The following is a 64,553-nucleotide window of genomic DNA, read 5'->3' on the forward strand; positions in this document are numbered from 1 at the left end:
CACACACACACACGAACACACACACACACGAACACACACACACACGAACACACACACACACGAACACACACACACACGAACACACACACACACGAACACACACACACACGAACACACACACACACGAACACACACACACACGAACACACACACACACGAACACACACACACACGAACACACACACACACACGAACACACACACACACACACACACACACACACACACACACACGAACACACACACACACGAACACACACACACACGAACACACACACACACACACACACACACACACACACACACACACACACACACACACACACACACACACACACACACACACACACACACACACACACACACACACACACACACATATAATTCTGGGGAGGTATTCTAAATCAAAATTCCCTTAGAAGTTTGCTGTATGTGGACATTCCTCACGCCAAGGTCATCCACGGAAGTACCAGTGGGGTGTCCGAGTTGTCGAATACAATGATCCTAAATCATTCTTACAACCACTAAAACTCACGTTATACCTAGTGGTTATTATCTATTGTCTTTTGAGCACCTTATGTGTGCAGTCATCTATCAGATTTATTGTTCCTGTATTTACACACAAAATTTACAGGAGTTCACACCCCTAGACATCGCCATTCCAGTTAAACTCTGACCGAACAACCCACATGGACATTAAACACTTGACCCTGCCAGGTTGAAAGTACGCCGTTCAGTTTATTGAATAATGTACTGCACTGTCCTTGTTGTCATAGCAATGAAGGGCAACTGTCCCTGACATTTGACAGGTGTGGTTCAAATAAAGGTGGATATGTTTTAGAAGAAGAAGAATATTATTTTCTTTTTGTGTCAAACACTGTAAAACAATGACAATAAAGATAATGGTCGACAGAGGTCATCTGTAGGAAGTTCGGAGATGATTGGTGAGTTAGGTTCAAGAAATCATAGCTTAAATATGTACAGAGAGAACAGTCAGCAAAAGGGTGTGTTTCATCCTAACAAAAGCATTTATCAATGTACCAATTCGTTCAATAAAACTCTCTAGCTCTATTTTTAATGACACTGTGCCGCAGAAACTGACTAAATATCCTTACTTCTACTAATCACTCTTACTAAATTCCCTTCAAAGGCACTAACCTCTGTTTGTCAATAAAGTGACATGTTGTTCGACTAATTAAGAATCTTCAAACAGACTGTATTACGTACCTTATTACCATTTACCTGTCCTGTAGCGTTCCAGAGCCATGTAACCAGTCAGAGTGGTCTAAGGATATGGTGCATCAGCCTGCATTGTAAGTAAGGCAGATCACGTGAATGTCGGTGAAATGAGTGAGTTGGGTAGCACAGCTCCAATGTTTAGGTTGTATCACACCGTATCGGCTTGATGAGGGAATATTTCAGTTATGTTTCAGGTCGAATCGGTTTGATGAGGGAATATGTATCATATTATGTTAGTGTTTCACATTACATCAGAATATGTTAGTGTATCAGATTATGTTAGTGTATCAGATTATGTTAGTGTATCACATTACATCAGAATATGTTAGTGTATCATATTGTGTTAGTGTATCACATTACATCAGATTATGTTAGTGTATCAGATTATGTTAGTGTATCGGATTATGTTATGTTCTAATTCTCTTCGATCAAACGAACATAAAATATTTATTTATGTACAACAAAATACTTCGCATGGGTAATGCCTACCGCAGCTCACAGGCGAGCAGGTTTATTAACACAGAGTATACAAAGAGCCGGCAGAATATTAAAATACCATCTCGTCTGCACCTTCAACCTGTACCTGAAAAACAAGCAAATTCAAAACCAGAAAAAACTGCTTACACATATATGAAGTATACAACAGACGTTCCTGCAATACTAACTTCATTTTATTAATATTATTAATATATTATTATCATTACTGTTATTATTCATTTGTTTGTGTTTAAATGCAAGACAAAACTAAAATACATATCTCCAATTCCTTACATCCTCAATTTTGGGTCAGGTCCCATCTCCAGGCCGCTCCATGTCATATAAAATCACATCAGGTCAGCCCTCTCCTCCTTACATCCGAACCTCAGTACCTCACTGCTAATACAGATCGCAATACTGCGTAGATGAACCATCCGGCTTGTAATCCAGAATTATCCATACGGATTGAAGGTTCAATACTGAAACCTTCATAACTTCAACAAGTTCCAATACACTCGATTTAAGAAAGCTGCTCGCCGTGTTGTGCGAAGACCTCGAATGACTCAACTCATGCTCAATCTCACCAAGTCACCTTCGTCACGTGGCTTCAGCACAAATCTCACGTGCAAAACACCTTCGCTGCAGTAGGCAAGCTCTACCGTATTTAACCCAAAATAAATTCATTTATGTTCTAATTCTCTTCGATCAAATGAACATAAAATATTTATTTATGTACAACAAAATACTTCGCATGGGTAATGCCTACCGCAGCTCGAAATTAAAAGACAGGGCAAATAAGTGAGAACTATTTATTACAGATCCAGGAAATTATAAGCCTAACATAGAAGTCACGCTCAGTAACTCTTTTATGTCATCTTTAACATATCCATCTTTTGCCGTGTCGGAAACCCAGCGACCATGTCTCTTAAACATACAATAAATCTACCATCTCTGTACACATCCGTCTTACTCTTTTCTATGAAAATACGAACATATCCTTCATGAAAAGAAATATCAGACCGCCTAATAGAGGAAACTTCAGAAAATCTGAAAAAAACAGCATATGAAAGAATGGACATTGTCAGAAACCTTAAATCTACAAGCGAACAATCCTCTCTGCCAAATCTAACAACTAACTTTTCCAAAATAGCAACATCTATAGGCTCTTTACCTGCTAAAGCAGCCAAACTCCTTGCTGTGAACCTGGGCAAAACAGATGTGAATGCTGAAAAACTAGACACTATATCTTCTGTTTTCTTGACAGGAATAGAAAGAACACTAGAATCTAAATTCCATGTGAATCCAAGCCACTCTAACTCTGTAACAGGATGCCATACTGACTTCTCAATATTAACAACAAAACCTGATTGTTCTAGAGTGTCTCTAACATTGTCCGAATGGCTAGAGCACAAATCCTTGGATCTAGCATAACCAAAGCCATCGTCAAGATACACAACAATATGAATAGATTGCCTTCGCCAATATGTAACTAGTGGACGTGGACGAATACACTTCGTAAAGATGTAAGATGCAGATGTTAACCCAAACGGCAAAACTGTGAAACAATAGTACCTAATAATGCCATTAGCATTCCAAGCAAAACCCAAGTACTGTTGTTGACTAGAGTGTATGTCGATGTGATGATAACCAGATTTTAAATCAAACTTAAACATGAAACCTGTGTCTCCAAGGCTGTTTTGTAGCCCTCAAAAACAATCTTTCTTTTGTAAACAAACTGATTGACAAACCTAAGGTCAAGGATAAGCCTCTTCTTGCCTGAACGCTGTATGGCTACTGAAAGAGGATTAACAACTAAAGGAGGACTATCAAGCTCAACAATACAAGAGTTTCTTAAAAGTTCTTGAATAGCCTGTACAACAAAAGTACCGTTCCACAAAGCGGATTGGTTATTTTTAGAAAAAGATGTAGGAGGACTATCAATGAAAGGAATGACATAACCGTCTGTTATAGTATCGATCACAAACTGAGGAGCTCCAATTTTAACCCAAAAGGAAACATGTTTCCTTAAACTACCTTTCACAACACACAAAGATTCGGATTCAAACTCGTAAGACCTTAGCTGAATAAACCCAGAGGCGAGGTCATTACCTCCTAAGCCTGCAGAACTATCAATGTCACAGACTGGAGAACAAGTGACATCCTTCTGTTGTGTCTTGGTTTTCTTGACTGATGGCGTCTGAACGTCGGAACTGCAACTTTCCACAGCAACTCGTCCTAAAACAAGTTTTTTAAGAATACTCTCAGGAACGATACAAACTATTCATCTGACTAAAGTAGCAACTTCTTTATTAAAGAAACGTGGTTACCTGAAGTGACATCTTTACTTCTTGACAACTGCATCTTGGTTGGACTGGACTGAATCGGAGCAGGCTGACTGGGCTGCACGTAGTGAGGCTGCCGCTGGACAGGCGACCCTCCAGTGGCCGAAACCGCCACAGAAATAACACTGTTGGTTGGGAGCTGGACCTCGTTTGACCATGGAACGAAATGGCTGGCTCTGACCTGTTGTAGTTTCCCTAGAAGTATCAACCATGCTAGCAGAAGACACAGTAGCACTGGGTGCAACATAGTTGGGTCTCCCTCTGGTCCGGAATGAGGACGCACGTCTTTTGCGCAGGGCTTTGTTCTCCGCTTTCTCGAATCTACGTTCTTCCTCGGATCTACGTTCTTCCTCGGATCCAGAGGCAATATCATCTCCCTCTAGTTCAGCCACAACAGCTCAACCAGATGGTGACCTATCCGCTAAACGGATATGCTTATTCCTCCTGGAAATGTCTGAGGAAAGATCTTGGAGAATCCCCACACAATCAGAATACCTACTACACTTAATGTATCTGAAAGCAGTGTCAATCTTGTCCAAACAACCAGCATTAAATTTATACTGAAGTTGGTTGCCTTTAAACCGAAAACTTGGAATTTCTGAATCTCTACGAGCCCTTTTGAACGCTGTGAATGATCTTTCTTCACTCTCTTCAATAATGTCACGTTTAAATGTTTTTAGTTTGCAATCCATGTAATCTTTAAATAATTGAAAAGTTTCATAACCTTCTATGGATTCCTTCTGCTGATTCGTCTTGGATGCATCAGAGTCCTCCGAATGGTGTGAAGGTGAAACCGAACGCTGATTCATAGCAGAGTGTTGATTTAAGAAAGCTGCTCGCCGTGTTGTGCGAAGACCTCGAATGACTCAACTCATGCTCAATCTCACCACGTCACCTTCGTCACGTGGCTTCAGCACAAATCTCACGTGCAAAACACCTTCGCTGCAGTAGGCAAGCTCTACCGTATTTAACCCAAAATAAATTCATTTAGTGCATCAGATTATGTTAGTGTATCAGCTTCATCACGTCACACTGACTTAATGTGGATGTTTTGTCATTGTCATGTATTAACATGTGAAAACGCATTTGTAAGCTCGTCGTTCTGTAAATATCTCAACGTTAAATTGCGTATGAGTAAATAGTATACGTAACAAAAGATATGAGATCGAGCGGCCTTGTTTAATGTTGAAGCTTTTAAAATTTGGGAAACTTTTTGAAGCAACAATAAAATCATGGACTGAAATAAAAACACTCTTTAAAAAAAGGCACAGATGTTTTCAGCAGTTCATTTCGATACATTCTCACAGCAATTGTCATAAAGACAATTCCTATGTTTGAATCCCGATAATCATGTCGTGGTTGTTACGTATTGCGCCCAAATGCACCCCAAAATGTGTTTGTAAACGTTTGTTAAAAATGAAAACGATACACGAAATGCGTTCCACGTGATGTACGTCCAATGTGTCGGCTACATGAGCATAGGCTCAAAGGCCAAACAAAATATCCCCGTTTCTTTACGAAATTTACGACGAAAGCGAAGATACATATATTTGACGTCTGCAATGGGGGAGTTTGCACGTCCACAACAGCGTTATATGTCGAGTATGGCATTGATGTATATACTGACCCAAGATGTCCGAGAAGCTGAAGACCAAGAATGACCCCTTCTTCTCAAGACCGATTCGTCCGTGTGCTCACCCAAGTCACCAGATTGCTACAGCAACGGACACTGCAGGACAAGGGCATACTCTTAAAAGAATTTCCGACAGATCATCAGCAATCGTTTCCGAGAAGCGGAAATTCGAGCATATCGTCCAAAGGTTGGACATGACATTGTCTTGGCACAGCCACAGCGACAACGACCTGCCAAAATGTGCAACAGTGTAACAGGGTACAGGCTTGGAATTTGGATGAGAGACTACGGAATGGGAGACAACGTATCGACGTCGACACGAAGGTTTTGCGCCGAAATGCGCGATACGTTGACAGATTTGTAGAGTGGCGTCATGGTGTGGGAAGCCAAGTCCTACACGTGTAGATCCGAGCTAGCGGTGGTTCAAGTCAACCTTAGAGCGAATCGCTGCATCGAGCCTCACCTCCTCCCTCCGTTAACCTCCAGAGGAAACTGTTTCAAAGCTAGACCACACAGCTCGCGTGCAAATAGGTGCTTACCTTCAGGTAGATGTGGAAAGAGACATCCATATTATATACTGAGTCAAAAAAGAAACCTCACAAAATGTAATTTTTAAAAATTATGATTTCTTTTTCTCTGATGATACATCTATGTACATCAATGGGATCCCTACCTTTCGACTGTAGAAAAAACGGAAACAAAACCCACTCAAACCCATCCATTCGTCGTGCAAATGACGTTAGTGCCAAATCAGGTTTTGTACGTGCAGTCGATCACGTGATCTTCGCATGGAAGTTTTCTTCATTTGCACTGGCGGCCTCAAGAATTTAAAAAAAAACACTTTTAAACCACAGTTCCAATGGTACTTTAAATGCCACGATTGTAAAATGTGCAACGTGAACGTGCCGTTGGCATATTGCAAGCGGGAAGATCAGTTATTGACGTCGCACGAGCAATGGGATGCAGTCGTCGTACTATGTATGACTTGCGAGGTCGTCTTCAACAAATGGCACCACTTCTGATCGTCCAAGGTCGGGTCGTCCACGTGTGACGTCACGAGCAGAAGACCGTCAAATCGTCCTACGTCACCTACGTGACAGATATCTGCTACACAAAACTAGGGCTGAGATGTTTAAAGGTCGATTGTCCTCACAGACCATTCAAAAGCGGTTTGCGGCCTGCCAATCTCCATTCTCGACGTCCATATCGTGGGCCAATATTGACGCCGTTTCATCAACGTCAACGTCAGCTGTGGGCCCAACGTCACCTCCGATGGACCCAGAGAGACTAAAATCGAATCGTCTTTAGTGATGAATCCAGGTTTACTCTCAGATTCGCGGATGGCAGACATAGTGTCTGGAGACGACGTCGTGAACTGTATGGCCAATGTTGTGTACAGGAAGTCGACAGATTCGGGGGCGGAAGTTGCATGGTGTGGGGTGCTTTCTGTGGGAACAACCGTTCCCGACTACTCTGATCATCCGTGGAAACCTCACAGCTGCTGCTTACCGCTACCAGGTTCTCACCCCTGAACTCGTTCCTTAAATAGCGGCTTATGGCCCGGGTCTACAGTTTCAGCATGATAATGCTCGGCCGCATTCCGCAATGTTGACACGAAATTTCCTTCAGAACACTGGAATCAACATCATGGACTGGCCCCGAGGTCCCCTGACCTTAATCCAACAGATGCACTTGGAAGAAGGCATAGTGGTCTTAGCAACCAGACCCGTGAAGGTCCCGGAGTAGAAAAGGGCTTCAGAAACCCATGCTTGCCATAAAAGGCGACTATGCTTGTCGTAAGAGGCGACTAACGGGATCGGGTGGTCAGGCTAGCTGACTTGGTTGACACAAGTCATCGGTTCCCAATTGGGCTGATCGATGCTCATGTTGTTGATCACTGGTCTGTGTTGTCTGGTCCAGACTCGATTATTTACAGACCGCCGCCATATAGCTGGAATATTGCTGAGTAAAACTAAACTCACTCACTCACTTAGCAACCAACCTCAGAATTGGCAAGAGCAATGGTGCAGAACCCCAAGCTACGTGTTCACAAGCATCAGGCAGTCGATGAGGAGACGGTGTTTGGCATTGGTGACACACAATGAACGGCCATACACAATACTGAACTGAGAAATTTCGAATTTTTATCCTTGCTACTTCACATTCTGTATACCCATGTTTTGGAACGGCGGTGCAGCCTAATGGAACTGACTGTGGCACTGTCAGTGTATCGAGTAAATCACACAGGTATCAGCAATGAAATAACAATTTAACCATCTTACCATCTCTTGTTCTTTTATAGTATCCTGAAGAAAGAATGTGAAGTTTCTTTTCTGACTTAGTATATGTCTCTGTCATATACTTTGTATTACTGCTTAGGGTTGTTTATTTAGTTCTGGTTTTCACTACACTGTTTTAGGACTATTGTATTGAGTGTGTCGGACATCGTAACTATCGTATTTCCCTTTTCACTGTTACATCAGATAGACTGTATGAACGCTCACTGGAGTGATTTGTTGAGTTCTGAACAATTGTTTTGTACTTTGGAATATATTGTGATTTATGTAATATGTGTCATGTGTAAGGAATCGTGTGTAAGGAATGTGATACGTATGTACATTGCTAGCTGATTACATTGCTAAAATGTTCTAATAGTTACATATTAACGATACTATTGACTATGAACAATCATTATGTGACTGTTGTATAAAAACCTCCTTGTTTATTTACTCGGGTGATGCGTTGTTTATGTTTGGTATAGTCAAACCTTCTAACCAAGCGAGCTGATTCTTCAACACTCGCGTTTTATATCACAACTCAACGCTGGACAGACACCAACAACATCAAGTATCATACACAGCAAATATCTGGCGCCAAACGAGTGCATCTACTCCATTTGACATTACCTGAACCCTCTTCTGAACGTGTAACACAACATCGTAAAAGGATTTCAGTGTGCACTGGGCAAGTCCCATTAAAGTCTCGTTTTCAGTTGATGTTTTTAACGTCTAATGTCTTTGTGTAACAAAATCGTCTACCACATGTTTCGCTAGCTGCAATCGCTGCGTATTCTCAACACTGGTTGCTACGGAAACGAGGTAATGGATAGTCCTACGTATACATCATTCACGCCTCTCGACAATAACCAGGTTCGATTCTTCACATGATATCAAAGTGTACATCCCATTTTGCAGATGCTTTCTGAATGATCTTGTAAGCAACTATACAGTATGGTAGGCCAGTGGTAACACTGTGGGCTATTCTCGTCGTGACCAAGTTTCGATTCCCACACTTGTTTAAAGTGAAAGCCAAAGTCAGAGATTTCTCATGGTGGAATATAAATTTGCCACCTTAACTAATGACTGATATCTCGAAAATAAGCATTGATCAAGATCACGACCCAAACTCGACGGCGATTTCGTAGAGGGTGCGATATGGACAGTTTTTTTTCAATATTCATGAACCTGAGAGCCAATACGATTTAAACAGGTCACTGTTATACACTGACAGATATGTCATTCAACTTCTGTCGCATTAGACAAGTATTGTTTAATGCCATATGACTTAATTATTGTGTATGTGTTGTGTTATTTATACCACTGACGATTGATATCATGCTGTTAATTTTCATGCTAAACATTTAATTCAATCCAAAACAACATACGTAGTGACGCTTCCATTTAACAGGAATGTCATTCGAATTCCAAAAGGTAGCATCTCGGTGTACATGTGTAACGATATCAGGGCATGGCATGTATATTCAAGATGAGCTTACTTAAATATACAAACACGACATAACAAAAGTAAAACATTTCATACATGATTTCATTTCCTCCACAAGACATCATTTGGCCATAACTTATAATGATCTATCATCAGCGTAGTAGTCCCATCCACCATGAATGGCGCGAAGCCTAAAGATAACAAATAGTCTCTGAGACGCAGTCCATACTGGCCAGTTTTCTGCCACATCCATTCCATCAGAATTCCCCGAACGTCTATCTGCTGGAAGAACTTTACACCTGATGTTATCACCTGGAACTCATGCTCCTCAACGTCCATCTTGATAAAGGCTTTTTTAAATGGTATATGAGGCACTAAGTCATCTAGGCGAACTGTGTCTATGAAGTGAGGGTCGTACACATTGCTTGTGTTCACACTGGAAGGAGCTGTTTTAATCCGTGTACCTCCTATATTTCCTATGTCCCGAACGAAGGACACTTTCTTGTAGCTGTCGGAGATAGCTGTGTAAAATATTGTGATGCTATCTGTGAAGTTATTATCCTGGATAGACTTGCAGAACCTAATGACGTTCGCAACAAGGGGGTCCACGGCAACTACCTTCTTGCCCATGAGAGCCGCAACGATGGAGAAGGTACCGACGTGGGAACCGATATCAATGAAGCCCATTTCAGGGTCACTGCGGAGGTTGTTAATCATGACCTGGACATCTGGTAGATCCCACAGTCCATGTAACTTGAGAGAACCTGAGACCCACTTGTCATCCTTGAGGTCATGGATATAGATGATTGCATTTCCCACCGGGGACTTCAGCATGGTACGTTTGAGGTTCAGACTACCCGCACAGAACTGGTGAAGCTGTGTCCATCCTTTACCGTTCCACCGGAGAATTTTAGCCTCAGGTCCATTCTGAATGGACACTTGTTGACTGACTTGGGGTGATGTGATAAGGGGGATGTCTTGTTCATTACCCATGTCTGGCTGAGGCACGCTTGTCATCTGCACATTCTGTTGACCAGCCATATTTTCAGGATATTGCACTGCTGCCACATGTCCATTTGGTTGATTAGCGACGGGCATGGTTTGTTGACCAGCGGAAGGAATATACTGCCGACCTGCCACATGTATATTTTGTTGACTAGGCAAATGCATATATTGTTGCCCGACCATATGCATATTTTGTGGAGCGGCCACATTGTTCAGAACTTGCATATCAGGTCCATGATTGGGTGGATATCCCGCAGCACCAGGCACACTGTTCTGGAAACCCTGCTGCATGTTTCTAGCCTGAATGAATTGGCTGAGAAAAGACATTCCTTGATCCATGTGAGGAGCCACGGGATATCGCTGGGCGGCTTGCTGTTGGTTCGTATTGCCTCCCTGGGCCTGCATCAGTTTCTGAGCCAGAGATTTGATCGCTTGGACATTTACATTGTTCTTGTTCATACTCACTGGAAGCTGTGGTGATCTGGGCTGATTTGGCACATTTGGTACTGGGCTTAGCTGCTTAGACTGTTGAATAGTATCCCCTGGTAAAGGCACAACGGGAGGGTTGTTTGCTATCACTTCTACTTCGCTGTGTGACTTTTGTTGAGCCGTTTCAGTAACACTGATATCCAGTTTGGGCGAACTGTACAGGATTCGTTGAGCAGCAAGGGTCAACAAGCCCACTATGATGATGAGGTAGATAAGGCGGTATATTCGTTTGGCTGACATAATGGCTGACATCTAGGCGCACAAGGACTGAATCTTGAGACACAATTTTCACATCAGCTAAGACTGAGGCACTTTCAGTCCACATAGGCACCTTATCCTAGGCAGTGTCTATCTCACCATTCTGGCGTGTTGACGTCATACAGTGTTCTGAAACAGAATGAACAGATTTAATACACAGTGTCTTCACAGCGTTGTAGACAAGAGCTTTAGCCACAAGAAAAAATAGAGGGGAATAAAGCAGTGGGGCAGCGGGGCAGTGCGGCTTAAGCCTGCTTACAACAGCATTCTTGTAGTCCAGATAGACTGTGGGGTGTGAGTGTAACGGCTCGGGTGAAACACATCAAGAAACAGTCGGATAGAACCGTGACTCGAAACAACGATCAGAGGTTCCTGGCCAAGGGACATAACCCTGCACAGCATATAGTGGCGCCCTAGATGGCCCACCGACTGAGTGGCAAAAATGTGTGAATTAAATTATAATACTGTTTCGGGTGACGGTTATGGCCAGTCGGCTTCTATAAAAAAAGCATTTTGAGCTGCCCATATCAATGACGAAACATGTACAAACCAACAGAGACTACATTGTGGTACCCGTGTTCCAAACTTTGGATTAAAAACATGGAAATATCAACCTAATGCACACAAACGTCAACCCATATCCTGTTCCAATCCAAGTTAACACAGAGAACGCAAGAAATAAACCTTGCCATCAGCAGCTTTCCAGCTGATGTCAAGAGAGCTCGAGCGTCCACTATTCATTGTTTTCACTAGTCAGTAGCATGTAGTCTGTACCCATTCCCATGATTTGTTAATTAATATCATTCACTTCCAAAAAATATCATAACTTCCTAAAAATCAAAAACATAATGATCATTTGTAATAACGAAATAAGCTTTCTTGGCAGTTCTTGAAAAGCATTTACCAAAACACAATAACGAACAATAATAGCGGCTTCACAAAGCCGTCCTTGAAGTAACTGAACAACTGTGCTTCATGGAGCAGTCTCGTCTTAACAGTACAACATGGGCGGTTTGGTCGCCTCTGCTGTCTGTAGGGACGCTTCATAGCGATTCCGGGTTGGAATCAGAACGGGCCCACCCACCAATATGTGTGTAACAGGAGGAAACTGCGGTGGGTCAGTCCCGGTGACAGGGTTCATTGACCGCCACTGTGTCATCACTCTCTGGTTATTCGGACTTAGGTAACCTTAGTGCAGTGTTAAAGAGTGGGAGTTACGGTTATCCTTAGACTGCTTCGTGACAGGAATCCCTGCATCTCCATAGTAACGATGTCAGAATAATGTTGCATATCATCTCTGTATTTAACAGTTCGCGAAATATTTTATGACAACAAAAACGTTCCAGGGATATTCACTTTGTACAATTTACACTTTTATTATTTTTATTCTTTTTTTTATTATTTATTGTTTTTAGTGGTTTTCAATGACAAACTTTCACCACGTGACTGGTATACAGCATTCAAAGCACTGACACATTTTATAGCTTAACCAGCTGTTAATGTTCCCATGGACAGATATTACATTGTACGACGTAATGCATTATGCTAAAGGTTGTGTAATCTCCATATCACACACATATTGCCTCCTATAAATGTACACGGGCGATCAGTCAATACTGACTAAACATCTTAGAAAACTGTTGAGACAGGTGCACTAGTACTGCTCACAGTACAATTACTTGTACACAACTGCAAGAAAATAAGGTAACAGTAAGTAACATTTTTCATGTTACTGATGGATCAAATTTCCAGATATTTTCCTCGCGTATTATCAGGGAAGGCAAGATATTTTATGGATGAAGTCTTAATTATGTTAGATGTCATCAATAAAGTATCTAATATTGGTTTTGTTATTCATCAGCTTCTAGAATAGCAGTCAAACAGATCACCACCATCACCACGTGAACCAAACGTTTTGAATGTCCTGCTGATGCCTCGAACGTATTTTCAAGGCAGAACCTGTATCCGAGCAATTACATATTTCAACAACAAGACCTTTAGACTCACAGAAAGAAAGAAATATACAAGGAGAGAGTACAGTTGATAACTATATTCCATAATCCTATCATGATGGATATGGCCTAGATATGACACACCTTCGATGAAACAATAACTTAATATTTTTCATAGATAGCCAACATATTCTTAGAACAACTCACGGCTTTGGGAAGGCGACAGGATCGGTCCTATACCTGGATTGTCGCTACTTATATCCACAAGTGTAGACGGTCTGTCAAAACAGTGCAATCCGGCCAATCGCGGCCAGGTCGCTCTGAACTGAGTGGGGACGTGTTAATTGCCGTGGGCCATGCATCCATCAAAAGTGACATCAGTCGAGGTCCTGTCAGTTAAAACAGCGTGGATAGCGTTTTGTTTTTACCTGTATAAAACCAGGTAGACAGTAAACTGAGTCTGAAACTGTGTGATGTTAAACCTGCCTCGGGGCTGGAGTAATTTACATCCAGTGCTCAGGTATTAACTGCTTCGGGGAATTCCCCTAGCCGCAGAACATTACGTAACGCGCGATTCTAATTGTACAGGAGATCACTGTCCTTTAATAAGATCGCAGTGGTTATTTGGTTAACGGCCATTCAAAGATAAGGTCAGGTTAAACAATAACATAAACTGTACTTAATGTCGGCATTAGTGTGATATGAAAGTAATTTGCAGACACGTGATAGTTTCGCTGTTTCAATACGAAGTATCTTTCTTACGGTTTTATTGATAATTAATCGGTGGGTTATATAAATGAAACGAAGCTTATATATCTCAACGTGTCAGTGTTCCTTCTTAATGACACTGATCGGAAGGACGACTGAACATTAATTTACCTTCGTCTATGTCCCGTGTGTAAAATCAGTACAGGTGAGGTACTTGAGAGGGTTTGCTGCCGACTAGTAGGCCACGATGCTGAAATTAAAACAGGTTGCACTGTGCGTATGATATGACATTGTCTCGCGTCTTAGCAGCTGTGTCAATATACATCCTACGAATCAGGTTCTTCTAATGAGGCAAAGCATCACGTGGCTTACAAGACACAACTGTACACGAATATATAGATTTTATTCAATGTATATATTAGCATACACACAAAATGATGGAAGTAACCACTAAATATTAAATCAGAACCATGAATGTACTCTGACGCAGTGGATTAGAATCACTTCTTCGTCCATGCATGATTCAGATTTTTTCTGAGGGATTGTTAAAAACGTCTACGTCACAGTATAACATAGCTATTTAATTAGGTCAAGTAGGTCCCCAGAGGTAGAGACAGGGTTTCGCATTTCGAAATTTCAAAGAAACGGTCGTAAATTCATCTGGCGTAAAACGGAAGAATTGTAGAACGTGATTCTGTGACGGGGAAGAGTATCAAGTTAATGACCAACAACCGTGTTTGCGATATATTGCAGTATTACCAAACGGTTCACGTGTTTATCAGTTTTCACTTTTTTATTCTCATTAGGTTTACCTATATCATTTCGTTAGCAGCGGTTCCATAAACTTGTCACACTGAAGATCCGGGTTCGATTGTCCAAATGAGAACAATGTGTGATGCTCATTTGTCGTATGCCCAGCCGTGATATTGCTGGTGTCCCCCGCCTTGATATTGCTGGAATATTGCTACAAGCAGTGTAAAGATGAACTAACTCACTCACTCACCTAACCTGGAGCGGATGAAACACACTTCTCGTCGTACATTCCGTAATAATGAATTCGTTTTGACGTGTACGTGTAACTGTGTCTCTGTAGGTTTGTACATGTTTGGACATTGATATGGTCAGCTCAAATATCACTATTTCTGTACTTTTACTCAAATTTTGTGAAGTAAAAGATGCTTGTTTTACTTCCACGGATATGATTTAGAAACTAGCTTATGTGGTAACAAGTTTTAAACAAACTTGTTGAAAGGGATATTAAAATCTGTTGAACACTTCATAACTAAAAACCATCGATTTGTAAGTGGCCTGGCAAGTTTCGTGTGACTATGACTGCAAAATATGAAAAGCTAGAGCTCTTGTATGCATGTACGTTCACTTATCATCATATAGCTAATTCCACATGTGCTTCATCTACTTGTGAATACATGCTTTATTTATCTATAAACACATGAGTTGTCAGTTATGAATACATGCTTTATTTATCTATAAACACATGAGTTGTCAGTTATGAATACATGCTTTATTTATCTATAAACACATGAGTTGTCAGTTATGAATACATGCTTTATTTATCTATAAACACATGAGTTGTCAGTTTTGAATACATGCTTTATTTATCTATAAACACATGAGTTGTCAGTTATGAATACATGCTTTATTTATCTATAAACACATGAGTTGTCAGTTATGAATACATGCTTTATTTATCTATAAACACATGAGTTGTCAGTTATGAATACATGCTTTATTTATCTATAAACACATGAGTTGTCAGTTATGAATACATGCTTTATTTATCTATAAACACATGAGTTGTCAGTTATGAATACATGCTTTATTTATCTATAAACACATGAGTTGTCAGTTATGAATACATGCTTTATTTATCTATAAACACATGAGTTGTCAGTTATGTTCCTTTTCTTGAGGGACAACGTTTTTGATAGAAAATGTATAAACCGTATGGTAAGATAAACATTTACTGGTCATGCATTCCCGTCTTTACAAACTGTAACCGTTACGTTATTGGTTTTGATTATCATGTGACTGTTATAACCATGAAATTGAGAGAAACGGGCTCAGAAATTCAATATTCAATAAAGTCACCTACAGTTGACGCATTTAGTAAATAATTTCAAATCTGATCAACAGAAAGAATTCATACTACTACTTTTGTATAAACCAGCCATCAACAACAACAAAACATGCACTTCCTGATGCCGTTGACTGGTATATTTCACAAGCTCCTTCACGTATTGCCCGGTAAATGAAACTTTGATGTAAATAGTATGTGTACTAAATAATAGGGTAAAATAGTATCAAAGTAAACTATATGCTTCAAGGAGAAACGACTCCACGAATATATCATGAGCTTGTGTTTAGATGACTGTCACCTTGTGCCACCACGAGTTCGGGAAAAATACATGCAAGGGCAAGTCAGTCATAAACAAGACAAACACGAGAACACGCGACACAGGTCAACATACAGGGAATGCCACTGGACATCACTTGTCAAGGACGCGTCAAGTTTGGAAATACTCCCTACATATCTAGCACAAAATGCTTTGAAAACTCTAAAAAGTCACAAGCATTAAATGCTGCAAATGACTTTAATATCATATGGTGACAGCTTAACCCAAATCCCACTCATTATCATTATCATCGCACCCTCCCCACTCCACGCAGTGACCAAGGAGGGGGTGGAGGGGTGTACCAACATCATCATACATGTGCTTCATCGCTGCCGACATGTGCCTTATCTTTATTTATGATTTTATCCGTAGGAAAAATTGTGTTGGTGTCTCATAGGTCATATGGTCGGTTGGTATACCTTTTACCTGTTCTGGTGTGTTTCTTTTAAGTAATGTATGTCATGTGACACTTAAATTAAAGATTAATATGTTATCTTATTTAAAATACCGAGCGGGGATTTCTACAGGTCTTATTCGCAACATCAGTAAACACTTTGCAATTATGCCATGGAGACTCAGTCAAGCAAGCAATGGAGACTCAGTCAAGCAAGCAATGGAGGAAGAGCAAGTTGTTTATTGTATTGAGTGCGACGTGTCGGTGTAGGCACTAACGCCGTCATCAAGCAAGTGATAACAGTGTTAGTTAGTATCTACACCAGGATGTCGGATCATTGCAGTAGAGAAGTTGACTGTCCACAGAACATTCTTTCACTTATATTTCTAAAATGCCTCTTAAAGATGGCAAGCCAGCAATTTTCACTGTACTTTACAGTCATAATTACACGAGGTTAATTAAACGTTAACGTTTCCATGGACAACGAGTCACTCTTCGTCCTAAGGTGTTGTTTCCGTACAACAACTCGTTGTATTCAGAACTATCCGAGCAGTGTTTAAACGTGTACATTTCCGGGCCCAGGTCACACATGATTTACATACTTACTTTAATAGTCGAAACTCCAACATCCGTCTTCCTATCTGTCATATAAAGATTTCGCAAAGCACACACTGTGAATAATGTGGTCAAGTTGTGACCCCTAGGTAGACTGTAAGGGTCTTCTCTGGTCACACTTGAACTTTGCTGTACTAAGGTTCTATGGGTGACCAAAGAAAGAAGCCCTGCAGCTGACCTTTGTAGTTTGGGTAACATGATCAATGCGAGTGAGGCTATTGATGCAAGCTGGTTGAACACACAATGGAGGACAGACGCTGTCACGCAAGTGGGACCACATTAGTCGGTCATCAGATGTCCATATTGTAGGATAAAGAAGGGTAATGCAGATGTTTTGGCAAGCTTCTGTTGAATCTGGACGACATATTCTTATTAAAAGAGGAGACGCTCTGCAAGCTCTGTAGAATCGGTTCTGTTGAAAACAAGTGCCACATTTTCCTCGTGTGTATTCTATGCTAAAATCATGTGTCAAAAAGAGTTCCTTCCCAGTCTCTTCATTCCCACATTTGTTAACAGCCTTAACATGTCAGTATCAGACCAAATATCTTTGTTTGCTCTATCATGATGTACAGGAGAGATTTCAACAGAGAGATCTACTCCTCGTCAGGGTGACGTGGGTCTTTGATCGAGAAAAACATAAAGAAAACAAATATTCTCAAATCATCAACAGTTCACAAAATAAACTGTTACAGACTTAGTTTTTATAGAACATTTCAACGGATGGACATGTTGATCGTCCTGATTCCCCGTTATCAAACTGGAGGATAAAAATGGAGTAACAGACTTATCACAAATGTTTATTCAGTACACACAGACTAGCGTTTGTTTAATTCCATGCTGGTGCCTGGGGGCTGAAGCCGAGGTTAATTACGCGTGAAAAAAGCAAGACGATAAATTGTTGTAACTGACTTAACAGCTGCATCTTTTAAGTCCCAGATTAAAACCGTCTTTACTTTATGCGGTTGTTATAATGAACACTCGTGATAATGGCAGTGAGGGGGATCAGGTTGGTGCTGTGCTGGTATTCCATGTATTGTCCCCGTGTTCAGTAAAATCCCCTTAATAAGGGCCATGTGTATGTTTGGAATGTCTGCATACAGGTCACCCCGTATCCTGGATTCACTGCAAGCTATGATAACATCAATGGATTGGCTGTGAGGCTTGGTGATTGATTGTGTCATACTATCGACATAGGTTTTCATGATATCAATGATCATGACCAGATTGTGCTCCCCCGACTCGATATTGTCAGTGTACTCCTAATAGACACTGTAATCAGTAGATTAGTGTTTATGTTGTTGCTGGTATAAAAACAAGGGGCAGATTATAAAACATAAAACGTAACCTGTGTCCAGACATCTCCGCAGTATGAACAACTGTTGTTGAGAACACATGTGTACAACGGATATCACTTCACAAAGTTCCAGTGAGTGAGTTAGCTTATATGCCGCTTTTAGCAATATTCCAGCAATAGCATGACGGGGGACACCAGAAATGGGCTTCACACAATGTAGCCATGTGAGGAATCGAGCCCGAGTTTCCGGCGTCACGAACGAACCTTAGCCATGAGACTTTGCCACTGCCCCATCAGTTCCAGTCTGGTGTCCGCATTTCACAACGTTTCATGTACAATCGAGCCTTCAATAGCCGTTTCAAGGAGCGCCGTGATAAGGCTCTTGATAAAAAATTCTTGTTAATGCGTGTGTACGTCGATGTTCCAGTAGTGTCCGCCGTTCCTCCACCACCCGTCAGTGAGTGAGTGAGTGGGTATAGTTTTACGCCGTTTTCAGCAATATTACAAGAATATTACGGTAGCAGTATAGATAAAGTAGATACCGTAAATGGGTTTCACACACTCTACCTATGTGGAGAATAAACCTAGGGAACCTCGGCTTATTGACCTTTGGGCCACCCCACGGTCCCTTCAGCCGGGAAAACACATACATGTACGGACGGTATATATGTTTGATGTCCAATTTACAGTAGGATGGGTTACAACTTGGCCGTAGACTACATCCACTCACGTGAAGGTGCACAGAACGTCATATTTTGTTCACAGTCTAGTTGCTCATAGCATTTAACTGACCTCGCTGCGAATATACTCGAAGAGATATTGCAAGAACACCAGTCGCACCATCATTATATTATAAAATATTATACCAAACAGGAGGCCAGAGACGTTCTTCAGTGCCGATGCTGCGCTAACGTACTACATACTCTAGACTTGCATGGGCTGGACTCAATCACAGCTTACCTCAGTACCAAAATGGTATCGTGGGTGTGGCTAGAACTGTTCCGTGTGGGAGAAGTACATTTCGAATTGTGTCGTCTATAGAATGGCCGACTAAAATGCCAGCAGGTGTCGCCACGGGATCGGATAGTCAGATTCGCTGACTTGATTGATACATGTCATTCCCAATTGAACAGGTCCAGGTTTACGTTGTTGATCACTGGATTGTCTGGTCCGAACTCGATTATTTACAGACCGCCGCCACAAAGCTGGAATATTGTTGAGTGTGGCGTAAAACTAAACTCACTCACTCGCTCTCCGGGACATTACCAATTTAGCCTCCTTGTTCTCTTGCCCAAGCTACACTTGGTGACAACTGCGTCCACTGATGATGTCCGTGAGTAGTAAACCAACCCCAAACCCGTAACGCTTGAAATAAAAAAATATAAGCTGAATGTGTTCCCATTACAGACAGTACTAAGACAATATTATCAGAGAGAATGGCCTGCAGTAAATCCGACTCCAAGTGAAAGCAAAGTCTGCTGAATGTTTCAGAAAAATATATTAAATAAGACCCCAGTCCATACAATGCAGAACGTGTCAATTTCATGGGTAAATCGAGCCGGTTTTACGTGTAACATGACGACGTGACCACTCAGCCGATTAGGAGGAAACAACAACATCTATCACCATAAGAGTGTAAACAACTTGAGTGTCATTAATCGCGGAGATCACGCTCTGTAGTATGTACGGTAGCCCTGCCCAGGTCACGTGATGTCAAGTGGTCGGAGTGACACGTTCAGAGGTGTTGCGATATCATGTGACAGGTGGAGGGACGCTGAACACCAGCTTCCAAGACTACACCAGAGACAGAACTGTGTTGTTTAATTAACTCTCGTTTCTTGATGTGAAAGTATGATCCCCCCACCTCAACACACACACAAAGAACATATTCCATACTAACGAAAATGAGCGATATTGCATCCTAGAAACGAGACCCGGGTTTTCAGAAATAGAGAACCGGGTTTTCAGAAAAAGAGATCCGGGTTTTCAGTAAGCCATGCTTGTCGTAACATGCGACTGACGGGATCAGGTGGTCAGTCAGATCAGGTGGTCAGTCAGATCAGGTGGTCAGTCAGATTCGCTGATTTGGCTCATACATACCATTGTATCCCAGACGCGTAATCGACGCTCTTGCGGATTATTATCATAGTATTGTATAGTATACAAATGTACAACATTTCATTATAGATTCCATAAGCTGTTACATTAATTGTTTCACACCAGAAGGACTAGTTCCCCCATGAATGTAAGGTGGGATGCACATCTGGTCCAGTCAAATATTGCCACCACATAATACCTGGCTCATGCAGAATATCCTCAAAAATCTGGAGATGTTTTCAAAAATACCTTACCTGTGAGCATCCGGGTTAGAACTGGTCTTCAGTAGTGAGTGAGTGAGTTTAGTTATACTCCGCTTTCAGCAATAATCCAGCAATAATCCAGCAACACCACAGCGTGGGGCACAAGAAATGGGCTTCACACATTGTACTCATGTGGGGAATCGAACGGGCGAACGCCTTAACCACTTGGCTACCCCCACCGCCAGAGATCTTCAGTAACCTTTGCTTGTAAGAGGCGACTAACGGGATAGGGTGGTCCGCTTCGATGACTTGGTTGACACATGTCATCGTATCCCAGTTACGCCGATCGACGTTCACGTTTACTACGTGATTATGGAACGCTGCCACATAACTGGAATATTGCTACCTGTTTTACTCACTCTCTCACTGACTAACTCATAAATACCCTACAGTTTTCACTGCTGTAGCTTCGTTCCGGAAGTGACATTCTCGGTGTCAATATCATCTCGCAGTACGTGTTTTCCAGAGAATAACTGGATTGCCCGATTGTTTCATTCAAATTGTGTAATGTAAATACATCTCTAAACAAAGTAGTGAGTGACTATATGTTTACCTTTACGTGAGTGTACGTACACCAGAAATGGGCTTCACACGGTGCACAAATGTGGACAATGGAAAACGGGTATTCGGCGTGACGGGCAAACGTTTTAACCACAAGGCTACACTTCCGCCCCCAAGTAGAGAATACTACAAGGTATCGAACATAATAGAGTCGTGTGTAGGGTTTCAACAGTATCCCACAAATATCACAGCGGAAACGTCACAAATGGGCTTCATGTATCATACATAGTGAGGAGCCGAGCCCAGTTGTTTCGCGCGACAATGCGTCTACACAGCCTTCAACATAGAATTACTGGCGTGGGGGAATACAGTGGAGTGTAACTTACGATACTTTCACTGACTGTTATCTGGAAGAGAGGCAGAAGCCTGAAATATAGCAGACAGTGAGTTACCGTTCAGAGCAGAATGCAGTCAATAATCCCCAGAAAATCGATGATGACAAATGCATTCGAAGCCGATTATCTACACACAGTCTCACACATGTGTGTATGTCAGAACCATACACATGTCCGCGGTTTCTCAAGGGAGGTAAACATGTGGAACTTGCAGCCCATCGGACTCAACATTAACATTGCGTAATTTAACCTCGATAGTATCAAGCCTATTCAACAATGTTTTGGTCCACAATACATATACTATACAAAAAAGAAACGCATAGACGAGAAGTCTGTTGCGAAAATGCGTATTTTCAAATATGTATAACTTGTCCACAAATAGACTTTAGTGCATGGAAGTTTACACCAGTTTAGAAGAAGGTAATGCCTATATAACCAAGTGGATACTTTCAGATAAAGGGGATGTTGAGCGCGATGGTGACGACGTAGCACGAGCCCGACGTCGGGTTTCATGGACTCTCAGACCAGTCTCTTTCAACCTGTTCCGTACAGTTTGACCACATATCCTCTGAAGTCCAGGCACCCTGGCTACCGTGCTCCCACCCGTGGCAGTACGATCACGTAACTGTAGTACCCGGATGTACCGATTCTGGGCTGCAGTAGTAGCTCGAGGTCTACCTGTATGGGGGCAGTCATTTGTTATACCTGTATGGGGGCGGTCATTTGTTATACCTGTATGGGGGCGGTCATTTGTTATACCTGTATGGGGGCGGTCATTTGTAAGACCTGTTTGTTTGCAACGAGCCATGATCTCCTGCCCAGACTAACATTCAGGCGCCTGGCAACATAAGATTGGTAATCTCCACCATGCATTTTGTCAACGGCGATGTTCCGTGTTGCAGAGTCCAGACGTGACGTAGTGATTTAACTTTGAAACTCCTTCAAAACGAACGCCAATTTCTGAAAGTAATCTGGATTTTTATTGCCAGACATTGAATGCTCTTTGCTGCACAAATTCAACTGGAATGTGATTTCTATTGCGTGGTGGCGATGCCTTTCTAATCCTTGTAAGAAATCTCACCAAAATCATCATGTTCAGGTAAAATCGATATTGTACTTGTGCAATTGTGTAAAATCATGTTAAATCAACACTTTTGTTACATATTTTTTGACTTGAACACAATAGGTAATTCGTAGATTTTTTTAAATTCAAATTGTCTATGCGTTTAACTTGGAGGGGGATAGTATATATTGGGGCGTGTTCACTACTACGTGATAGAGTGCCTTTAATAACGACACTTGACCCAAGTCGCCCACTTCCGACAGCACATACAGCTAAGGCGTCAGCGGTAATCGGGACCACGTCAGTACACAAAACGGAATGTGATTGCTATTCATCCTTTAAACGTTACATTTATACTGAGCATTTTCTGCCATGTGTCACGATAAAACAATAGAGTTTAGCATGTTTTCGCCGCTCACCACATGATTTGTAGATTGAAAAAGGTAGATGTACGAAAGTAAAAAGTGAATATATGGTAAACCACGTGAAAAGTACCGCAAAGAATTTTATGTCTAACCACGGATAAATGTTAATAATATTCTTTATTAAACTGTCAAATCTTACAACAATAACACGATTCAGAATGTTTCTATGTTTATATATCACGCTACGAAAATCAGAAAGAGATAATCACAGAGCATCATAATTGAACTTCATAATTGTATGTAAACGTGTTATCCATATCATGTATAAAACTGTTCAATATTGTATTTCGATATTGTACTATAGGTCATGTGGCCTTTGAGCACTGAATAAACATTGATTGATTGATTGATTGATTGATTGATTGATTGATTGATTGATTGATTGATTGATTGATTGATTGATTGATTGATTGACCCCAAATGCAGACATGCAAGATCGATGATTGGAACATACAGTAAGTTATGTATTCTGACATCCGTGACCCTAGCTGTTCACACAAACACACCGGGCAAACCACCAACATTACTATTCATCAATAACGGAAGACTGAATCTCCAGTGCCTCGTCAAGTCCTCTGTAATAGCATGCACGCTGAATCGCGGTGTTTTAAACACCAATAGTAGCAACACTGTAACACTGTGCGGTATAATCTGGTTGTCTCAAACATAATGGAAGAATTAGACACACAAACAATAAAAACTACTTTGTATCAGTTAATCACTTACCTTGCTGAGAAGACCATCGTGCCCAGTATGAGAGAAAACTGGTCTTACATGAGTGCAGCGCTGGTTGTCAATACGACTTCCCTCTTCAAACGGGAGAGCTATTTACGGGATAGATGCACTTGTCTACTCATGCGCACTAATCAGCTAGTCATTAATTATGTATATCACACAGCACGTGCAAGAAAGGCATTTAGTCGAGTGTCAAAGGTTACGTTAAACGTCTGTGATATTCCCCAGGGAGTTCTGCAAAGGGAGATGTTTCGAGGTGCTCTGATGAGCATCTAAACAGTCGTTGTAGCGGGTTAGCCCGTGGGCGGTTTAAGGCAAGGAATTTGATTAACAGTTAATGGCCTTTTACTTAACATCGAAACGTTTGCTGTGTACAAATTACAATCTGACTAACAGTAAAATTGCCTTGTGTCAAGACGTAATGATATTGTTCACCCACCCACGACAAGATCTGGTTACAAATTACTATCACTGGCGAGAACCTGCCAGTACAATACGTGTTGATATGCATGAAGATTTGACCAGCAGCATTTGAACATTGCACAGTCATACTCAAACAGGCGTTTTACCACAAAGGCCTTATATGATTAAGCGAAGCATTGGAATAACTGGAACCGTTACTGTTACTGAAACCGCCCGGTTAAATTCTTGGTCTGTAGAACACCGTACCAGCTATGGGAAATGTGTTTCATGAAACACATTGCAAGACATATGTGTTCCATACTTAGACTTCACGGTCAAACGCTCGCTATGCCACACTCGATTTTCAAACCACAAACTATCCGGGTTTTCCATGTTATGGTTTCATAATAAATTGTTTCTGTTGGTTCTGAAGCAGAACGAAACAAGCGGTCACCCTAGAATTGAGGATATTCGTGCACCACTACAACCGTTATGGTCAGGTGGTCTAACACTGTGCGACTCACCTTCATAATGGCACCAATGTTAATGGTTGTTAAGGTAGCCTCATTTGGATGGCAGCTTAACGTCTGTTGCTACTGCCACATGTGTTCACAGATCAATGAGTAAATGATAGTAAATTCTAGGCATTTGATCTCCCTTGATTACATTAAAAACATCTCCACACAGAATAATATGCAGGCGGCCTTGTTCACTTCCATAAACAGTAAATGGATACCAAGAATTAATAACACTAATAATACTACTATTTCAAACATACTAATTCAAAGGAAATGTAGTGGTGTTTACTGTGGCGTTCCAGCACTGCCCTCATCGTATTCTCACCTCCACTCTGAAACTGATACCTTTGTGTCCTCTCCTACCTATATCCTGGGGAATGTGGGCCTAGAATTCGTAACTCTCTTAGTGCTAAGATAGTCGTAACTGCCATATAGTAACGTTAGCATACGACTGTCTTAGCCCTAAGAGAGCTTCGAAAATCTAGGTCCAGGGATCCTCCTGGCTACCTAATGGAAATGAATTGGGGACCCGCTGGGAACCTTCCAGGAACTTACCGGGAACCTACTAGCTGTCTATCGGAAACTTACTGCGAACCTACTGGCTACCTACCGGGACCCGCTGGGAACCTTCCGAGAACTTATTTGGAACCTACTACCTACTAGCTGCCTACTAAGACCCACTAGGAACCTACTGGGAACCTACTGGGAACCTACTGGCTACCTGCTGGGATCCGCTGGAAACCTCACAGGAACTTACTTGGAACCTACTAGCTACCTACTACCAAGACCCACTGGGAACCTACCGGAAACTTACTGGGAATCTGACTACTGCCTACCTACCGGAAACCGCTGAGAACCTCCCAGGAGTTTACTGAGAACCTAATGACTATCTACCGGAACGCAATGAGAACCTAATGACTATCTATGATAACGGCAATTTAATAATCGACCGAGTATGGGGTTTTCAGGCTACTGTCCAGTTGCACATTCACTGTTGTGAGCCTGCATTTAATCTTCCTGTAGAGTATTAAACATGTATACATATGTGAATACGTTCTCCTTGTGTTCTCTTTGAGATTCCACATTCTAAGCAAGGTACATTTCATGGTAGGTGAGGCCACTCTGGGATTAAAACCCACATTCTCAGAATATGCACCCAATCGTCAGCACTCAACGTCAGTGATCTAACTCTCTCGCAACGACCTCGGCCTAAACTAAAATGGAAGTGTGACAACTGGTAGTCTTAGTCTTTGTGTAGCCCTCTGATATGTGGGAAATAGCATGGCTCTCACAACCGAATCTATACGCACATAAGGCCATATAGAGATGTAACATGTGGTACATGTGCGTTATTGGAGAATGGTATTGTGGTCAAACATTATGTTATATCAAAAGAAAAGAACTACTTTGACTCTGACCCTCATTAAGGAAATTCATACAACCATTTATCACCCACGCTTCTGCCAGTATCGTCTTCGTCCCCCATTAGATCTCGCATGACAGTCCGAATGGGAGATTCCTCCTAGCAGCCGATACTTACAATCATTTAGAGCGTCGTGTTTCAACAACACACATGATATCAGATCTAACATCAGCATAAAACGATACAAATAGAACATTTTAATGAAATTTGTTTGATGTGTAAACTTATTGCTATGTTGCACGTTTCACGGGGCTATCACATGGCCAATACTGGAACCTCTGTCGGTAATATGAAAAGTGCCGTCATAGAGATTCCGGGTAAGACATGGTTACCAGCAATGTGTGCTTCTGTTTCGAGGCGACTTTATTTGGCCATGTGATCATATCTGATGGTGTGTTCAATGGGTATCATTAAGCGTGACGGTGTGATAATGCTCCTTCTATCAACCATCATGTACATGTATCCAAGCTTTCAATCAGTAAATATATACATGCATGCGTGGAGACGTTAAATGCAAAATATGACATGATATGAATCAAATTCTGGGAAAGATGAACACTTATTAACATAAGAGTTCACTTCCAATTTCATTCCCGTTTCATTGTTGGAACAATGACGGTGATCCAGAAGTTGTAACACAGGGTAAATAATCAAAATGGTATCGTGTGTTAACTGATGTGGAGCCACGGTGATGATCCAGAAGACGCTATTTAGCATAATTAGTCAGTTACATAATGAGAGATGTAACCTCAGCAGGCACGGCGATATAGTGAGTTAAATACAGACCTTAAGAGAATCTGGCGTGACATCCCACAAGCCTTCCTTGCACGTTTGATAGGCGCTATGTACTGCTGTTCTCAATGCCGATGGTGGACATAACCGTTGTTGAGCTTGTGAGGTGGTCGTTTGACCCCTGTCCCGCTTGTGGACTCGTGACGTCATTGGGATTGACTTTTCAGCTGAAATTCTCCCGACTTGTTATGGTCTCATGATCCCTCCATTAAAGTTTACCTTTGACATTGTTATCGTACTTATCAACTGGGATAACATTTTGACAACGCACAGTTTCTTTACGTGGCTAGTATAGAACGAGGAGATGTTTAAACGTTAAAGTTGTTTGTTTTCACCTAAACCAACTGCCTGTTTCCCAATGCAGCAGTAGGTTCCAGTGGTATAAATAAAATTAGTTATATTCAGTCACGTGAAGAGTTCCCACAGGGAAACCACGTTGCTTTCGACCAGTCAAAGGGGTGGGGGGAGATAATGATGTACCCCTCGGACAATGAGCTGTTTAATGCGCTCTCCCTACAGTCCATAAATACAGCCATGTTTATACAGTATATCAACTGAGGTCCCAAAAAGTCTTTACAACTTTCAACACAAAAAGTATCGAAATCTGAAAAAAACAGGTGAAACAAATTTGATGTGAAATACATAGCCCACAGGCAACAATCGTGCATACAGATAGGGTCACCGTGCACGGCATGTTTGTTGAATAAAACATGAAAATTGGAAAACACGTGCTGTAGTTGCAGCCATAACCGCACGTCCAATAAAGGTATAGGTCATGCCGTGAGTACTTCAGACTCCCAATATGAAAAAAAGAACACCAAAGAAATTCCACGAGTGACTCCAGAACAACGCGAGAGATCCCTTGGTATGATACAGATGGGACCCACCCATGCACACGTTGCAAGAACGTTTCACCTCATGCAACGTTACAGACGGGGCAGACACAAGACAGGCGGAGAAGAGGAAGGCAGAGGTGAACAAATCACCTTGAAGACCGAGGTCAACAAATCACCATGAAGACCGATATCTGCGCACCTTGCACCTCCGCTTCCTGACAGTGACGAGGGATGCCATAAGGCACTGTCAACAGACAGTTACCAGACGATTGAGGGTCAGTGAATCAGAGTGTACAGGCCATACAAGGACAACTAATGCCAACGCAACATCGCCTTCAGAGATTGAGATGGGTTCGAAATGTACGGCGCTGGCAGCGACGTAACTGGCAGAAGGTCGTCTTCACTGGCGAGAGTCGATTTGGCTTGTGCAGGATTGATGGTCGACAATGGGTGTGTCGTAGAAGGGGTGAACCGACAGCATATTTTTGTGTGTTCAAGCGGTCGCTCCGTTTGCTAGAGGTGTTGTTATGGTTTGGGGAGGGATTTGTGGACAAGAGAGGACGCCACTGGTCATCGTAAATGGAAAATGGACAGCCCAGAGGGACAGTGACCAGATTCGTCGCCGAACTGCCACGTAGTGTCCTTTACCATCATAACGCCACGCCCGATGTAGCACGAATCGACCAGAACTTCTTGACAGCAAACAACGTCGACGTTATGCCCTGGCCGGCACGTTCTCCAGACATGTCACCGATTGAACACTTCTGGGATGCCATCGATCGTCGTGTTCGACAGCATGGTCGGAGGGTTTTTGCATGCAGGGGGAGATCATACACGTGACTAATGGTCAGTGTTTTCGAACTTTCCACGTGCTCTTCTCGTCTGAGATGTAACATGCTGTAATTTACCTTTCGTACTAAATATTGCCCCTGTTAGATCCATTCGCCAGACATCTGACACAATTTTTCGAGCCATTCTCATAATAAATATTGTATGAAGTCTACATCGTTCCATTTTTTCACACTCTACAGACCAAAAGAGAGAGGAATAGATTCATCACACATTGATTTCTTTCAAAAGACTTCTATTTGATGATTGTCAACTCTTGAAGGCAAGCCAAACAAATAATCACAAAAGCCCTGTGGACGCGCGTGCATTTCTTGTTAATTTCCATTCCTGTGGTTTCGTATCGTTTTTAAATATATTCCAGCACTGCAACAGGGGAGGCACCGGAATAGCCCTTACACAGTACAAACACGTGGGAAATCAAACCTGGCCTCCATGGTGAGACGTGAGCGTTAAGCCCTTTGGTTACTTCGTCGGAACTCTGGGAGTAGGAACGTCGTCATAATTTATCCTCATATTATGTTTTTGGAAACATTCGGTGATTTCTCCCTAATCACAACACACAACTCTAAATTATCTCACCAACTTTTAAAAGACAACTTTATGTGTTACAAACGAACATTGATCAGATTATTACAGAGTCAAAGTGTGACAAAAAACCTCGATATTACGCGAATAAACGTAAAGCAAAGATGTGCGTTAAGGTAGACTGACGAAGACGAGAAGCTATCACTGATTTGTACCTGGCGCCATTTCCAACGCATTTGTCTTAAACTGGCCTAACTGGAAAACGTAAATGTGACAGGACGTTTCATTATTCGCATTAATTTGATAGGAACGTATTCCCGTTACATAACAGGATGACAGCCTTGTGCTGGAAGAAAGGTCATCGTCATTCAGACCGCAGCCTTGGTGATACCCACGTGTGAAATGCGTCTAATTAGACGTATTAGAACTAGGACTGATTGGCGTTAAGGAGTCGTCTTGAAGCGCCAAAAGATCTAAGTCTACCCTCGGAACAGTTGCAACACCTATTTGCCTTGAGTTCACCTTGAGTTCACAATACAAATTAAGAGAATGTTGTCCTAGGATGCTACGAAATGACAATCTGGATAACACGATAGGGTGGTGAGTACCATTTGAGACCGCTATGTAGTGGTCAAACACACACTACATTTTAGCTATATAAGGTCAGTTTGCTTACAGGTTGATTCAGAAACGACCCACCGTTACAGCAAATTGTCGTTTTTGACCTGCATGAGTCACGTGCATGTGTGATTTATTGTTATGAGTGCAGGAGTTCCTTGTCAGATCCTAAAATATCATCAGGATTTCACATCTATAAACGGAAAACCCTACTATAAGAACGGATACGGGTCTACAACAGAAGATGTTACCTGATACGTTAAACAAGCAGTTGTAGAGATATAATGCTAGTGAATACAATAGTGCAATATCAAAAGGAATAGCGCTAATTTAGAAAGAGTGGTTTCGTAGGGCTATTTGGCTGTCTTTTCTTCACCACGCTCTTATGCTTGAAACTACAGAGAGAACATAAATATCAGCCGAACGTATTGAATGAGACTCTTGGATGCTGATGTTAGTGCTCCTTTATATAAGGCAGGATGAATAAGATGTCAACAACCATCATCGCATAACTTGTTTCAAAGGCATTTGGAAGTTGGTGGAATCAAACTAAAAGTGCTTTATATAAGGCAGGATGAATAAGATGTCAGCAACCATCATCGCATAACTTGTTTCAAAGGCATTTGGAAGTTGGTGGAATCAAACTAAAAGTGCTTTATATAAGGCAGGATGAATAAGATGTCAACAACCATCATCGCATAACTTGTTTCAAAGGCATTTGGAAGTTGGTGGAATCAAACTAAAAGTGCTTTATATAAGGCAGGATGAATAAGATGTCAGCAACCATCATCGCATAACTTGTTTCAAAGGCATTTGGAAGTTGGTGGAATCAAACTAAAAGTGCTTTATATAAGGCAGGATGAATAAGATGTCAACAACCATCATCGCATAACTTGTTTCAAAGGCATTTGGAAGTTGGTGGAATCAAACTAAAAGTGCTTTATATAAGGCAGGATGAATAAGATGTCAGCAACCATCATCGCATAACTTGTTTCAAAGGCATTTGGAAGTTGGTGGAATCAAACTAAAAGTGCTTTATATAAGGCAGGATGAATAAGATGTCAGCAACCATCATCGCATAACTTGTTTCAAAGGCATTTGGAAGTTGGTGGAATCAAACTAAAAGTGCTTTATATAAGGCAGGATGAATAAGATGTCAGCAACCATCATCGCATAACTTGTTTCAAAGGCATTTGGAAGTTGGTGGAATCAAACTAAAAGTGCTTTATATAAGGCAGGATGAATAAGATGTCAACAACCATCATCGCATAACTTGTTTCAAAGGCATTTGGAAGTTGGTGGAATCAAACTAAAAGTGCTTTATATAAGGCAGGATGAATAAGATGTCAGCAACCATCATCGCATAACTTGTTTCAAAGGCATTTGGAAGTTGGTGGAATCAAACTAAAAGTGCTTTATATAAGGCAGGATGAATAAGATGTCAGCAACCATCATCGCATAACTTGTTTCAAAGGCATTTGGAAGTTGGTGGAATCAAACTAAAAGTGCTTTATATAAGGCAGGATGAATAAGATGTCAACAACCATCATCGCATAACTTGTTTCAAAGGCATTTGGAAGTTGGTGGAATCAAACTAAAAGTGCTTTATATAAGGCAGGATGAATAAGATGTCAGCAACCATCATCGCATAACTTGTTTCAAAGGCATTTGGAAGTTGGTGGAATCAAACTAAAAGTGCTTTATATAAGGCAGGATGAATAAGATGTCAGCAACCATCATCGCATAACTTGTTTCAAAGGCATTTGGAAGTTGGTGGAATCAAACTAAAAGTGCTTTATATAAGGCAGGATGAATAAGATGTCAGCAACCATCATCGCATAACTTGTTTCAAAGGCATTTGGAAGTTGGTGGAATCAAACTAAAAGTGCTTTATATAAGGCAGGATGAATAAGATGTCAGCAACCATCATCGCATAACTTGTTTCAAAGGCATTTGGAAGTTGGTGGAATCAAACTAAAAGTGCTTTATATAAGGCAGGATGAATAAGATGTCAACAACCATCATCGCATAACTTGTTTCAAAGGCATTTGGAAGTTGGTGGAATCAAACTAAAAGTGCTTTATATAAGGCAGGATGAATAAGATGTCAGCAACCATCATCGCATAACTTGTTTCAAAGGCATTTGGAAGTTGGTGGAATCAAACTAAAAGTGCTTTATATAAGGCAGGATGAATAAGATGTCAGCAACCATCATCGCATAACTTGTTTCAAAGGCATTTGGAAGTTGGTGGAATCAAACTAAAAGTGCTTTATATAAGGCAGGATGAATAAGATGTCAACAACCATCATCGCATAACTTGTTTCAAAGGCATTTGGAAGTTGGTGGAATCAAACTAAAAGTGCTTTATATAAGGCAGGATGAATAAGATGTCAGCAACCATCATCGCATAACTTGTTTCAAAGGCATTTGGAAGTTGGTGGAATCAAACTAAAAGTGCTTTATGGTACAACTTCTTTATTATACAAGGTCACAACGTTTCGAGACAGTCACAAGATTGTTTGGGACAACACCAGGACATTAGTTAGGAACGCCAATGACTTAAAAAATACGGAAGCTCCTGGAAGCCATTGCAATCAAGCGGAACAAGCCCTCAATCAATAGAGACGGAGGTGTTTACCTACCCAATGCATGGAACCACCTTCTCCTCGGTGACTAACCTCTATCCAAACATCTTTACCTGTAACTCGTTAACGTAATCAATACAAGCCGGCACGCCAATCAATCGAAGCCTGTACATCAATTAATACGAACCTGTATATCTTGTTACCCATTGTTATCTATCTACTGTTATGTGTATATATATTACATCCCTTCAGTTTTACCCTCACTTCACCTGAAGAAGAGACTAGAATCTGTCTCGAAACGTTGTGACCTTGTATTATAAAGAAGTTGAACCATAAAGCATTTTTAGTTTCATCACCGCATGGTCTCTTTTTCGTTGTAGAGAAGCTTCGTGAATATGTTACCGGGTAAAGCGGTCCCCCGATTTAGGGAACATCGCAAACATCAAACTACTGATAATGTTTTCAACTGTCAAAATTACCTTTCTCTTGCTAAATTCGGGGGTTCATGTGACTGTGAACAACTACATTTACATTACAGATAACTGATAAGTAAACTACAAGTACATAAGGGTTAAAGATATATTTTATGACGTTCACCAGCTAACACGTTCAGAGAGTGACGGTAAAGAAATACATCGAAATATTTAGAAACTGTTTAGTCCAATATGTCATGAACCCTGTGGTGCATGGCTGTCGGTGGAGAATTGCTTAAGAAATGAAATGTATTATGACAGCATTACCTCCAACCAGACTCTTGTGTTAACGCTGAAGATAGGACATAGCACACATCGGAATAATGACGCTATTTACTTCACATTATGTCACGTTACACCAGATATCTCCTGCATGATTAATCACACGGCCTGCTGCCGCAGGCTTCAGGTATAAGCCGATCCTTCAGAATCGTTCCCAACACGGGCCGCATGTATGTGTCAGTTACAGTGATGTCGTTTTGAGGGCGTTGCAGTTGAACATAGCATCTCGCATGTGACCTGTTTCGACGACCAAACGTCCCAGAAGTTACTGCTAATTCTTGATTTGATTAAGGGGAGATGAAAGGTCTTGTGTATGTCCTACACTAAGCTAGGTATGCTCATCTACGAAGGTATCAAAAGTTATCTCTACGCCTTATATCATGCTATCAGTGAATAAGTAACAGATACATACCATACAATCAACTAAGTATAATGTAGATTTCTTATATCAACTACGACATAAACGTACATCACGCTATAGGCTAGATACATGTCATTCTATGAATTTGTTATTAAAATATGTATATATCATGTTACCAAGGAGACATAGTGTAGGTATCGTGCAATCAGCTAGAGACCATATCAAACATAGTTATACATCATGCTATCAAGGAGATATAATTTGTGTATCGTGTTATCATCTAGAGGTAATACTAACCATAGATATACGTCATGCTATCAGGGAGATATAACGTGTGTATCGTGAAATCAGCGAGAGACCATATCAAACATTGTTATACATCATGCTATCAGGGACATATAACGTGTGTATCGTGCTATCATCTAGAGGTAATACTAACCATAGTTATACATCATGCTATCAGGGAGATATAACGTGTGTATCGTGCAATCAGCGAGAGACCATATCAAACATTGTTATACATCATGCTATCAGGGAGATATAACGTGTGTATCGTGCTATCATCTAGAGGTAATACTAACCATAGTTATACATCATGCTATCAGGGAGATATAACATGTGTATCGTGCAATCAGCTAGAGACCATATCAAACATTGTTATAGATCATGCTATCAAGGAGATATAACGTGTGTATCGTGCAATCAGCTAGAGACCATATCAAACATTGTTATACGTCATGCTATCAGGGAGATATAACGTGTGTATCGTGTTATCATCTAGAGGTAATACCAAACATTGTTATAGATCATGCTATCAAGGAGATATAACGTGTGTATCGTGCAATCAGCTAGAGACCATATCAAACATTGTTATACGTCATGCTATCAAGGAGATATAACGTGTGTATCGTGCTATCATCCAGAGATAATACCAAACATAGTTACTAGTATACATCATGCTATCAGGGAGATATAACGTGTGTATCGTGCAATCAGCTAGAGACCATATCAAACATTGTTATAGATCATGCTATCAAGGAGATATAACATGTGTATCGTGCAATCAGCTAGAGACCATATCAAACATTGTTATAGATCATGCTATCAAGGAGATATAACGTGTGTATCGTGCAATCAGCTAGAGACCATATCAAACATTGTTATACGTCATGCTATCAAGGAGATATAACGTGTGTATCGTGCTATCATCCAGAGGTAATACCAAACATAGTTACTAGTATACATCATGCTATCAGGGAGATATAACGTGTGTATCGTGCAATCAGCTAGAGACCATATCAAACATTGTTATAGATCATGCTATCAAGGAAATATAACGTGTGTATCGTGCTATCTTCTAGAGATAATACCAAACATAGTTACTAGTATACGTCATGCTATCAAGGAGATATAACGTGTGTATTGTGCTATCATCTAGAGGTAATACTAACCATAGTTACTAGTATACATCATGCTATCAGGGAGATATAACGTGTGTATCGTGCAATCAGCTAGAGACCATATCAAACATTGTTATACATCATGCTATCAGGGAGATATAACGTGTGTATCGTGCTATCATCTAGAGGTAATACTATCCATAGTTATACGTCATGCTATCACTGAGATATAACGTGTGTATCGTGCTGTACGTTAGAGATCGTGCTAGATGTGTTTATACATCATGCCAGCCCAGCAAGTACTACAGAGTGTTATGACAGTCACCCTCTTAATGTCGTGTAGAGAAGCAAATCCTTTCGGGGGGCATATATCTGGACCAATATTCACAAAGTGATCTTAAATCTACGACTATCCTCAGTCAAGGGCGGGCTAAGTAAACTTAGTCTGAGTGTATTTCGTTACATTCCACCACTGAGTCTAACAAAACCTAGTAGAAGGTCGCGTCAGGTAGGCTTTCAGCTACCTATAACCGCCCAATCAAACGCGAGACGGTTAAATAGACTTAACCAATCAAACAACGGCTACTATTTAGGGATCGCAGGGACTTTCAAAATATTCAGGTTACCGGCACAGATCTCTCCACAAACAAAAATCTGTATATAACACAGTTATTTAACCAGTTGTATATATGACTTGGGGTTCTGTTGATATGGTTACCATTAGCCAATATTTCCGCAAGATTACATCCTTGAATATTGCCAAAAACACTATTTTCAGGGGCTTTACTTACTGTTGTCATGGTTGTAACGTGTGCATCACCCGGAAGGGATCGTACACTAAATAGCATTCGGAATCGTTCGGGTAGGAACCTTTTCGAGATAAAAAGTTCAAAAGGTATGTGTGAATGTCCACTTTCGAGATTTGGTAAGCTGTGTTCTGATTGGTCAATCTCAAAGGTTACATGACGCGACCTCTCATAAGGTTTTGTTAGACTCGGTGGTGGAGTGTAACGAAAAGCACTGAGGATAGGTTGACTTAGACTTCAGTCAAGGGTAAAGTATGGTAGTTGCAACTGGCTTTTCATTTAAACCGCTTTTTGGAATTGGCCGCTGGTTTTTTGCTGATAAAAGAAAACGCGTTCATCACTAGGCCAGTCTGCATGTTTGTGTGATTGTTTATGGAACGCCGCCCCACATAGCAATATTACCGGTGCATGTTTATGTTAATCAAGACTTGATTTGCCTGATGTATGTATCCTATAGGAACAACGGCCTCCTCTGTCGGGGACACATTCAGTCCAATGTCCTTGCATATCAGGATGTTTTGCTGTGGAACGTTTCTGCACCGAAATCGTTAGTAGCCATTATCGATTGAAGATATTGCCATCCATATATTCATGCCGGTATTGCTACGAAACATTTTCCAAAAATGTCTTATGTGCATTAAGATGAACATGCTGGTTTCTAACTTCGCACTCATGAATATTGCCGCTATATGACAGAAGTCAATCTCAATTGTTTTATTCAGCATGTTTGGCCTCCGGCCCAGGTACAGATGATACAGCAGCAGGTTGGACTGTGTATGTTACAAAGGGAAGTCTGTATATAATCGTGTCTGAACCAGACAATCCAGTGACTTCAAGAGCGTTAATCTACGCAATTGGGATGTCATGATATAAATAGACCAAATCAGAGAGACTTACCCATCCCATTAGCGGCCTCTCAAGACTATTTTATCAAGATTTGTAAAGTTTTGCCTAGGTGAGATACTCTATGTGGTTACTTGAACACTATTTCAACCTGATATTGCCGACTGTTGACTGGTAGTAGTGAGCAAAGGTTCACGCCATTGTAATCAATAGTAACGCAGTGCATAGAACACTGGACTCAACAGACACAGTGGGCACCAAGCCCTTGCTTTGACAACTACCCTAAAGCATTAACACACCACAGTTAACCAGTACTGCAAATTAAACAGTTTACAAAGATGCTAAGCACCAGAGATTTAGATACTGTCGTGCCGCGGATTGAGATACTGCTGTGGCGTGAGAGAGGTCATGTGTAAATTGGTTATAAGATTTCTATCCGTATTCTTCATGAAACGAAGACCATTGTGATTAAATGTTGATTCGTGCTTAGAAGCAAACATCCATGCGACTGAAACTTGACAACTATAGACATATGTGAAGGTGTGTACCAGTCTGTAAAATAGCGTTCATTTCCATATCAACAACAAATTACCAATAATGAGATGGGTAGTAACCACAACAGTAAGGTTTCCAAAGTAACGCACGTTTTGAGAAAAGGACCCCAGAGTGATGTGCCTACCTGGGGAAATAGTCAGGTGTACCTCCGAGTCAGATGTACTTCGGCGTCAGGTGCACATCCGTGTCCGTGAGTGTTTCAATACTGGCAATGACTGCCCGTGCTATAATCCATGATAGTACAGTGGTGCAGCCTGCCTCGTTATATCGCGACGCGCTGGAGTCGGACACAGGAAAATAATAACGCGCTGGAGTCGGACACAAGGAACTAATAACGATATGACGCCGTCCCGTGTCTCAGCCACCTCCCTGTGTCAGGGACAAAGTGCTTGGTCACAGGAGTGACGGCCCAAATGAAATAGCCACTGGGCTCTTTACCCGCTCGTTTTGTAGAGATATTTTTCTGTTGTTATGTTTTACTTATAGTTTTTTTTTTGTTTCTTGAAGCCTGCCTTATTAATAAAAATATTGGAATTAGAAAGAGATCTGTAAATATGAAATTAGGACCAGACAATCGAGTGACCGATCGAGTGAAATTGTACCCAAAATAATAATCGCCTACATAGTCTGGTTAAATGTTTGTAGAGTCCAGTACATTTACATTTAAAGAGAGGACTGTTTGCACTTTTGCATCTTGTTACACCCCGTTCTGCAGCCACAAGACACCACCTCCTGACAAGACGTTCATGAGTGGTGAAGTGTCGTCTATTAGGCAACATACGTGGGACTTTCCTGCTTTATCCAGAGTAGAAGTGGTTCACCCATATGTCCTGCTTGGCTAAGTGTTCTTTTACGTGCAGTACAAGAGCTGCATGCGTTGGTGGAATGGCATGGTTTGAATGTTATTGCAAGGGCTACAACATCTGCAGCTACTGTTCGTGAAGTAAAGTGTCGTCAAAGTCCAGTCAGACAGGGGACCACCAATGACCTTGATGCACGGGTGTAAATTCCTCTGGCAAGACCGGTCTGAAAAACAACAACAAAGAACTGCAATAGTGAATGGAAGTCTCTCAGACAATCCATCATTGCCATCAGAAGGAGGCTGCGACATCTGATGGTACGTCGTCTGATCAGACGTCCCTTCCAAGAACTGCACCTTGAGGAAATGGTTCAATAGTTTCACGAGCGCCGTCTTCTTCTAACCTTTACCCATGGCCGTTGTCTCTGTACAGACATCGTATCATCAGGATATGGAAGGGGAACGTACCGAAAGCGGCCATGTGGCCACATTCTATTAACTTTGACAATCATGAAATGGCAACGTTGGGTAGTCTCCTGGCGTCATCGCCCTTGTTAGAAAGCAATTCCATCGGGACATTACCAACAAAGCGACATAGTTGTACGAGGGGATGTCATAGAGCCTTGTATAGAAAAACACAAAATATTGGTATGAACCACATTTATTTTTCAACATAGTCCCCTTGTGAGTCAGGACACTTGTTCCATCTTTTCTGTCAGGCGCTGATGCCATCTCTGTAGAAGGTGCCATTTTGGTCCTCAAACTAAGCCTCAGTAGCAACAATAGGCTCATTATCATTCTGAAATCTGCGACCACGCAAGTGTTTCTTGAGATTTGGGAACAGGTCACTTGGTGCCAGGTCTGGAGAGTAGGGGGGATGCGGCAAGATTTCGTACCCGCATTCCTGGACAGCAGCGGCTGCAACGCGAGAGATGTGTACTGGAGCATTGTCTTGATGTAGAAGAATACCACGTCTGATCTTGCCCCGGCACTTCTCCTTGATTTATTGTCGCCCTTGCCTCAACAAGTTAGCATAATATCCCCCATTCATTGTTCTTCCTTTTGGTAAGTAATCTATGTGGATGACGCCTTTGCTATCCCAGAAGACTGTCGCCATTACCTTCTGCACTGATCTGGTGGCTTTGAACTTTTTGATCCTGAGAGAAGTGACATGTTTCCATTCCATGGATTCTTGTTTGCTCTCAGGATCATAGTGGTGGATCCAGGTTTCATCACAGGTTACTAGCCTAAAGTGAAAATCTTCTGGATTCTTGTTGTATCTGGTTAGCATGGAGTTGATTATGGTGACCCTTGTTTACTTTATTTCATCTGTAAGCATTCTTGGCACACATCATTGCGCACACCTTAGACATGACGAGATGTCTCGATGGATCCGTGTGAAATGTCTGTGGTCTCCTCTAACTCGTGAAGTGTGATTCGACGATTTTCCAGCACAAATCTATGCACTCTGTCAATGTTTTTCCTGACTAGTGCTTGTTGTTAGGCGACCTGGACGGGGGTCATCTTCAAGACTCTCTCTACCATGCTTAAGTTCATTGACCCATTGTTTGATGGTAGCAGATGAAGGGGAAGACTTCCCATAAACTGCTGAAAGCCTTTCTTCAATGTTCTTCGCTGAGTTTCCTTCAAGAACTAAAAACTTAATTACTGCTCTATACTCAATTTTATTCATTTTCACTGCCGTGAGGGGGGTCTCTTTCTGTCAATGTGAGCTGTTCAATAACTTCTGAGAGTAGGATACCAAAACGTATATATCACATCTGCTACACCCCAAGGTTCAATGTCGTACCATAGGCTGCGACACCTGGGTATGTAAAATGCTCAAGGCTCAAAACTTATTGACATCCCCTCGTACATCATAGTTATAAAACCCAACTCAACATCTTTCTTACTAAGTAAGTTGACAAGTTCGAGCTTTTTTAATCTGAGCAAAATCTGTTACAGTTACTATCTAAATCCATACAATTGTGGTTTCATTGCATTAACATATGTCTTCGAACTCATCTTAAAAACACGGGTTACTGCACGATTACTACTCATGGATAAACATCATTATGGCCTTAAGCATGAAGACTGCAAGCATCCGGGATTCGAACTCTCAGAGTCAGGCACCTAATCACCAGTCGCGGTGGCTGAGGAGGTTAGGCGGCTGGCGTTAAAAGTACCTGATTTTGAGGGTGTGGGTTCGAATCCCGAAAGGGATTCAACCCAACACAAGTACCAGAATGTGGACTTTACTAGGAAAGTGTACTCCCATATGTAACATATGCTACATTATTCCGATCATACGACGACGGTCGTAAATTGCCATCTGCAGTATAACTGCCACGGGCTTGTAACCCAAGACTATTGATGTGTCACCATTACTTTGGAATTTCTAATAACAGATTTTATGAACGCAAATTTAGTGTATTATCATCACCCATCTTCAAAACCAGAACCTCACAACTTAATTCTACTGAAATAGTAATTTCTAAAGAAATCGTCCAGAAAATATTTTATCTGATATTTGTAAAATCGAACTAGGTAAAATTGTCACTGAATTGTAATAATACTGTACAAATGCAATAATGCATGGCTTAAAACAAGACAACAAAAGTGCGGTTTAGTGATATTTACTGAAATAAAATAATGACTGCCCCCTTGCAAAGACAACTCTGAATTATATGCCACACCTGCCTTTGAAACTAATTACTTAAAGTATTTATTGCAAAAAATCAAAAAACTTCAACTTAGGAAAGACTGTCCGGGAGTTCTTTTTCCAAATACTGCGTGCATTTTAAATGAGTATTGCTCAGTTGAAGCCATAGTTTGCCATACATATCTTTAGTGATGGAACTCCACATACGAAAAGCTGTCTGCTTCCTGCCATTTTGGATGGAAGGAAGATTTTTATTTGGGGGATGTTTTAATGAACGTAAACTGCCCATTTCTCTTCTTTTGCTGTGTCTGAATACAATTAATTGCTACATTACTGGTTTGTCATGATTGTCTACGCTGACTAATGTAAAGGGAAACATTCAATAAAGTAAAGTATTATCTTTTGCACATGCGCGCATGGACATAAAATATCTGCCTTCATTCTGATTTTGTTTCATAAATGTCCTTGATAGAGCTTGTCAACTATAACACAATTGCGCATGCCAGCAGTGTATGTCTGCACTACTATATACTTGACGTGTACAGGTACGGGCAGTCGTTGTAAATTCTTGCCAAGTTTCTGTTTGGCTAGGCATAATGAAACCAAGCGATTAATGCGCATCTATATTTATGTACTTTACAATTAAAAGAAACATTAACAATGACGTTCTGTTCATATACTCAAAAACACACCATCGATGTTTCAGCCAGCTAAATTGCAACATAACACTACAATGTCTACTCCCTATGTATTTGTCGTCGTGAATTTGATGATCAGATTATGAATGTATTTCAATATTATCACTGGAAGCACCACTCTGTCTGACAACTATTCCCATTTGGCTTATGAATCCAGATCGGCTATAAGCAATCTGAACATGACATCGCAGCAATACAGGCGTGATCACCTGCGTCACACAAACAAAAATCTTCCAAAAGGTTATTCGATAATACATTGATTAATCAACATTATCTTACACAGAGGCATTCTACTCAGATTATAAAGCTATCATTAGATCTTATATCCGTGATTTGATGTAGAAGGGTGGGACACCCGAGTAGATATAAAATATTAACAGAAATAAAACCTTGTATTGGTTACACCTATTGTTTTGTCAGTCCAGATTTGAGGAGGTCATTATACGACATCTCGTCGCACTGGCCATTCAAGATATAAACTCATGAATAATTATTGAAAGCTGGAGATCCTCCGTTTTCCATCCGTTGCTACAAAAGCCAGAATCACGATCAAGCTTGGCTGCACTGATTTTTCCATCACAAGGAAAGAAACTGAATTATTACATAAATTCTGATTTGATGTTCTGTAAATATATCAAGCTACTTCGAAATTATTAGACTGAATTCGTAACTGAGATTTAGGGAGGGGTTGTTGTGATGTTAATCCATCCAGGGTCCATGCAGAGAGCAAAGGTCCTATAAGTGTCCATGGTTTCTCGCATGGTTATCTACCTTCAGTTGTTGGCAACCTATAGCCATTTTTTTATATTGTGTTGTGTAAATAATAATATCGGTTTATGATAACATTCTAGTTTTACTTTAATATCTATGATATACTAGTAGTTTTACTGTTCTTTGACTTTCACAAGAGACATGATATATTTTCCATTGCATTGATCTATGATTTACTACAAACAAAACGTCTGGGAACACCTTAGTGTTTGATAGTCATACATAAACATAAACCTGCTCAGGCCATTAATACCCTAGGGTAAGCTGCATGGGAAGTCTGTCGTTGTGTTTGAGTGATGGAATCAAACATGGAGCTGGAGTGTTTCACCACCTTTGTTTTTCGCAGTTTTTGACATTGCTTCGCTCTAACTCAACAAATACTGAATCAATTGCTTCACTGCGTATTCCATCATGTCGTTAAAAGTGCCCATTAAGCACACAAAAAGTGGCTTTTACCTCAGAATATAATGCCCGCACACTTTTATGGATAATAACTTCTTTTATTATATATGATGCAGCGTATGGATTCATATACGTTTGTCGTGCAAGAGTGATAACGGTATAAGATCCATACCGAAACGTCGCATCGTATGCACTAGAAGAAGTTGTTATCCATAAAGAGTGTATACAGAGATGTTGGGTTTTGTAAATACATGTTCTCTGCAGTTGCTGTCGATCAAATCAACAAATACTGAGATAGTGAACTACTTCGTAGCTGGAGACTGTCGTTCGTCCAAGTACAAAGCAGAACTTGAAAATGGTTGAGTTGGCACCGGTTCCGCCCTATCAAGCTATCCGAGAAACTGGATGCAGTTTGTTTACAACCCACAGATATAATAATACCATCTCATGTGTACAAGTATCAAACCAGCCTGTCTGTGTAATTACATAATGTAACAGGGACAGGACTCAGGTGCACGAGTCATAAATCAACGTAGTTGTTTATGGTGTATAGACTGATAGGTGTTCAGTTCAAATTGCATGTGGTCAGTGACTGAAGTTTTGTATTGCATGTTGTCATTAGCGGACAGGCAGGCAGACACATAGCGTTTTGTCTGTGACATAGACTGCTTGTTACAATCAACACATTTTTCTATGTTATTATAGACGTGTATTAAAACATGTCCGTTTTCAAGCTGAGCAATTTTTAACGATGAAACCAGCATTTCTAACGCTATACCTTCCAAAAAAACTTAATTTATAAATCTGCAACCAAGTATGTACACTAGGATTAGTCTCTGAATATATATAATTTTGATAGTAACAAACAAACTCATTTAAACTGAAAAAGGAGCCCCAGCTAGACAAGAGATTGAACCCATGAACCTAAGGAAATCTAGACTCGCTTTATTTAAGACTGCAGAGAAGGCTTGGCAGGGGGCAAAATAATGTGGTTCAGGGACTGTGAGACAGACTACCAAGTGTGAACTGAACTGAACTGAACTGAACTCTTTTTTCTCTAGAAACTGTTTACGGTGGTACATGAGATAATTGGATGATAGTAGGATGCAAGATAACAATAATATTTCATTTTTTAAATGCGTTAACTATATTATTCAGTAATTTAGAAAGGCCTTCAAGGTCGCTTATGCTGGCAGTGGACAAGAGCTTCTTAAGGATGGACAAATTCAGTACTTCTAGGTATTTCGTGTTCAGAGACTGTTGTCGCAGTTGGAGAAAAGTCTCACATGGGACCAGTGTATTTATAACTGCAGACCTAAGATGTAATCACAAGAAACATCGACCGCAGCGATAATCCTTGCACGCATCGCTTGCCGTGTTTTTCGGAGTCGCCTTCCTGGGGCAAGCCGCGCGAACCTAATCACTGCGCATTTGGAAACCACTTTTCATCCCACCGCTGATGTGAAATTAGTGAATCGTTTGAACTTCGATTTCGCGTTGTTTATTTTAACTTTATAGGTTGAATTTGATTTTTTGATAATTTGTTACTGTAAGTCCAAACCAAAATGTAACCAGAGTTTGCAAAGTTGCGTTTTGCGTTGCATGTGACGTTAAAGATAATTCAATATGAAGATAATTATTCCCCACACCGTGTTTTGTGTGGGATATTGAAATACATTCAGGTCGTGCGTCCAAGCACATTTGTCTTTTCCGGAGCAGATCTTTAAAACCGTTCAGTATTTCCTCACTAAACGTGGCACACAGATATAACTATTGGTAAACCGGTGCCGTTTGGTAGTTTTGGAATTCTGATTAAAATATTGTTTTTTGTTTGCACGGCAACAAATTTGGCTTCAGCTGAAGCTGGTAATAGTGCTCCTTTATGGAGCAGAGCTTAAAAACCTTTCAATACTCTTCGCCCACTTTCCTATATACACGCCAAAACATTTGACTTAATCATAACTTGTAGACATATTCATGAAGATTATTTTGCCATTGCGTGGGATATTGATGACTTTGTCCCACCTATGTCAGCGGCACAGAGTTAATAGTTTGAAACAATTAATTTGTGAAATGAATACTCTAACTATTCTCATATGTGCTGTTTTATTGTCGATAAAATATCATGAATTATTCGGGCCAGTAAGGAGTCTGTGGGCAGGTGACATTCTTGTGTCACTAGCCCGACTGGCTGGTGACAGTTTGAATCGATTTCCAACAGTGGTACAATTTGTGAAGTCCATTTCTTGTGTCCTGTGCTTGAGTGATTATTGTGCTTGAGTATTGCTGAGATCCACGTAAAGCCACACTCACTGTCTGACGTAATAAAATACGTAGCCTGGAGAATGAATATCTGGGGTGTTTTTTTTAAATTTTTTTTTCAGTAGATGAGAGAAAAATGCGTAGATGAGAGGCGTGAAAATAAAGTTTGTAAACGAAACTGCAACGTTTGTTTGCTGCGGTTTAGTTCAGTATAATGCCTCATGATTTCATACTGTGGAAAATATATTTTAAGTTTCCCTAAAGGCTATCGGTTAGCAAAAACAAACATTATGTTACGTTTAAATATTTCAGAATACCCACAGAGCGGAAATACAATATAAAGCAGAGAAACCAAAAACATACAGTCATAGATATGCAGACACAGTAAAGTGAAGCAACTGGACTTGTACATAGGTGAATAGATGGTATATTAACATTCCAACATTCGAAGAAGATCCAAAATCAATGTGCATACTTTAGGAAGAGCCTGTGCAAGTCTATCTTTCTTGACCCTCAGGTTATGCTAGGTCAAGCACGGGCTTGACGCAACACGGCTGTTTCTGACGAAGGATATAAACAATAACACTAATATGTATGTCAGCTGACTGGTTCATTTGGGAGGCACAAGTGCCGTTCATAAACCTTTCCTACAAGTGCGTACCAGTACGTGCGAAAGAAGTCGCGGAGGGGATTTCAGTCGACCATGCAGGAAGTCCCTTAAAATGTCCATGTCTCAACACAGCACACAAGATTTCTAGAAAGTTGGCTCCGTCATACTTTGCACTTATCTCAGACGCATATAGCCTCAAAACTGCTGACTCGTGAAACTTCATGAAAACTGACAACTCTCTTTCCAGATGACATATTTGGTGAGAGTGTATGGAATCCTAGATGGGGCATCGTCACATTGTTGACAAATAGTGTTAAAAATAACCAGTACGACAGCAGGACATATCCCCATCTATAAATGTATTTATATAACGAGGCCAGACCAACTGTAATACAGACTGATCGGACCCGAACTCAATTTAAATGGGTCACGCATGACGTCACTTCCGTCCGCTCGCCTCCCAGATCTTGTCACAGCTGAAAAATGATGTAAGCATGTATGTATATGATTACACGATGCCATTTAGAAAGTGGTCAAATGCAACATATGTCATATTTGGGATTTCACTTTCTTGTGGAAGTCGCGGTGGCTGAGCGGGCTAGGCGGCTGACTTTGTGTGCTGGCGATTAGGTGCCTGACTCTGAGGGTGCGGGTTCGAATCCCGGATGGGACTCAACCGAAAAAAGTACTAGAATTTGTACTTTACTAAGAAAGTGAAATATGACATATGTTGCATGTATGTATATGTTCACACTGTATTGATGACTAGTACCACACTACCGTTTATGAGAAAACCATTCACAATTGTAGGTGAATGTATAAATAGCCATGATTATGTTACATTTAGCAACAAATATATTAATTTGATACATTATGTGTGTGTTTGTGTGTGTGTGTGTGTGGATAGATAGATAGATAGAGAGAGAGAGAGATTATTCATATATTAATACAAAGTGAACGTTTATTCTTCATTTTACGACACCATATAGCCCACAAATGATATTTTTAAGGTAAAGATGCACCCATACACCATTAAAAAATGAAATGTATCAGAATTGAATGTATGTGCGAATGCAGTGTAGAAGTTGGTGTTGCGTTGAATGTATGTGCGCCCGTACATGAATGACTCCTCACTCCTTGACGTAGCATCCTTGGACAGACGAAGCGAGTGGCGAGACTACCCCTGACAACGTGAAACTGCCATACATAGCAGGCAACTGTTGGGGGATCTGCTGAGGCTCGAATGCAGTTACGACAATAAATAGAAATACTACATCAGTTATCGCTCAACATCAGCTTTACGAAACAAGGGAACCTCCAGTGTTATCCGATTAAAAACACACGGCCAAATACGACTGAAGGTTCATTAGTTACGTAAAATTAGTATTGAACAAGAAGGCATGGCATGTCCCTTATTACCCACGTTCTAAGCAAACTACACTTGAATTTTTGTGTGTTTGTTTTTTTTTTAGCTTTTTGTATTCAAGTATCGAAACAAACTGCGGAGTAACAGGCTTAACAATAGGCGTCTGATATTGCCCATACCGCTGTTTGCACAGCAGAGCGAGATCATTCTAACCAGATGATTATAGCGTTGGGCGTTAGCTGTGTGCTCTGTGCACAGCACCACGTGCATCTGCATAAATGATTGCAGGTTTTGTAATAATCCCGTTAGTGTTGCTGTGTTGAGAAAGTCGAACTTGTAAACAGAGAATGAACGAGTTCACCGTTCTTATCGTTCGAGGTATATGTCCCTGCAGTCACCTGTTCGTTTGTGTATAACCAGTTGTGTCTCGTGGAACGATAAAAACGTAGTATAGCTACATGGTATAATGTATACACTGGGTTGTTTGCGACATTTGCAATTTCTAAATACATTGTTGGATGTTTGTAGTACAAATCTGGCGCATGTACTTCAGTTAGCTTAACATGTTATTTACACATCAATATAATACTGCACAACTTTCAATTTGTGACGTGACAAATTTCAGGAGGTTACTTTTTATCCACAATAATACATTTACATTTATCTTGAACACTGACCCAGTTGATCTTACAGGTGAAGCTGTGACGCCATGTCAACATATCTGACCAATAATTATTGATATTAATTCATCCTTGAATATCACACATATGATTATTATACGAAAACATTCGCACCGACAGCATTGTCAGCATTTAATTTCATTCGAATATTGAATGACATTATACCATCTGTCCGATATAGCCCATAAATAGCGGGTTCCTTGTACTGGTATTGGAGTGGTCCATATCCAAATTCTTACACCCACTATCGTGACACTGACTTGTGTAAGTCAACTGTGTCATCGTGACCTTAACAGCCACAGTCAGACAACACGCGGGGTTTGCCTTTCCCCTCGTGGCTTGGGAATGTTACTGAAGTGCACAGTGACACCTATTCAGCAGTAATAATAACCTTTCTGTCATCATTCCTCTCACAGGTACGACGTTATATTCGCAATACTGATCAATAAGGTCCCGGTGACCTCAGCAGCCATATCCAGGTACATCACATTCAAAGAACAGGTACAGTCTAGTTGTCCTTGGTGGTGTTGAGACTCTCACGGGCTTTGACCAGTCACACATATCTAAAGTGTGATGTGATCTTAACCCGGTGATGTAGTTACAATGTGTCTCGTTTATCAAACAGGAAATGGGTAGTTGTTATGCCTAGACGGTAATTTTAATGTAAATGTTTCAGAATGGCATAGACTGTATACTCAAAAAGGATTGGGAATGCTCTTTGGCTGTCAGAGATGATACTTTTCATCGTTCTTATTACAAATCTGGGGATTTTAACGTGTTTTTTTAAACAGCATCGCCCCTACTGTAGGTATACCTTTGTAATATGTGTTCATAGTAGTGTTCATCTTCCATTACCGACTACGTGTATACCAAAAGCGTATGTTTGTGCATCGCTATCAGATAGAAATGATCCCAAGGATACTAAAATACATGTACAGGGAGGAAGGGGGATACGTGATGTGAGCGTGGTCCTGTCACAAACACATGCAAAGGTAAGCCAATCAATCACCTGGCATGTGTTCTGTAGAGATAACAGATGCGCTGTAGATGAATTTTTGCGACGTTGCATGGCAACCACTGGTGGGTACAATTTAAGTTGCATTTTGTAGAGGGTTTATTTTTCCGATGTATTTAAATAAACATCCTTCCTTTGATTTTGAAACCCTGTCAGTGTGGAAAACCGACCAGTGGGGTACCTTGTTTGCCATAAAACCTCCTTGGTCTGGGAACTGATATGTGTGCTTCAGACCACTACAAATAACTTTTCCAAGCCCTTACGTAATATCACGGAGAATGTATTGCATATACACGTAGTTCAGCTTGGCCTGACCTCCTCTATACAAGTTTGACCCGGTTGGTCGAGTTCACTTCATTACATAGGGGAGCAGAGAATGTTAAACGACGACCTCGTCTCCGCTGCCACACATGTTGACAATTAACTGATAAATAAAGGCGCACCCCTTCACAATAATAGACCCAACAAGTTGTGACACGGTCACGCAATGCATCAGTATTTACTTGATCAGGTCACGCTGACCAAGCTGCACTGTCCTACATGGCTTCTGTGAAAAGGGAAGCGTATTTAATGAGAGATTTCTTTTCACTGGCTTTAACAGCTCATTAGAACTAAAGTTACAAGTTGTGAGAACAGTTTTCTTTAAACAGAACAGAAACACACAAGTACGTCACAAATACTAAAAGACTTATTTTAAAATCAGTCATAATTGGGGAATTACAGATAATGGGTGACACAATATATAACTTATTTGTTGAAGGTATATACCTCGAAAACCGTACCGCGATTTGTAAATTACTTAAATACACTGAACATAACATATACCGTAAACGTTCTTGACATTTGGATAACAACTTCATGCAAAGTCGCAATGTAACTTTCAAGCGCCAGTCCAGAGGACCCGCTATTACTGGTGATAAGGGTCTCTACTTGACACAGCGTCTTCCTCAGCAATGACATGTTGTCAAATACTGTATTGTAAATACCATATGCTTCAAGTTTTAGTCCTACACTTAGGAAGTAAAACAAGTCAGTGATACCTGTTTCTGTTTCAGAAAATAACCGGCAGTCATATAGGGGTATGGGGATTCCCCACATCGTAGGTTTCCGTGTAGAGGGATTGCTATTGTCATTTCAGAGTTATTTTATATCCAAAATTGACATGGGTAATAAAAACAATAACCAACTCGTGAAGGAAATGACAGAGTATCTTTTCCTCCATAAAATTAATTATCTAAATAATTATGTAATTAATATAACTCGGGAAAGACAATTCTCTGTTTTTTGTCCAAATTTTCCAAATTATCTGGTTATTCATGCATGTTTTCTGGTACCCGTTGACAGGAACATGATTGCAATTTATTTACAGACATAGTGATGTCTTATATATTTTTGTGTAGCCACAGTGAATCATTACAAAACCATAATCCGTCTGAATTGTTAGAAATGCCGTTGGCACATTCACTGGTTACATGTCTCATAATACATATCACGTCTTGTGGAAGAAATATGGGAGACTTCATTTATTGATATATGCATTCGCGTGATAACTCTGAAACCGATATTTAGTAATTAGTTATTTCACGTTATTACAAAATGTAGGTTTTTTTCGGCCAAGTAACTATACCTGTTCTCAGAATAAAAATCACACATAAATCCATTTGACTGCATGAATGTTAGGTACACTGGCATTAGTATCCATGCCTTTTTGCCGCATGATACGAACAGAGAGTACCGGGCATGATCTACAACACATACCATAACGTCTGGAACGTTCATAGGGGCCAAGGAGCATCCAGATAAGTGCGTACCTCACCTCCCCACCTCACTCCACCCCTCAAACCCCATATTCCCACCCACCCGGCCACCTCCCTTCCCCACCCGCCCTGAAAGTTTATAAACAACTATTGAAACGCTCGTGGAAACGAGTGACAATCAACAGTTTCTGTGCACACACACGCCTTTTGCTGAACTGTGGGCACACTCACACCACCGCATTCTCGAAAAGCTGTATCCTCCCCTGAACGTTTGAGGCTATGTTATCGTCTACAAATTGAGACAGTATGCCAAGGCAGATTCCATTCATTTACCAGCCAGATCCTGCACCTTTAGCCGACGAATACATCATTGGGATATGGTACTTACCTTTTCAGTAGCTGTCGAACAGAATTTATCACTAGAGTCAGTCATCTGAATATCGTACAAGCTTTTATGATCCATACACATTGATTGGTCCACAAGAGCTTATTTTGTTTTCGTGGCATCGCCGGACCTTTGTCCCTGGAAATGTGGTAATTCCCAAATTTATTTTTAGCTATCGTGTGTATTTCCACTGCGTAATATGATTGGTTATCACGTTGCGCACTTGCGCAATAGCGACTCGATTTCTTGCAGGGCCACTATCCGAGAACCTCCCCACGTGACAGCACAAAGCGGGAAATTATACATTACTAAGGTTACGGAATTGTGTATTTGATCCGTATGTGATCCGTGTTTGATCCGTCTTTGATCTGACCATAAATGTAATCTTCAAACACAGTGACCGGTTTCTTACAGGTTACTTTCAAAATTAACAAGAAAATGGGATGTCGATATTTCATGCCCCCAATTTAGTAATACATGTATTTTTGTATGATAATTCTTTCCCATGTTGTACTTACGTTTATGCATCATGTGTATAAGCACTGATAAACATATGAAAATGATATATAGAGATAAGCTGATATTATCATAATGCAAAAACAGTGTATATGACCATTGTTGAAGCCCATCTTGAAGCGGTCACTCATTGGCAGAAGGGTATTGATCATAGGTATTAGCCCACATTGTCCGTTTTCTTTCACCCGTCCCCGGGGCGGCGGGGAGCCTCATGGTTAAAACGTTCGCTCGTCACGCCGAAGACCCGGGTTCGATTCCCTATATGTGTACATTGTGTGAAGCCAATTCTGATGTCCCCCGCTGTGATATTGCTGAAATGTTGCTAAAAGCGGCGTAAAACTAAACTCATATGCACGTGCGAGGGGGTTATGAGTGGGGTTAGCGCCGCTGTGACCTGTCAAGGTGTCTCAGACGTTTCCCTCCCGGCTGAATTCCACGTGAATTGGTTTGGCTCCCAAACATTACCAGGGCAATCTTGGATTCGAACTTATGATCACAGACTTCTACCGTACCCAAGGGATACACGTAGCTTTCATTGTACACCTGAAGAGCCGTTCAACGGTGAAACTATGATCTTTCGTAGATATTTGACAAGAAGAAATATCTGGACACATCTTATATATATTTCATTTGAGATATAGAGACCCTATATTTAGATTCTAAAGTTGTTCCTAATAACGAGTATGTTCCGTGTCTGGATGGTGTCAAGACCGGTGCTAGTGAAACAAACAGCCTGTAGCATCACTGTTAGCTTGTACTACCACCACGACCCGTATCTATTGTACCACACTCTGCTTTGCTGGGACATTAATTGCTAACATATTATGTATTATTTATTTACACCGAGGAAGGAAGGTGCGTGATTACAGTGCTTTATCTACTAGTGGACGTAATTATAGCTCGGCAGAACGCTTATTGTCTAGCTAATCTGCTGATATTACTAAATTACTCATTTGGAAAAAGTGAATAAATTTTGAGTAAATATTATTATTCTTCTCTACAGTGAATATACGTCAACGATAAGCTGAAATTCGCGCAACAGCAAACATACAGACTTACCTCCCTTAGATGTGCCAGAATTTATTTTGCTCATTCTAAATATCATGATATAAACATTTTTCAACGCGTGAGTCCATTTGACATAGTAATTTCAATATGGGAGTGGGAGTACAGCCAATGTGACGATGGTCCCGTGAAAGAACTTATTCGTCAGTTCCTGTATTGTTTACTTGTACTGCCACATGTAACACATGTAATACTTGCCAGTACACCCTAGAATACAAAGTACTGGAATCTGTACTTTAATGACAAAATGTAATCCAAAATATACAATGCGTATATTTGGCATTGCTTATTTTCAATATTCTGACATATTTTTAAGAGCCATTGAATGTCCATATACCTATGTCCACCGATTGGTCAAGCCCAGCATTACAGCAAAAATACACTAGATGTAAAGTATACACTGAGAAATCCATACATAGCTACACACCACATACAGAACCTTGTATACTCCGCTTTTTCTTTACACTAGTTAGTATACTGTCGTTGCTCGACCTCTTGACCAACACATATCCCTGAATGCCTGAATCCACGTTTCGCAAAGCAGTCTCACTCCTATCGCTGATGTTAGTAAAATATGGGAGTTATGCAAGCTTCACTACAGCCACGACCACATCTACTTCTACTACTGCCAATCAATCACGACTACTACAAACACATTCCACATATATATGTTGTCGGAATGTAAATACTCACGTTTATGGACACAGCAGTGACATATCCATGCACTTCAATCGAAGCGCGATACCGTGCAATCAAACAAAGCCGGTGACTTGGACACTAGACCTGGTTAGCGGACTTAGCGATCGGCAACAGAAATAGAGCTTAACTCAATGTACTCATGCGCGGAATTGAACCCAGGTCTTCAGCGTGGCAAGCGAACACTTTAACCTCTACCCCACCGTCCTAGCATTATTTTCAGGAACACACAGCAATTTTGTTTCATATTATGGTTTACGTTTATTGTATCAAGAATTTGGGAAACAGAATATGAAATGTCTTATGTAGCAGCAACTGAATATCCTTGATATGAAATGGATGGCCAATCACCATAGTTCACGTAGGGTTAGGTTGAATTTGTCTGTACGTCACATTGGCACTATTCCAGCCATATAGTGACGAGATCAAGTCTGATTTTATACACACTTTAAGAACAAAATACAAATGAGCTTTATTTTGAAAACATAACATTTTGCATATTTATTCAAAAACAAAATTTCGTAGCAACAAAATTCAACAGCTAGCAATTTGTTATTCACATTACACAGTTACAGTATAATTTATTATACAGATCCTCAACTTCCCTCAAGAAGCTAACAATGAAATGCCACATCACAGGTCTGTCAGATTTAGTTGGGATTCGGTTCGATCGCCATCAAGGGGAGACAACACATAACAGGGCTTAGGAACCGCACACCCAGGTATTTGTGTCACCCGACTGCTATTGCAACAGAGTATTGCGGGTGATGTGCCAGGTCCTCCTTGGGTGTGTATAGTCATCCAGCAGTCAGCTGCAGGAGTAAAGGCAGCAAGAGTTGAGTTGGGCCATGTTCTTGTGTCTGACGTCAGGCACGACGTCTTACCTGTTCAGTGTGTGCTACCTGGACGCAGACTTCTTGACCATGGTATTAAATTCTGTACCGTGGCATCCACTCCAATACAGAAGATGCCTAACCGTACCAAGTGTTCCTCTTGTGCTACTAGTATATACTCTGAACTGAGACAGTGACGAAGGGTGTTATCTAGAGGTGAGTCATGTCCACTGACGGCAGTCTTCTTCAGCCTCACCTTCTTCGGGTAATCCTTCAGTAATACAATCAGCTGCATTGATAAGCAACCGTTAGCTGTTTCAAATGGAAGGGAAGTGGTGATGTCAAGCACTAGCGGATAATAGTTTAGTGTGTGATTGAAGATATTATTCCTTGTTAAACACCATATACATAAATGCGTCATATATTATAGTATCTTTCAGTGGTTGTCATGACGCGTCGCATTCCAGGTCCTTGATTGACTTGTCTTTGCATGTGTTTGTGACAGGGGCCCGCTCACAACACACATCCCCCTTTTCACGGTATTCTAGTATTTCTGGGATCATCTCTATTTGACAGAGATTCACAAACACACCCCTATGGTTTTGTCGGCAGTTTAGGATGAACACTACAGATTTACAAATGTATATTTACACTGTGGGCGATGCTGTTTTGAAAACAAAACTGTCACATTAGTGATATTATGAAGGAAACTAGACTTACAACATGGTTGGTCAAGGTGAGAAACATTATCATTCCTGAAGATGTGTCACCGTGCATTCCAATAGCATTCCTAAATCAGTGGTGAATAGGCAACCTTAGCAGCACTTAAGGCATTAGAACAACTGAACTGTTGACAGTAGCATTGTCACCTGGGCAAAACAATTACCCGCTTTCCATCTGCGAATAAAGGCACATTTGGAACTCCATTACTGAGGAGTGGAACCGTGTGTGGACCAAACCCCTCGACAGTCTCAACAACAGCTAGAACAGCTAGACTGTACGTGTCATCTGGCTATGGCTGCTGAGGTCACGATGACCTTTTTATCAATATCACGGAATCGACGTCATATTTACTTTTATAATACCCGTGCCACGCAAATCAGTTGAGTTGCACTGAGTTGTCACCGTGCATTTCAGTAACATCTGCGATCCACAAGGAAGAAGGCAAGCCCCACTTGCACGTGTTATCTGGCCGTGTTATATTGACCACTCCCACACCAGTACAAGGAACCTGCTACTGACCTGCTATCTGATGGGCTATTCCAGATGCAAATGTCGCATACAACCCAGTGTATACATTATAGGTTGTTTACTGGTTCACTCGCGGGCTCGGGGAACATAAACAAACCTCGAGGGTACATGAGCCCATGGACCCTGAGGGACCAGTGAACAACGTATTTATCTTACTGAACACCTGAATTTTAATTTTGAACTGTTTGAAGCACTGTCTTCTTTTGAATGTGAGGCGTATCGTTTCGTCGCCATTGTGCAGACGACACAAGGAAAACAAAGTTATCTCCCATCCATTCACTTTCAATCGCAAAACGCTGTGTATCATGCGTGATTCAATGTTATTCGAGATAAAGAAGTACTACCATAAAGAAGCAAATGAGTATGGCATTCCCAGCGGAGTACATCGAAAAAAATACATCGTCTGTAAGCGTGGTACTTTGGCTAAGCGCCCTTGTATTCTTTTTCAATCAGAAAGCGACATTCATGTGTGAGGTAAGATAATATACCATGTAGCAACAGTGTTTTTTTTTTCGGTCCACGCGACACAGATGGTCATACACAAACGACCGGATGGCTGGATACAAACGTCGCACGATAATTATGGTCACGTTTGATTCATAGCAATAAGACGCGTTCATTCTTTTTTCAAAATCTTTACTCAGGACACACCAGAAATGGGCTTCACACATTGCACTCATGTGGGGATTTGAACCCGGGTCCATCATGACGGGCGAACCCTTTAACCACTTGGCTAGCCCTCCGCCCAAGGATATTAAGGAATGCTATGACGCAGCATAAAGTAGTTGTACAAGTACTGAATGCCCAACACACGAAGGACGCTTGCATCCAGAAATCTTCGGGAAACTTAACCTTGATGTTTCTGGACGATTTTCTGATATATTTTCATGCGTTCCTTAACTGAATAATACTATGCAATTGCCCATAGTTTAACAATTAGTTGACAGTTTAAAAGCAAAACCTCCTCATATAGGCACTTCCCTGCTCAGAACAGCGCGCGCATGTTGACACAATTCTTTTTCCAGAACATTTTAATGCAAGTTGACACGTACAGTTTCCCAAAATGCGCTGCTCCATGTACATAGGTAAGCATTGAAATGACTAAATTCTAACTATGAGAGACTAATCTAGAAACCTGTTTGGAATGTCATGGATCTGTATCACCTCCTACAAAGGACTAGGCCAAAGTAGACGAAGTAAACTGGTGAGTGACACATGTCACTTGGATTATATAAGTTAATTGTCGTACAATGGAACACACTACTCTATGGATTACAGTTTGTTTATTATGTTGAGCGACGTTTCGATGTAGAGGCTTACATCATTATCAAGCTGAAAGGAATACAACCAAAGAGTGAGAAGATTTACATACATGTTGTGACAAGGAGTGGATTACGATTAACAACGGCATATAACAGAATAAATAAGTGGCACATAACTGGAAGAGGTCAGTAGGGAACTACTCTATAGTTTGATTAATTCTTCATAGGCCGATGGTATGTAGTATCCTTGGTCTCTATTGATCAATGGCGGATTTAGATGGCTTCCAACAGTTTCCTTTTCGTGAAGTCCTAGGTTTTGGTTGAAAGGATTTCGAATTCGTCGAACTTGATTTGATGATTGGGGAGTTTTTGTTAATGGTCTGAGAGGGCCGATTTGGTGAGTATCTTGGCTGTAGAGGTTTTATGTTCTTTTGTGCGGGTGTTAACGGGACGGGAGGTTTCACCTTTATATGAATCACCACATTCACAGCTGATCTTGTAAAAAGCACCCCTTTTGGGGGCTGCTTACTGGAGGGTGGGTTACAACCATTGACTGGGAGGATGGCCTTGAGGGTTGGAGAGCCAGAGAAGATGGTATCGATGCCTGCTTGGTGTTTCAGGTGTCTGATGATTTGATGGGACGTCTTGCCAGTATCAGGAAGGGTAATTCTAATAGGGGAAGTTTCTTGCTTAGTCAGTTGGGGTTTGTCCTAGAGCGTGGTCGGTATGGTTCTCTTGACTAGGTTACGTGGATACTGGTTGAAGTTGGGGAAGACATGTTGTAAGTGGCTGAGTTCCTGTTCTAGGTCATCACTGCTGGAGCAAATATTCTTGGCGCGTCTTGTCAGGGTTGAGATTTTGGGGTGGTTGGAGATGAAATGAATGCAGTGGTATGAGTCTGTGGGTTTCCTGTACACTGCGGTTTTGATCTTGTTGTTGCTAGGGTCTCTGGATATCTACGAAGGGGAGTTTGTTGTCGTTCTCGTCTCCATAGTGAATTTGAATAAGGGGTGTTGGGTGTTCAGGTGCTGGAGTAGTGAGGTGGGATCTTTAATAACAAAGATATCAACCACCGATCCCAGCAGGCAGGGTGTATGGGGGAGGAGGCCAGGGGTTTTTTTTTCTTTAAAGTGGGTTATGTAGATTTCGGTGAGAATTGGGGAAAGAGGGGACCACATTTGGAGATCGTGGATATCTTCGAAAATGGTACTTTTACGTTGAGGGGATAGTATTTGGTTGAGGGACTGCTGCTGTAGAAGACTCTGTCGCTTGAACATGCAGGTAGTCTGGCCATGACCAGGTCTTTATGATTCTTGATGGTGGCACGGACGTAGTGGGTGTTGTGGGTGCGAGGAAGAAAGTTTATGATACTGTTACATGGTAATCTCAAAGGTGTCTTTCAATGTGAACTTGTGTTGGCGTTGAAGTGAGCTGGTGGGATCCTTGTTGATTTTTCTGTAGGTGATGGGGTCGGTGAGGATTTTGTTGACCGGGGATTGGGTCTCAAACTTGTCAAGGATGACCGTGGCACGCCCATTGTCGGCTGGGACCATGGCTATGTGTGAGCCTTTTGTAATAGTAATGTATCTTTTATAGCGCACAATGTCCAAACACCAAGTGATTGCTCGCGGCGCTTTTGATAAGACAGCTAGTCTAGACATCAGGGTAATATTTTTGGAGAGGAAAGTTTTCAGCTTTGGCTGGAAGGTACACAGTGTTTCAGTGTTTTTAATAAAGACGGGCAGATAATTCCTGAGAAAGGCGGATGTGGACGAGAATCGTCTGTGTCTGAAGGATTTCAGTTTGACTCAGTGAATTTTGAGCAGTGAGTTGTTGGGTGATCTGAGACAGCGAGATGGAACATACTCTTTCACTAGGTTGGAGAGGTAGGATGAATTCTTGCTTTGATCGGCAGCCAGCGTAGTTTGACAAGGAATGGTGTGATGTGTGACCGCTTCCCGCTTCTGGTGATCGTACGTGCAGCTGCATTCTGAACGCGCTGTACTTTGGTGACAAGATCCTGACGTACATTACCCAGAAGACTGTTACAGTAATCCAACCGTCAGAGGATAGTGGATCTGGCCATATGGCATAACGCTTCACATGTCAACAGGTGACGGATGTTGGCAATGTTCCTCATGTGGAAGTAGCATATGCGACATACAGAATTCACTAGTCCTCCATGGAAAGGTTTGGGTCCATGATGACCCCAAGATTTTTTACTGTTTCACTGAAAGGTAGCACGGAATAACCAATCTTGATCGAGTCCACTTTAACCCTGCCCCGATTCATGGTTGACCCGGTCAGCAAGATATCAGTTTTGTTGTCATTCAGTTTTAGCTTAGACATCCAGGATTTCACATCAGAAATGCACTCTAAAACTATCTGAGCTTTGGACTGATTAGGAAAAAATGATCTCTGAAGCTGAGTGTTATCCTCATAGCAGTGGTGGTTTACAGAATGCTGGTTGATCAGCTCACCAAGGCTACGCGTGTAAAGAGTGAACACCAAGGGTCCTAGGACTGACCCTTGTGAAACTCCATAAATAGCTTCATGTAAACTTGATCGGACACCATCAATGAGGACGAACTGAACTAAGAGTATCCCAGAGAGATCGAGCATGCCTTTCCTCTCCAAGGAAGTTGCTGTTGCTATGAAGCATCGCAGAAAGACTGAGAGGAATCGGCAAAAGTCCAAACTGTAAGTCGACAGACAGATCTTTAGATCAGTACGGAACTCAACAAGCATGATGATCCGGAAAGCCAAGGCAGATTATTGTCTGTCTCAAGTGAAGGAGTCCACGTCCACGAAGGCACTCTATGACTTCATGTCATCCCTTCTGGGGAAGAAGGACTCTAGTCTTCCACACACTTCAGATGTATCATCTCTTACAGAAGAATTTTGTAATCACTTTTCAAACAAGATTACCAAGATCCGCCTGGACTTAGATGGAACTGTTCCAACATCCATTCCACAACTCTCACATTCCTCCAGCCAGGTTCATCTTGACTTTATACCCTTGAGTGAGGATCAATCAAAACAAACCCATGGATCCCATTCCAACACGGTTGATGCTTGAATTCCTGGATATTCTTTTGCCAGTTTTTACCAAGATGATAAACCTCAGTCTTTCGGTTGGTTTTGTCCCATCTTCTTTAAAATATGCTTCAGTGAAACCTATACTGAATAAGAATGGACTGGATACCGAAGATCTGGCTGATTATAGACCCGTATCTAACGTTTCCTATGTATCGAAGCTCTTGGAAAAGGCTGTGAAGACTCGTCTTGTGACACATCTCAGTGACAAAGGTCTTTATGATCCTTTTCAGTCAGCTTATAGACCAAATCATAGCACAGAAACAGCACTGGTCAGTGTTATGGATACTCTACTTGAAGACTCGGAAGTTAGCGTGCTTGTTCTTCTCGACTTGGCTGCCGCCTTTGACACTTTAGACCACAACAAGCTCATTGCGTGTTTACAGGACCGTTTTGGGCTATGTGGTAACGTGTTAAAGTGGTTTTCATGATATTTGGAAACAAAACGCAGTTCGTCCTCATTAAGGTCCTTCATGGCTTGTTTCTCGGCTCGGGTAAGATTAGGTGTGTATCCGGGTGCTTTTTGAAGAATGTGGTTTAATTGTCGTGTCATTTTGTCACTCGCCCACCGTGTCAAGATGGCTACACCAGTCAAAACAGTTTAAAGTGAGCGGTGAAAGTACCGGTGTATATCAGAGAAAAGTTAAAAATTCTCTTAACCGGCACACCTTCTATAATGCATTTTTGCCGGTACCAACGAATGCCGTTTTAGATTGTATAACGTATGCTACACTATACCATATTGAAACATACAGGTGTGTACTCGCAACACCGTCACTGGTGCGATGAGTAATGAGGTCACAGCTAGCTTTCGGCATACATCATAGAATCGTGACGAGGCCGTTTAGAATTTAGCAATAATACGCCTTAGATGCTGTCAGATCAGTCCATTTAGTGAACTGGATTTTATTTAGCATCTTCAGGACATACCTATCTTTACCCGACAGGCCATGTATTATCACGATGGGCTTATAAACAAGTCCTGATATGCAACTGTATTGACATGCACTAGAGTATGTGAACGTAAACGGAACAAAGACGTCGGTATCAGACACCTAACCGTCTTCAGTTATCACGGAAATCGTGTCTTCGTGGCTTCATTAAAATACTGTTCAGGGCTCCCCTGTTGAGACACCGCGACAGGTTCACCCTAGCCACGCCCGTGCTTCAGACTTTCACGAAAGGTTTTAACGTGATAAATGTTTAGACCCCCGTTCACCATTATCTCTCCAGACTGGAGCTACCTGAGACTTTGTAGTTGGGCATTTGGTATTATGCTCTGTACAGTTGAAGCAGCTTCCGCCATTAGAGATAGAATTAGGAAAACGTGGTCATCCACAACTTATGGTTTACACGGTGTTAAGCACTACTACAGCGATATCACAGCAGGGACAACAGAGTGAGTGAGTGAGTGAGTATGGTTTACAAGGTGTTAAGCACTACTACAGCGATATCACAACAGGGACAACAGAGTGAGTGAGTGAGTGAATATGGTTTACAAGGTGTTAAGCACTGCTACAGCGATATCACAACAGGGACACCAGAATGAGTGAGTGAGTGAGTGAGCATGGTTTACACGGTGTTAAGCACTACTACAACGATACCACAACAGGGACACCAGAGTGAGTGAGTGAATATGGTTTACATGGTGTTAAGCACTACTACAACGATATCACAACAGGTACACCAGAGTGAGTGAGTGAGTGAGTGAGTATGTTTTACACGGTGTTAAGCACTACTACAACGATACCACAACAGGGACACCAGAGTGAGTATGGTTTACATGGCGTTGTGCACTCCTACAACGATACCACAGTAAGGACACCAGAGTGAGTGAGTGAGTATGATTGGCACGGCGTTAAACACTCCTACAAAGACACCACAGCGGAAACACCGGAGTGAGTGAGTATGGTTTAGATGGCGTTAGGCACTGCTGCAGTGACATCACACCGGGGACACCAGAAATGGGCTTCACACATTGTTACCATGAGGGTTATCAAACCATGTGTCGGTGGTATGGATCTAACATGTGCGTCCTCCTGTACACAACGCTATCCATAGTAACTGATTAGATGACAAAGTCTATTTTAGACAGCGCTGTCTATGTTTATCACACCCATCAAACATTAACGAAGTCGTACAAATTATCTTGGACTCAAGTAGCAAGGAATCATTAATTTCTAGATGTTTGTTTTCATGTGACCTCTGTTGCCAGGTGGCACTGTTTGTATAAGACAGGTCCATGGGAACGCTGCTTGGTAAACACATCAGTGAATATTAAATTTCTGGACTTGGGATACGGGATTATTACAAAAACTCTACAGAAAATGAATTATGGACGCGGACATACAGAGTAAGAACAGCGTACGTTACAAAACCGACCCAGTGTGTACTGGGTGCAGGAAACAACTCTACAACATCAGGTCCACGAATGACCTGTAAACTATAAGATCCGGAATTACACTACAATGCTATGTTAACCTATTGTTTCTTTCTAATTAGGAACCAGGAATCCCAGGCGTTTCTCGTCTCCGTGGCGTAAAAATGATTGACAGTTAAGCAATGAAAAAAGTCTTGAGAAGAAATTTTGTGTATGATTTTGTCTGGCCATAACACCTCCCCAAGAACAATCAGATTTAAGTATTCCAAGTTCAATATTGTTGCACGCAGCTTCACTTTCCTATCAATCATTCATGAAACAAATGTAATAATCGCCTTCAATCTCCCGCATGCCCTCCGCAATCTCAAGACTGTTTCCCATCGACTGGTCAAGGTATGACAATGTAATATAAACTGGACGTGCATTATTGAACATACCTCCGCCTTGATCTTACTTCTAATCTGTTGCCATGGAGACAAGGAAACTGCGAAATTGTCTTCACATAATGTCGCCTTTTGTAACCTGATTCATCGGTCGTGCGTTATGAAGTGAAATCACGTGACTTGACAGATATCTGATGATAGTTATGTATGACACTTAAGACAAAGGATATCATGTCAGCGCCTGGGATTGTTTCTCAATCAAAGCGGCCTTGTGTCAGACTAACAGTGACTAATCAATACAAAGGAGTTGATGGATGAGACTGCCATTATATTTCGAAATATTGATTTTATACCAAGGCGCATATTGTCAACAAACCAAAATCTGCCACATCGCAAAAACATCTTTTGAAACACGTTGATTATCAAAAACCTGGTATTTGTTTGTGCCATACATTAAACAATTTGATAGAATAACCGCTGTAATCCGATGGAAGCGAACAGTATTCTTAAACACACAAGAGCGTCTCAGAAATCTATGGACGGCTTGTTGCAAGACAAAGCTCGAAGTGTGCCTGTCATTGACGCTTCCTTTCCTCGTGAAACGCACGCGCATATGTAGAGATGACAGATGGTTAGGATAACTGTACATTGTAGTATTTTGTTTTACTTGTCTCCAATCGACACATCCATAAATGTTTCCTAGTGAGCCGCGTCATCAACTAAGCCACACCCCTTATCCCTCGATCAAGACGGCTTGGTTGCCTGGTGAATCTTTCCGAAACTTTGTGTGTTTAAAGCTATGAATCTGATACAAAGACGAAACGTGGAATTGATGATGTAGTTTCTTAAAAGGTATTAGAACATATTGTTAGCGACGGTGGCAGTATGAGATACTGGAGGACCATGACAACACCACATTGACAATCATGGAAATGACCTTTGTTTGACAAGACACCTGGCCGCTCATGTTTTGCATCCGCTAGCTACTGTTGCAATGCAAAGAGGTTTTGTTGCAGTGATGGGGAAAATTGTGTTTTTAATACGGCGTGTCATGTTTAAATGACATTAGCTAAGTGTTTATGGATCACTTGAGTAATTCACATAAATTATGTACATGTCGTGCTTGTCTGACATCTACATATTGAAAACATTTTTGTTTTACACATGTCATTCCTTTCCCCTTTTCAGGTACCGGTCTTCATAATTTATCATTTCTGCGGGCACGGTTGCGCAGTGTTGGTATCCACCATGTTTTGTCGACTCAAAATATCCCACCTCGCCCAACCAAACGTCCAGTGATACATGGTCAATTCTCAAAGACTTTCCTTAAAATACAAAGGAGGTTGATATGTCAAGTGAACAGTCAAATATTCATAGATTTCCTGATTGCTCTTTTCGTCCATCATTGTTTATACATATCTAGGGGTGTTGGGGTAGACTAACAGTTAAAGCGTTCGCTCATCACACCGAAGACCCGGGTTTGATTCCCCACATGGACACAATGTGAAGCCCTGGTGTCCCCAGCCGTGATAGTGTTGGAATACTAAAAACCTAAAGTCACTCACTCTCTCTACATATCTGGCAAGTAGAAGGTTCTGATGAGTTGGTAAAGCGGACTACACGCCATGCTGTGGTCATGAATGGATGAAGAATGGAGGTCAGTGTGCGTTGGTTCTACTCCTCTTGCTGCACATGCTGTAGGCGATGTCGGACACCTCTGACCGAGACGATGTCGGACATCCCTGACCGAGGGCCTAGAAAGTAAACTGTATTGCCTTTCACGATTTTTGGTGTACGATAATAAACCATGTTTTCTTGAACAATGTTGGAGTATTAACGTGAGAATCCTCTTGCGTCAAATGAATCTTGTAGGCCACGTGTCTTCAAACGACCACATACAGCTACAAATGGCACGAATCATTTCACAACATATATGATTCTGAAAACTGATCATTTTATTTCAGAGACAATGTCCCTGAGTTGCGTTGTGGGACATAGGTTTGTTGCAGCTGTCACACTGATAAAGGTTGGACAGGTTCAGGGTGGTCGCAGGAAATGGCGGATGGAGTGCTTCGGGCTTCCTTATTATTCAACCAGCCAGCTTGATGGGAATGTTTGCAAGCGCAAAATTGACAGGGATCAAAGGAGATTTTATGAGACCTTCTATTAATAGCTGGAGGTCTAGAAAGAGTAAGGCACTCCGGATATTTCCACAGTGTTCATTGTTATAGTTTCCACCATAACTGATATACACAACATAGCGAGAGCTCATAAACCAGGATCAATGTGACAATCCGTTTAGCCTCAAAACCCGGAACCTCCCTCATGTCATTATTAACGTGTGTAGCCTTTGAAGTGCTCCGGTTCTGTGAGT

At 41.2% G+C, this 64,553-nt stretch overlaps 2 protein-coding genes across 5 annotated transcripts; both read right to left on the bottom strand.

Moving 5' to 3' along the window:
- Positions 1-2,921: 2,921 nt before the first annotated feature.
- Positions 2,922-5,007, bottom strand: LOC137272197 (uncharacterized). The gene is made up of 2 exons (XM_067804550.1): positions 4,043-5,007; positions 2,922-3,950 (listed from the first exon to the last, which is right to left on the bottom strand). The coding sequence occupies exons 1-2, from the start codon at positions 4,428-4,430 to the stop codon at positions 3,370-3,372; spliced, it is 969 nt and encodes a 322-aa protein (XP_067660651.1). The 5' UTR covers positions 4,431-5,007; the 3' UTR covers positions 2,922-3,369.
- Positions 5,008-9,485: 4,478 nt separating this feature from the next.
- On the bottom strand, positions 9,486-50,845 carry LOC137273145 (uncharacterized). Of its 4 annotated transcripts, XM_067805615.1 has the most exons (4): positions 50,701-50,845; positions 13,997-14,075; positions 13,325-13,506; positions 9,486-11,294 (listed from the first exon to the last, which is right to left on the bottom strand). In XM_067805615.1, exon 4 carries the CDS (start codon positions 11,157-11,159, stop codon positions 9,516-9,518), a length of 1,644 nt encoding a protein of 547 aa, XP_067661716.1. In that variant the 5' UTR covers positions 11,160-11,294; positions 13,325-13,506; positions 13,997-14,075; positions 50,701-50,845; the 3' UTR covers positions 9,486-9,515. The 4 variants fall into 4 exon arrangements, 3 of the variants coding, with proteins under 3 accessions (XP_067661716.1, XP_067661717.1, XP_067661718.1); XM_067805616.1 differs by lacking the exons at positions 13,325-13,506; positions 13,997-14,075 and having other exon boundaries at positions 50,701-50,843; XM_067805617.1 differs by lacking the exons at positions 13,325-13,506; positions 13,997-14,075; positions 50,701-50,845 and adding an exon at positions 37,415-37,625.
- Positions 50,846-64,553: the final 13,708 nt, after the last annotated feature.

This window comes from Haliotis asinina, chromosome 2 (genome assembly GCF_037392515.1).
Source record: "Haliotis asinina isolate JCU_RB_2024 chromosome 2, JCU_Hal_asi_v2, whole genome shotgun sequence".
NCBI classification, from domain to species: domain Eukaryota; kingdom Metazoa; phylum Mollusca; class Gastropoda; order Lepetellida; family Haliotidae; genus Haliotis; species Haliotis asinina.

Excerpts from the sequence above, each read along its gene's own strand:
- LOC137272197 (XM_067804550.1), bottom strand. The coding sequence starts at position 4,430 with ATGATATTGCCTCTGGATCCGAGGAAGAACGTAGATCCGAGGAAGAAC. Across the intron at positions 3,951-4,042 it reads AAGTAAAGATGTCACTTCAG|GACGAGTTGCTGTGGAAAGT; the intron begins GTAACCACGTTT and ends AACTTGTTTTAG.
- LOC137273145 (XM_067805615.1), bottom strand. The coding sequence starts at position 11,159 with ATGTCAGCCATTATGTCAGCCAAACGAATATACCGCCTTATCTACCTC.